The sequence below is a fragment of the Melitaea cinxia genome, chromosome 27 (assembly GCF_905220565.1).
Source record: "Melitaea cinxia chromosome 27, ilMelCinx1.1, whole genome shotgun sequence".
Taxonomy (NCBI): domain Eukaryota; kingdom Metazoa; phylum Arthropoda; class Insecta; order Lepidoptera; family Nymphalidae; genus Melitaea; species Melitaea cinxia.
In genome coordinates this window covers 5,040,504-5,112,592 of record NC_059420.1, presented here as the reverse complement: position 1 = coordinate 5,112,592, position 72,089 = coordinate 5,040,504, and the positions used below count along the sequence as shown (strand labels likewise).

Sequence of the window (72,089 nt, the reverse complement as noted above, 5' to 3'; positions counted from 1 at the left end):
TGTATGGGGGTTTCGGCCCCGAGTGGACAGTCACTGAGAATAATAATTATATATTAAGTTAGTAGTACTAACAAGTAGGAATTAGAAAAACAATATATTTTTGTGTCCAGGTGTTTCATTTTTTTGTTTTTTGTGGATAATTACAAGAAGGTTTCTGAAATAAAAAATCATTGTTTTTATTATTTTTACTTTATTATTCGGATTCGTAAGGTAACAGAATGTTATCTAAAAACTGGGCAGGTGGATTTATAACATTTTGGTACCTTTTCCAGCCCAAAAATCAAATAATTGTCATGACATGGGCACAACAACCTACTGTCCGTCGACCAACCATGCAGTTGCAATAATATATTTTTATGGCCTCTCTGCCTGACCCATTGTTTATATATAAAATATACACAAAATATATTTTCCTGCTTATGTGCCTACTGTGTATTTTACCTCGCAGTAGTGATGAATCTTCAGTTGACGGAAAACCTTCCAATAGGTTGCTGGCCATGTCTCTACATACTTCGATAGTGTAAGAACCATCATCTCTAATATGCTCCCCATAGTAGGACTGGGCTTGCTTTAATTGATAGGTCCCACAAGCTATGAGAATTAATTCGCTTAATTCTAGTCTGGGAAAGGGTATATTGTTTATGTTTACATTAATGTTTAAAAACTGTGTTCGCCTTCTATTTATATTATTTTCTATAACAAAATCAGCTAGGTCATTGTTGATGTGCAGCTTTACACTGATTATTTCCAAGATTTGGCTTGCATCATCCCTATCCCTTATCCTTTGGTGAAACATATGTGGCATGTTTTGATGCCACATTAAAAAATTCATGCCTTAGAAGCTTAAAGGATTGTTTGAAAATTCCATTTACCGCTTCAACAACCCATCTGCATATGGTAACTTTTCTCGACTGGTTAGCTGCTAGCGTTGATAACTGGTTTTCACCTTCTTGCAAGGATGCAGGGGTGTGGACAGAATAATTATTCTGTTCCAACAATGGCAAGCAGTCTCTAAAACTCCTATCGAGTATGAAAATGTCTCCAGATTGAAAATATTGCCTTAATGGCTTAGTCTCTATCACTAAATTCATTTGATATTATATTACGAGGGGCGGCTGAAAAGTTCTGAGCCTAGGGTACTTGTAGTCGTACTATTTACTTATCCGGTGGGTCACTATTTGAACGACATCTACCCACTATATAAGCGAAGTTTCACGTCATTAGCTTCATTACGCTTTGAGTAATTGAACCGTAAACATCACCATGTTTGAGTCATCACTGCACTTAACGAAGTTTAAGCATCGCGCCGTCATCAAATTCCGCGTTAAAAAGGGGAAAACAGCAAAAGAAATTTTTGAAAAAACTTCTAGTGTATACGGAGAATCTGGACCGTCGTCAGCCACGGTTAAACGATGGACACGCCTATTCCAACAAGGCAGAGAGACTCTGGAAGATGACCTCCGCTCGGGTCGGCCGAACACCGCAGTCACCGATGAAAACATCGAAAAAGTAAAAAAAATGTACTGGACGATCGCCGAATAAAATTGTGGCAGATAGCAGAAGAGCTTGGCTTTAGTAAGGAACGAGTTGGAGATATTATGCACAATCATTTGCATATGAATAAAGTCAGTGCGCGTTGGGTGCCAAAAATGCTCACGCCACTTGACAAGCAGCGGCGCGTTGAAACTTCTGAAGAGTTTTTAGACTTGTGCAAGGATAATTTGGAAGAAATTTGCACTCCTATTGTCACCGTTGATGAAACGTGGATCCGACAATATGACCCAGAATCAAAACAGGAGTCAATGCAGTGGATAGAGAAGGGGGAAAGACCGCCGAAGAAGTTCAAGGTGGAAAAATCGGCTTCCAAACTCATGGCCACCATTTTTTGGGATTGCGAAGGAGTTTTGCTCATAGATTACCTTCTAAAAAAAACTACAATGAATGCAGAGTATTATGCTGGGCTTTCAAAAAAAGTTCGCGAAGCCATTGTCGAAAAAAGAAGAGGTAAAATCAGCAAAGGAATTTTGTTTTTGCAAGACAACGCGCCGGTTCATACGGCGCGCATTGCGAGGCAAGCCTTGAGATAAACTGGCTTCGATGAAGTAAATCACCCTCCCTATAGTCCAGATCTGGCACCTAGCGATTATTTTTTATTTAAAAATTTGCAAAAAGACTTACGGGGACGAAGATTTGGGGATGATGAAGAGATGAAGGTGGCCGTTAATGAACATTTTCTAGCCAAAGACGCGGGTTACTTTTTATCAGGGATACAAGCCCTCTATAAAAGATGTCAAAGGTGCATTGACGTCCAGGGGGACTATATTGAAAAATAAATTTTATTTAGATTTTTATCTAGACTCTAATGCCCTAGGCTCAGAACTTTTCAGCCGCCCCTCGTAGCATCCGACATTGTTGCTGGATAGGGGCCTAATACATCTACAATATATGGGTATATACCCATCACAACACACTATTAAAAAAGGTTTCATTAAGTTTCTATACTTATGTAAGGAGTAGGTATCTTTTTGATACATATAGTTTGAACTCTTTTGTACATATAGATAGGTACCATCCATAATAACAATTGGTTTACTATCTTCCGGACAAAAAAGTCCATTAGGTATTAACAAATTCCTTGCGGTAATTTCATCCCTAGTAATATTATTTATGCCCAAGTTTCTCGTTACAAAATCTTGCTTGAGTGCATTACGTGCCTTATTCATATAACGCATTAATGTTGTTCTGGGAATATTAAACAAAGTGGAAATTCTTTCATCACTGTCACCTGTTCTTAGTTTAACTAAGTATGCGGCAAGAGCTATTGTTCCCTTCTGCATGTTCCTTAAGCTAGGGAGATCAGAAACAAGTTCTCTAAATTGAGTTTTTGTTAATCCAAAAATGTACACAATCATCTGACATATTTTCAATCCCGGAAAAGTCTATAGTGACCCTTTCATTTATAAACGATGCAAAATCTTCAATTTGCTCAACAGTAAAACTTTGTATTGGTTGTTGTATATCAGCTAATTGCTGCCAATTATCATTTTGTAAATGGTAACTACAAATCCTACAATTCGCTGGAACATTGAACTTAAAATCTGTAAATAGCTTTACTCTCAACCAATTAGGAACTATTAATCTTTCCAGAGTTACATTCTGGAAAAAACAATGTTTTTGGGTATCTGCTACTCTTTTTATGTTCGGTAGAATAATAGTTGATGCTTCTTGTCGAGGTGGCTCAAGATTACGAGTTGACAATCTATCACTGGTCTGCCAGCAGGGGTGGCAGATTTCATCTGACCCGTGCAGCTGAAATAAAGTTCACTTATATGAACAGGTTTTTAATTAGCTTAAAATACATATAATATACCAAGGTTATTTATGCATTACGAGGACAGAAATAAAGTTAATGACTTTTTACTATTAACATAGTTGACTGACCATCATCATTATCTTTAACTTATGCTTACTACTAAGCATGTCTTCTCAGAACAAGACAGCTTTTAGCCATAGCTCTCAAAAATGGCCAAATATAACAAATGTTTGTTTAGTTATTTAATATATGAGAAAACATCAACATTGTGTTAACAATATAAAGCAGGTACATAGCAGCTAAAAGTGACAAAAACTAAACATAATATTCTTACTCGACGAGGCAAGACCATTATTATATTTTGTATGCGTGCTTCACGTTCTATGTCAGTACGTAGCCTGTGAGATCTTTTTCTTAGCAAAGAGCATCCACAGCTAACACAAACACGACGATTGTGTCCACCACTTGTAGAAGGTTCATTAGACGTTGGGGAGTGGTGTAGGTGGTTGAGAGCTAGGGTCCAGCAAGAGTGACATACTACAGTGCTATCATTCACCTGTTAACGAAGAAAATCTTATATTACATGACAAAAAAGCTATAACAAGAACAAACAGCAACATAGCTGAGACTTTATACTAAAATATACATTTTTATGGCTGTTAGGTATATTCTTCAAAAATAAGCGATATATAGTTTTTTTTATTTTTATTAATGTGGAAATAGTAATTAGTTTCAAAGGAAATAATATTAATGGTTATAAAACACTAAAATTAACATTTACTTTCTTTGTTATAAAAATTATTTATTCCGATGTGGGTAGGTAACAAAAAATTATGTACTAAAATTTAAGAACTTATATTAATGAAATAGTTTTAAAAACTGAAATTGCTTTACGGATTTCTTGTTTTGTTACTTAATTATTAATACAAAAATTATTAATTTGCTTTAGAGGCAATTTTGTATAAGTTGTAACGGATGATTACGGAACAAAGGATGGCACTTATCTGATGTTCCTGGCTTCGAAATTAGGCATGAGCTTTATTGTCTGCACTGTCCCTTTCGTTTTACTTGCCAGATTTATTGTATTTCTTTACCCTCGGCTCTGGTTCTCGTATCGGGCTGGTTTTAGATCGACACCTCGACGTGACCTTTCTCGAACACGATGGCGAATTTTGTTTTCTTAAATTTCTCCTTTAATATTAGTTCCCCTCATGGGCCACCAATAAATGTCTTCAACGACACCCTGGGGCTTAATTGAAACCCAAAAATTTCTTCTTATACTGGTTTATTAGAATTTTTACAATAATTATTGTGCGAGCTAATGTTATGCTTTACTGAGTGATTTAGTGACAATAACGATGTAGGTAACTTAAAAAATAAATAAATTATTAATCGAAACTATTGACGCAACTGACGAAACGAATTACTCGAGTCGCTGTAATTCGGAACAGTGTGTTATACTAAAATATAAATAGCAAATAGTACATTGAACACTTACAACTTGGGGTGCAATCCAGTGTCGTATTACGGACATAACCTCGACAAGTTCAAGGCTATGACTTCTATTATTTACGTTCGCACCACAATTTACACATCTCAATGCCATCGCAACGAACGTGCCTTCCATTGGAATTACATCCACAGTGGGATTTGGGGGTTCCGTGTTCAGTCCGAGGTCAATATTAGGGCTTCGATCAGTACCGGTAGGATTGCCAAGGTCATAGTAAATAGCGTCATCGGTGTCCATTATGAAAAGCAAAATTCGAGAAAAAGCAAAAGTCGAGAAAAACTATAATCATAAACGAACAAAGCGAATGTACACCAAAGAATACGTAGGTAGGTAACCGCTATGAAAGTCAATTGAATGTATGAAGTTGGTATAAAGCAAAAGTCTGTAGTTTAGGGTTGCCATAAAAAATATTTTCAATAAACAAATAAATCGATTAAATCGATAATCGAAGTTAATATAATTATTTATTGTTTTTTATTTATTCAATAACAATGTTTCTAAAGTCGTTCATTTTTCACTAAAGTTAAATGTTTTTTTACTAAATACACTTTTATAGATAACTTTTTTTTCTTATTAATTCGATTTAACAATATTTTTAATCGATATTAACAAATAATTGACAATAATATTCTAAAATCGATTGTTCTTTAATAATTATTGTTTGTTTAAGACTGGCAACTTGGTGTAATCAAATCACCAACCAAAAATAAACTTGAGGTATATAATTAATGAATTAAAATAGTTATTAAATAAACTTTTTATCAGTTTATATTGATACAACTGAAAATTACGAATAATCATGATTTAATATATGAAATTTTTGGTATATTTGTTTTTTTGTATGAATTCTGTTCACGCCGGGCCGAAAATGGACAGTCCCCTTTGTGGGCAAAGCCCATCAAATCACAAAGAACATACAATTTAAAACCCTATTTATGGGTCTTATTGGGTAAGTATTGCTTCAGAAAGTGCCCTATTTTTGTAGAACACATCTGTTCGTCCACGCTTAGTCTTTGATTCATTGGCACTATAGCAAACCCCTCATTGAAGTGCTTCATTACAGGGCGGATTTTAAATAGTCTGTCATGTTCTGGATGACCTATAGGTTTGTGAGTTCATTGTTGTTAAAATGTAATGATAACTTTATTTTCTCAAATTTGTTCAGTGGCATTGTTGAAGAAATTGGGGTCATAACCAAACCTAGGTGACCAGTATGATCTTATGCTAGAATATTTTTGTACTGACATATATAACAAAATGCCTAAGAACTTATATAACTTATTTATATTCTGTATACGATGCAGATGATGAATTCCGTTATAAAATAATATAGGTTCAACAAGAGGTTTGGACTAAAAATAATTGATTTAATACGCGAGGATTTAGCCTACGATACTCGAGAACAGGCTCTTAGTCCTGAGTTGCAAGTAATTTGCGCGATACGAAACTGGGATCGTCATGAAGCAAGTATAAAACATGATATCTAATGCAAAATACAAACAATGCTAGCATGTCTTAAAGGCTAAAAGGGAATTATTGTATTATTCATAGATTAGTAATAAGTAAAACTTCCAAAAAATAGCTAGCATTTTAGCACATATGTCTGTCTCAAAAATATATAAAAATGCCTACAACTTTAGATGAACAAGAAGAAAGCATGCGGAAATTTAGTAGCATTGCCAATTTCCCAAAAGTAATAGGCGTAATAGACTGCACTCATATTCAGATTAAAAAAATAAGAGCTGATGGAGGTCTATTACATTGGTACATTAATCGGAAAGGATTTCCATCAATTAATGTACAGGTAACTAAAATAATTTACTTTATGAAATAACATTTTTTTTGGTATCGCAGGGGAACCCATTTACGGGTGAACATTATTTAGTTTTGTGTAATTAATTATGTGTAAATAATTCAAAAACTGTTCTCTTCTGTGCAGAGACAAGTTAGCCTTGGCTGTCCACTTCATCCGTTTCCAAGTCAATTTGATTTCTGTATCAGTTATTGTTTTTCCTACAAGTTCATTTAGCCCGAAAACATGTAAAAAAGAATAATTATTGCCAAAGTAACAATTTCATACATAGTATAGCCAGGTATTTACAAGTAGACCAGTTAAACATGAGTTTATAAATTACTCACTTCATAGTTACATTTTTCCATTCTTTAGATTTCACCATATTTGTATTCGTTTTTCGTTTTTGTCGACTTATACTGGAAGGTTATTAACCCTTAGCTACCTACCTACCTGTCCTTTCAGTTACACAACTACCTACTAGGAGTCTCTCAGACTCCTGCATTTTGAAGTCCTTAAAAAAAACTATGACTCGGTGTCGGAAATTAAAATCGAAAACGTTATTTTAATATATGTTTATTTTTAATTAAATTATATTCTTGACTTCCAAAAAAACTAAAAAGACAACCTTTTTATTGTATTTAGATCAAATACTAAAATTAAAAAACAATTAATATTAATCATAAATTTTCCAAGGTATAGTAATGAACAAACTTAGTGAAAAACAAATTTTCTTCAAAATCGCAACATTTTGATAAAATTGCAAAGGTTGAAAATGATGGTTAGCGGTTATGATTTTTCACGACAGCATAAACATACCATGTGACACCATGTGAAACACTCCATACAGATAGGATTTTTGCACCTGAAACATAAATAATTGGGTTTTCCTTGTTTTACGCCCTCTTTTTTCCTGCACGACGTTATGTTGGAATGTTTTGGCCCGACTAGAGGTGGTTGTCGATAACCAACGAAAACGATCTTTGCCGAAATAATTCTTCTTCCGAAATCTTGATCGTAATCTAAACAAGGGGATGTCATCATCAGACGAAAAATCTAAATTTGAGCTCTGTTGTTGAGAATTTTCTATTAGATCTGCTTCCTTATCGCCTTCTATTTCTGAATTTGAGTCAGCATCACAGTGCAGTACATGACTCTCGTTGATATCCACTTCTATATCACTCCAATTAATGTCCAAAACATCATCTTTATGTGAAAAAAGCTCTTCCTCCAACAAACACTGAATAATTTTATCGCTAGTCGCCATTTTCAACTAAAACAAAAAAGAAATCATTACATTAAAAAGTTACGTAACTACCTACCAGGAGTCTCTCAGACTCCGTCAAAAATATTTTTACTCACCAAAAGGCAGCACGCGCGAGTTAAGGTTGATGCTCCCTGCCAAATATCCTTTGTCAGCACTGCCACTACCAAGGCAACGTTAAGCTGACTATACATTTATAATTATTATAAATACTTGTAAATTAGTTAATAGGATGGATTTTGCATTAGATTTAATACATAGCTGTAGTCTTTGTTTCAATAAATAATTATATTTTTTAATCTCCGTGTTCTCAATAACTTAATTGGCGCAGCCGGTAGGATCCCTGTAGTCTGTACCAGAGGGTTACTGCGTCATTTGATAAAATTCTCAAAGGCAAGTAATAATACGGGACGTCCGTTTTTACGGTTAAATAAGGATCGCCGAACAAATAAAATATATTAAGAAGAGGACACCGAGGACAAGGACCAGCAAAATCCAGAAAGACATGAGACGAGTCGGACAACTGTGAATAGATCTTTTTCACCAATTCCGATACTCTGTTTCCTTCCTTTATTTTGTATTGTAAGGATATACATCTCCGGTACAATACCGTTTGCTGTACACTAAAATCTTGTCGGTAAACTTAGGATTTATTTTTATTTTTTTAATATTTTTGTGCTGCCGTAATATTATTCTCAATGGAAAATATTGTAAGGGTTCCCGTAGAGATAGATGGTAAAAATCATCCCTACTTTCGATGGTGATGCTAGATTATTACCATTATTTATTAAAAAATGTGAATACATTTTACAGACATTTCAAGGGGGTAATTTACAAAATGAATATTTATTTCACGTAACGTCACCAGTCGGTTAGCAGAGCAAGCTGCTAATTTAGTGGGAGAACGGGAACAAATCCAGAACTGGGATGAGGCTTGTTTAGCCTTGGAATCAGTAACTTTAAAAATTTATAGAAATGAAAGTTATTTAGAGTTTTGCATAGGATACACATACGAAGTATATTATTTTCAAAAATTAATGAGACGATTACTGATATCAACTTACGGCAAGCAAAACAAGCCATATACAATAATAGTTCATTGAATGTTTTTCTATTTAATTTATACCCTATTATTTAGTTAGGCTTGTTAGGTTACGACAAGTTCTAACATTAGAGAACGCTCTTAAAACTGTACTGGAAGAACAAAACTTTCAAACAGTTTACGATAATAAAAATTCAAGGTCTAATCAAAATTTTAAACCGACTTTTCAAGCTAGTAATTACAATAACGCTAGTCCTCCTAGGCAAATATTTCCATATCAACCCAATCATCAGATCGACAATCGTAGGAGAATAAATAATATGAATAGTTTTTCACCTAATAATTCTCAACAGTTACGAAATCGACAAAATTCATTTAATAATCATAATAATCAGTTACAAACAACAACTAGGTCACCGCGACCGTCGCCGCAACAGCAACGTCGGCAATTTGCGGACAACACGCGTGTAGGTTCTTTTACAACACCGACGATGTCCGGAAATAATACCGACGTCACAATGAGAACGGCTAGTTCACGTCGAATAAATTATGTTGATTATAACAACATACAACCTTGTTCTTCGCGAGTTTGTAACGAAACAAATCAAAATATAGACAGTACTCAGATTGGAAATTTTTACATAAGGGCCTCAACGAAACCTATAGAATAAAAATTAATTACACAAAACTCCTTAATCTTCCCCACATTTTTATACCAGAATTAACGGCATTTTTTATGATAGACACGGGTAGCACTAGATCTTTTATAAGTCCTAAATTAGCGGATCAATTTTAGAGTAATTTTAAGCAAAAGGAAACGTTCGAAGTAATTAGTACCCATGCAATAAGTAATCATGGAGAAGTTGTTTACATACAATTGCCAAAAAATTTTAAAAGTAATTTAAGACATAAATTTTATATATACTGTGTAGACGACAGATATAATGGTTTGATAGGAAGTGACTTATTAAAATTACTTGACGCCTCTATCGAGATGAAATCCTTAAGTTTATTTACGAACAACACTGTTATTCCTATTATATATTCTAATACCTCTTTACCAATGAAAGAAACATATATTTTGCCTCCCCGTTGCGAATTAAAGGTTTTACCAGTTAATTTAAAACAAGGTGAAGCGATATTAGATTTTCAACAATTTTCGGAAGGGGTTCGAATGCCCACTGCATTAGTCGACTGTGTGAACGGTTTCGCATCAACCGTCATACAAAACTGTACCGAATTAGAACAGACTTTAACTATTATTGCGCCTTTTAAAGTAGAACCGTATACATTTTCAAACAAGCAGTTTACAAATTTAAATTTTACGTACGATGCAAATAGTATAGATAGTTTATTGGAAAACAATCTAAAAAAGATAAGATTGAAACATATGAATGAAGAAGAAAAAAATATTATAGAAAAATTATGTAGGGAATATAATGACATATTTTATTGCGACAATATTCCGTTATCGTTTAGCAATGAGTGTTCGCTCCGCTTCGTTCTACCTCTATTAGTTTGCGTTCGCGCATTGCCCTTTATAATAAGGTCTAAATTTGCGATGTGTGGGGTTCGACCAATAGGATCCCTCCTATATCGCGACATATCGGTCCCGGCCAATCGCGGGCAATCTCGATTGGTCGAACGCTATACGTCGCAGGTTAGATCCTTAGGATAGAAGCCATTTTAACATCATACCATTTTTATGACCATAAAATTACTGTTTAAAAATTATAATAAATTGTACTGGTAATCAACGTGTCGTTTTAAATACTACCTATAGTTAATTATACGCACGTTGCCGGAACAATGAGGTCAAAGCATTGTATTCGCACAAAGAATGAAGACCCGATTAATATTAAAGCACATCGGCTACCGCCAACTCAAGCAAAGGAAATTAAAAAGCATGTAGATAAAATGTTACGAGATAATATTATACAAGAGTCACATTCATTTTGGAGTGCTCCGGTACACTTGGTGCCAAAGAAAAGCGACTCATCAGGGGAACAAAAATGGAGAATGGTTGTTGACTATAGACGGCTGAATGATATAACAGTAGACGATAAATACCCTTTACCAAATATCAATGACCTTTTTGATATGTTAGGAAAAAGTATATAGTGGGTGTTTTTTATTGAGGTATAGAACTTTAAGTTGGCATCACTTTTTTAACTGGCGGCCATTTTGTCAGCTGTCAAGTGATAAATATTTAGTTTGGTTTGCCATTTCATCATGAACAGGTTGACAAAATAACAACGCTTGCAAATCGTGCAAATTTATTTCGAAAATAATGGTTCAGTTCGCGAAGTTTACCGCAAGCTCCGTCCATTTTATGGTCGACATAATCGTCCATCAGAGCAATTAATTCGGTTAACCATGGATCGTTTTCGCACTACGTTTACTCTATGTGATAATACGCATCCGCAGAGACGTCGAACAGTGCGCACCCGAATGAATCGATTCGCCACCGTGCACAGCAATTGGAGCTTTGTCCATCAACTTTATGGAAGATTTTGCGCAAAGATCTTGGCTTGCGACCTTACAAGATCCAGCTTGTGCAAGAATTAAAGCCGCGAGACCATGCAATGCGTCGTGATTTTGGTGTTTGGGCCGAAAATGAGATTGATCTCGATGCTGATTTTCATCGCAAAATTTTGTTCAGTGATGAGGCTCATTTTTGGTTGAATGGCTACGTCAACAAGCAAAATTGCCGCATTTGGAGTGAAGAGAATCCACATGAGACCCTTGAGACGCCATTACATCCACAAAAACTGACTGTTTGGTGTGCTCTATGGGCTGGTGGAGTCATTGGGCCATACTTCTTCCGAAATAATGCTGGAGAGTCAGTTACCGTTAATGGAGACCGGTATAGAGCCATGATAACCGACTATTTTGTTCCCGAATTGGATGGCATGAATGTGGATGAGTTGTGGTTCCAACAAGACGGCGCTACATGCCACACAGCGCACGTCACAATCGATTTATTGAAGGAAACATTCGATGAGCGCATAATTTCGCGGAATGGACCTGTCAATTGGCCACCAAGATCGTGTGATTTGACACCATTGGATTATTTTCTTTGGGGATATGTGAAGTCGTTCGTCTACGCCAACAAACCAGAAACGTTAGGGGACTTGGAAGCCAACATTCGTGGCGTTATTGCCAACATACGGCCCCATATGCTCGAAAAAGTGGTTGAAAATTGGACCTGTAGAATTGGCTTTATTCGAGCCAGCCGCGGCGGCCACATGCCCGAAATCATATTTAAACGTTAATGGCATAAAATTATCCTTCCAATAAAGCCAAATTGATGGACATTAAAACGATTTTCTTGTGTTTTATTTCAATTCGAAGTTCTATACCTCTAAAAAAAAACACCCGGTATTTTACGACATTACATTTAGCGTCTGGATACCATCAATTAGAGGTCCGTGATGAGGATAAGCCGAAAAGCGCATTTAGTACACTTTTTGGACACTATGAATTTAATAGAATGCCGTTCGGGTTAAAGACAGCACCTGCAACGTTCCAACGAGCAATGGATAACGTGCTGCGTGGGTTGCAAGGTATACATTGCTTGGTATATCTCGATGACGTCATAATTTTTTCAAAAAGTTTACATGAACATGTTGAAAAATTTAAAGCTGTTTTTGACAGGTTTCGAAAAACAAATCTTAAAGTACAACTAGATAAATCCCACTTTTTAAGTAAAAGAAGTATTGTACTTAGGTCACACAATAACGAGCGAAGGTCTTAAACCAAACGACGATAAAATCAATGCCATTCTGAATTACCCGATACTTAAAACAATATCAGAAATCAAAAGCTTTTTAGGTTTAGTGGGATATTATCGCAAGTTTATTAAAGATTTTACCAAAGTAACACAATCAATGACGGCATGTTTAAAGAAAGGTAGAAAAATAGTTATAGATAGTAAATATAAAGAAAGTTTTGAAACATGTAAAAAGCTTCTAACCAATGCACCATTATTACAATTCCCGGATTTCGAGAAACCGTTTGTATTAACGACCGATGCATCAAATTTTGCAATCGGTGCAGTTTTGTCACAAGGAACAATAGTTAGTGATAAACCAATTGCTTATGCAAGTAGAACCCTAAGTGAAACAGAATGTCGTTATAGTACTATAGAGAAAGAGCTTCTCGCAGTGGTATGGGCAGTCAAACATTTTCGGCCATACCTATACGGCAATAAATTCACAATATATACTGATCATAGACCATTAGCATGGCTGTATTCATTAAAAGAACCGAATAGCAAACTATCTCGTTGTAGACTAAGACTCGAAGATATAATTTTGAAATTAAGTACAAGAAAGGACAGCAAAATACAAATTCAGATGCACTTTCTATAATTAGGATTAACGCTTTAGGTGATGATATCGAGTCTATGATAGCTAAAATAGATAATGATGATGAACGAATTAAAGAGATTATTTATGAATTAAATTCAGAATTTGTAACAGCTAGGAATAAAAATAGGAAAAGAATAAATGAAAATGAAGAAAGAATTTTATCATCAGATACGGACAATGAAGTAGACCCTGTAATGATCGATATTTCAGATGACGGTGCTACTGCTAATTCAATGTCAAATAGGGAACATGAAGGAATACCTATATTAAAAGAGGCTATAGATACAAAACCTAAACAAATATTAGTCTATAAATGGAATTTAGATAAATGTACTGTAAAAGATAGCTTAAAAAATAAGCAAAGAATTTTAAAAGTACAGTTACAAATAAATAATGAGGAATTAGTTAAAAACTTTTGAAAGGAATGTGTTGATTTTAAACATAAATACTTTATTTATTTTGAAGATAGTAGTTTTAGAAAAACATTCGCAAATGTAGTAATTAATCTGTATAAAAAGGGAACCTGTAAGTTAATAGAATGCACAGAAAGGGTAATAAACTTGACAGGATCAGAAAGCGATCAACGTAATGTAGTTTTAAGATATCACGAAGGAAAAACTTGCCACAGAGGCATAAATGAAACATTAGCTAAATTAAAAAGACATTACTGGTGGCAAAATATGAAAGAAACAATAACTGCTATAATATATTCATGCATTGTCATCAGTCAGATGGCATGTGCTTCGCTGGCCGGTAACTATGTTTGTTTGTTTTAGCTTTTTACGTATTAAGGTTTGTGTGAAAGTATTATCATAATAATAAATAATTTGAATACATCACAATAGACACGGAAAGACGAAAATTATTAGTGGCTTTTTCTACTTTGAGATTATATGTAGATGTCTCAAGTTACATGAGTTAATTAGTAATTTTTGTTGTTAGTGACAATTTACCTTTGTTACTTTTTATTGTTAACTAACTCACTTATAATTACAATTTATTTTGTTACTGATATTTTTTTACTATTGTTTCCTGTTCAGAAAATCCGAAATCACCTTTTTAAGAAGACATAAGCTTACAGAACATAAGCTGTGGATTTTTTGAGAAGAATACTGTGTTGGCTGATGAAGTTGTTGAACATCTTATAGAAGAACTTGATGTGTCCGCGATGAAAACAAATGAGTATCAGTTAAATTCGCAAGATAAGTCCCCATTTTCGGCTTCACACTCTAGATCGGTTACACCTGTTCATTCTCGATCTGAATTACGAATTTTTAGTTAAAATTACGATGTTGAAAATAGAGATAATAAAAGAAAATTATCCAATACACTAACGCCCTCAGAATAGAATACATTTACACCAAGTCCACCACGTCCATTATCAGAGTTAAATCAAAATATCTGTTCACTAAACTCAGGCAGGCTATCGAATTTATCAAACTGTCCATCTTCAACAATCAACACCAGTGATGCTTCTTCGGCAGTAGAGGCTTCAAGTGAATGCTCTACGCCTCCCTCGTCAAATGGTAGCAAAAGACGTCAGTTTAGTATTGATAGATCAAATAAAGAAAAGTGGATTGATACAAGGGGTAAATTACTGTTAAATTCAGGTAAACAACATTAGTCTAGGAATCGAAAAGTCCAACTTGCTAAACATATTAAACCGGCATATGATATTTGCAAATTTACCTGTAGTAAAAAAATATCTCTTGAAGATAGAAAACGTATCTTTGATTGATTTTGGGATCTCAGTGATCACCAAAAACAATGGGTTTTTATAGGTAAACTAGCTGACCCGGCAAACTTCGTACCGCCATATTTTATTTATCAAATCGCAACTGAGGAAATAAAACTCTTCCGGTAACATCGAATTAGCTAAATTAAAAATAAAACTGGAGTACTCTATTGAAAAATTCATATTGTTGTACAAAAAGCGTGGCGGGCTTGATTTTCATTGCTGTAAATAAACAAACCAGTAGGCTTACTCTTGACTTCAATCCCAATCTCACAAAAACACGAATTCAATACAGTTCCAGTTCTAATCTGTAATATTTTGGTACTCTTGACCAAATCGAGATTTCAATTGAATTGAAATTGGAATCGAATTGACGATCGATTTCCGGTGTAGCCATTATAATAAAAAATAATAAGAAAATAAAATTTAACTCATGAAATTTTATGTTTTTAAAATTATAATGTGTCTCCAATAATTAATTATTATCTATTATATTGTAATTCCTTAAATTAAACCTAAAACTGATTTTTTTAAGCATAAAAACGCATGATAAATTATACATTCTGGCATAATTGTTGTTGTTGTTAAAAAAAAAGCTCACGACTGGCGCAATTTTGAGACTTCTAAATTTCAAATTATCTCATTTGCGTACCTATATTCTTAATTTTATATTTATAACTAACTTATCTTCTTTCTTTATTTACTTCTATAATTTCTGCAATTTTACCCGTGTTACGCTTAAATTAGTGAATACAAAAGTTTACTAATATATTTAAAACAAAAGATATTGCAATATACATATAACACGAAGAAAAGTAAGTAAAACGTATTAAATTTAATAAAATTCTCGTATCTCTATTAAACAACGCATATTAAAAAGTTTCTTCTACTCGTTCAAAAGAATGAGTAGGCCCACATTTCAGCAAATGGAGGGTTTGGCAGATTTCCTAGAAGAAAATCCAGGGATTGCCAAAGGTCTGCTACGCACCGCCCAAGCCAAGTTTACTACTAAAAGAAAATGGGAAGAAGTATCGACAGCTCTTAATGCGCTAGGCGGAGCACAAAAAGATGGAAGAGGCTGGGCAAAGGTGCAGTGATTTTAAATATAATAGTAATAATTATTATAGTATAATGTGTGTGTTCAGTAGCTACATTAATAATAATATTTTTAGTATTGGGCTGATAAAAAATGTGCCTTGAAAAAGATTTGTGGCCAGCATGTACGATCCATGAGTCGCACTGGTGGTGGTCCTGTGGAGGTATTGCCAATTCTGACCCCGATTGACCAAAGGTTAGTTGCTGTCATGGGTGGCCTGGAATTCGCTGCAGGAGACAGCCATGTGGCCATCAACCCATTCCCCACACTAAACATGGGTTCATTTTTACAAGTAAGTAGTAAATTTGTATGTGCATATAGGATTCGAATCTGTAGCATATTTTGTATCATACATATTTAAGCTATTATTTTTTTACTCTATTAAAGAAACCTCAACTCTCTATGTTAGTTTACTTATTCAGAGTAACTTTGTTGAAGTTTATTTTATTGATTTATTATTTTTAAATCAATCTAATGATAAAATTTTAATTGTTGTTTTATTGGATGTTATAACTGAGTTTTTAATTTACTTCATAATATTGTAGGTTTCAGCGGAAAACAAAGTAATTTCTCCAGTAACTCCGACTGTGGCAGTCACTCCTGTATTAGATAATAATATATTGCTTGATTCTGCTACTGAGACAGTAGATTCCGAGACAGCAGGTTTGTAACGTATTTTGGTTTCTTAGGTGGATAAATCATTTGTGTAAATCTTTCCCTTCCCTTCTTTCATGAACATAAGTATTACAGTACGTGACATCTAACAGTTATCAAATACATTTTCACAGTGAATGAAATGCCTATATCAAGTGAACGGGAACGAAGTCCAGTGAGGTCAGCACCATCAAACAGTCGGCGATCTCGGGCAAGACAAAGATCTTCTTTGAATGAGGATCGCAACCAATTTGCTGCCATAGAACGGCAACGAGTGGAAGCTGAGACTGTGACAGCCGAGGCCTTGAGAGAAGCGGTGAATAATATATCATCAGTGGCTGTTGCTATTAATAACTTAGCAGCAGCAGTAACCGAGGCTGCCCAAATAATAGCTCAAGCAATTAATTCTGATAGACCACATACAAATTAATACATCTTGATTATTTTAATTATTAGTTTTATAAACATAGGCTTAAATATTTACTAAACCAACTGGTGTGATTTATATTTATATATTAAAGACCTAAATTCTGTGATTTATATTTAAATATTAGACCTAAATACTGTGATTTATATTTAAATATCAGAGACTTAAATACTGTAATTTATATTTAAATATTAGAGACTTAAATACTGTGATTTATATTTAAATATTAGGGACTTAAATACTGTGATTTATATTTAAATATTAGAGACTTAAATACTGTGATTTATACTTAAATATTAGAGACTTAAATATTGTGGTTTATATTTAAATATTGCTATCTTAGGTTAAAAGAGGATAAAGAGATAATTGTTAAGTATTTAGTTCTATTTTAATAAAAACTGTGATTGTGATATTGTTGACAATATAAAAATATACATAGGCAAATAAAAACAAATAATAATTTAACAAGAGTTTAATTATAAAATTAATGACGCCTCGCAGCCCATAACTCACGCACCAAACGAGATCTAGCTTCATTGCCTCTAGTTAAGTCAGGAAGATCCTGCCTACTTATTTCCTGGGTGCTGTCTTCCTCTACTGAAGATGGTATAGTATCCTCACTGTCATTCTGACTCAAGCTTGCTTTATTACAAATGTTGTGTAAAACACAACAAGCATTTATAATTCTAGCAGCTGTGTTAGGATGATAGTGAAGGACCCTGTGACCGAGAAGACATCTCCACCTATTTTTTAATACACCTATAGTACGCTCCACTATATTGCGTGCCACACAATGCATATTGGTATAGTGCTCTTCTGGTGAGTTAGCCGGAGCATCCAAAATAGGTGTCATTAAAAAATTTCTCTGGGGATAGCCAGAGTCACCTAAAAACATATAGTTATTGCAATTTAATATTTATGTATGAAACAATTGATCACTTCTCTTATGATTTTAACTAAGACTTACCTAGTAAATAAACAAGTTCCCCTGAATTTAATAAATTTATTAGGTAGCTTTTGACAGGGTGTTGATTTAATATAAAACTATCATGAGTCGCTCCACCAAAAGATGAATCAACACTTAAAATATTCATATCTGCATCGCATATCTAAAAAGGAAAGAACAAATTTTTTTATCATAATTCAAAATTCCTTTTTTAAATTTATGTTATTTACTATGTCAACAACAGTAAATATAGAAGAAAAAGCTTTACTAAAACTAAATTATGCAGTTATAGAACCCAGGAGTCAACTTACAATTAAAACATTTCTTGAGTGAAATCCTTTTCTGTTGTAAAACCTCTCGTCATTTTGAGCTGGACGTATGATAGCTACATGAGTACCATCAATAGCACCAACTACGGATGGTATTTGGAACTTTTCATAAAATCTGAAATTAATGCAAATACTTGTTACTCTATAAGTCAAATAGATTACAATAAGCACCTATTTGATTTATATGAATAGATAGGTATCACATATTGTGAAGAATAATGTAGAACCAATAAATAATAATAATCATTTTTATTACCTTTGTTTAATATGGTCTCTTTCTCGACGGGTTTGTGGGAATTTGAGCCATTTATTTACAATCACATCTGTATTTAGGGCATTTGTGACCTCTTTGATGGCTCGTGACACAGATTGTTGTGACATCAGCGTTCCGTGCGTAGTTCCCACCAAACGCTGATAGCTTCCCGTGGCGTAAAATGAAAGCGCCACTAAAACCTATTAACATATATTTTATAAGTATCCCGCAGAGGCCGTAAAAGAATAATGATAAAGAGAGATCGAGAAGATAGGATATAGAGATTTTAGAGGAAGATATTTCTATTGACATACCTTATAACGCGTAGATATATCGCTACGACGGGTAGTTCTTGGTAACAGCGGCACCAAATCGTTATGTAGAATTTCAAACAACTCTTTGCTGAAGCGATAACATTTTTTAAACTCATTACTCATGGCGAAGGCATTATCGGCATAACGCGCCATTCTTCTAAGATTCCGCCTTTGTCTTATATCTATCCTATTGGAGTTCTCTAATATGTTAAAAATAAGCGCTAGTCGTGCCATTATCTTAATAAAAAACACTTTAAAATACACAATCGAACACTAAAAAGTTAACTTTATTGAAACGAGTAAATTCGATCCCAAACACGATTTCCAAGTCGATATGTCGACGTCAAAATATTGTCAAGAGTGCAAAAAATGTATAAGATCGTGAAATCCCAATTTCTATTAGTTACATAAAATTCCACTGAAATTGAGTCAAATCGTGCGCTAGTGCACTAGTTCAAGAGTACCGATTGACAAGTTCTCGATCCCAATCCTAAATTTCAAATAGGATTGAGTTTCAAGAGTAAGCCTACAGGTCGACCATAACGACGTACGTAAGTCATCGCATCTTGTATATATTCTTGCATATTCCGTGAACTGCCTATGTAGCTTGAGGGCAAAATACAATATTATTGGTGCTTAAGTTCTCTTCGACGTTTCCGATGATAGCATCTCGTAAATGGATGTATTCCTCTGATCATAATTTAGCCTGATTGAATCTAATTAATCGTAAACGTTCTATCTTAGCTTTCGATCTTAGCGTACATATCGACAACGTATTGATGGTACAGCTGACGATATCGAAAGACATAATTGTCTTGATTAAATCTAATCATCAATCGGTGCGCATAGTAGTTCATTGAACTAACGTTTTTATTTGTTTCATTACCAGTGGCTGGATCACGCTGTTTGATGTTGATGTGGTATTCATCTTGTCCTTGCCAGAATATCAAAGGATACTGAAGTGCGTCATATGAACGATGTACATCTGAAAGTACATTAACAGTTCTATCTCGACGTGTGATTCAAATGTCTCTTTTTTTAGATGGATCACCAACCATAATAATAGCAACTTCATCTACAGTAGGCGCGTTGAACCTGCCAGCATGTTCCCCAGATGGTACTTTGTCGGCTTTGATAACCATTTGACATTTGTCACTTAACAATTGTGGCGATACTGTTTTCAATAACTGAACAAGATGATTATAATTTTCGAAAGAAACTTCCAATGATTCCACAAGTGCTCTTTCTTCTGCTTTTTCTATAAAATTATGCAGGCTCCTAGTTGAAACACGATCCTCACAACTGCCATAAAATAAATTTGAAGAAACTTTGAATCCTCATCAGGCATCGGCATAAGTGATCCAATCTTATAATACACTTTTGGATTTTGAATGTCGTTTCAAAATTACGTCCATCAGATGTTAAATCGCAAATTTCAGTTGCACCAAAAGATGTCATGTGAAGGCAAGAATTAAAAGACATTGGGATCTTTTTTCCCCACTTTTGCCCTACTAGCGGACACAAACGAAACTTATAAAAGTTTTTAGATAATGTTACGGAATTCACAACTGTGTATTTTTTATTCCCATAACTAATGGGAAAGCTGAGATAATGATATTTTCATAATTAGTATTTTCTCTTATTATTTTATTAATAAATCATAATGTTTGTTTTTCTAAACGCCTATAACAGTTAAAACATGTTTGGCATGGCAAAAATAAGGACTGGAGAACCAAATGAGCGATTGGCAACATTGTTTAAAATATCTAGAAGAACTTTGGATAAAAAACTTAGATTAGCCAGACAATGTCTGACGGAAGACTTCGTCCCTCTTCATATTGGGCTTGATCATTTAACTAGAGAGGAAGTTGTAGCAAGGAATCTCACAATTCCAAATATATTTTTTTGAAATGAAGGTCAAAACGCTGTTATTGTTTTAGATGGGACATACATCTATCTGCAAAAAAGCATGAACTTTTTATTTCAAAGAAAGACTTATAGTCTTCACAAATACAGGAACTTATTGAAACCTTTTTTAGTAGTATGTTCAAATGGACATATAATCGACGTTTATGACCCATACGCAGCAACAACAGCCGACGCGACAATTCTACGTCACCTTTTGTTACCTGAATCTGAATTTGGACTGCAGTGGTATTTCCGACCAGAAGACGCATTTATTCTTGATAGAGGTTTTCGTGACGCCATAACTTTCATAAAAGAGTGTGGATTTCAAGCGCACATGTCACCCACTAGAAGATTTGGCGAACAGTTAACCACCATTGAAGCAAATAAAACTAGATTAGTTACAATATGCCGGTGGGTGGTAGAAGGTGGTGGTTGAAGTGCATCGACATCCAGAGATGATAGAAAATAAAACGCTCATAAGAGGCCGAATCCAATCCGGGCAAGTGCGATTGAGATAATACTACACGTATATTTTAATTGATCCCACGAGAAATGGATACGAAGGATTGCAGGGATACTATTGCTCGTGTATCCATGGACAACGAACGGTAGGTTGTTGTGCGCATATCGCATGCATGGTATATTACCTCTCTTGGGCTAGACATGAAGAAAATGTTAATCTCACGCCAGCTGCCTTTTTGGATAATATATTATATCATAGATTATGACTCATAATAAACTACTATTTTTGTTTATCTTCTTTCACTTGTATAGGTCCTCCTTGAGTACTGCTTAACTTAACAAGACTATAAACCACAACTTCTTAGGTTTGCCATTTTAACCGCTATACCAAGCTAGTCGTCAAATAACACAAAATATATCTACATACAGTACTAAACATTTACTTAGTGTACAAAACATTAAAATAATACGATCACTATAACTGAATTATAAATGTAATATTTCGATATTCCCATACGCCACAATAATGCCTCTTTGCTAAGCAAAACTATAGGTTAATAGCTTTCAATTGAGATATGTTTCAGCTTTGTCCGCCGTGGGGTATTTTTCCATAGTAAAGGGCCCATTGTCATTTACGTGTCTTACGTAAAAATAATTTTGAATCGTCTGATTCACCAGCAAGAAGTGATTTCAAAGGTTCCGGTGGAGTAGGAAGAGGTGGCAATACATTTTTTCCTGATGCACAACACATACCGGTTGTTTCATTTCGGAATTTCAACGCGTGGCAATATTGGCATATTTTATCCATCGCACCAATTGTAATCTTCGAATGTGCAGAGTAATTAATGTCTGGTTCATACTCGAACGCAAGGCGAAAGAATGATGTACGTGTTAATGCGCGACTGGTTTGTTGCCTCGTTCTTTCGAGTTCTCTAAATCTGGCTATATTCTGTTGTCGCAGTTCTTGTCCTTAATACATTTTGTCGCAGGCGTTTATCACGGTGTTCTTGAGATTCTTGTCTACGAATTTCTGCAATTCAAATTCGTTGAGCTGCATTTCTTGCTCCTTTCTCTGATTCTCGAGCTCGCAGAGCACGCTGGAGTTGTGCCTTTCTGCTACACGCATTGTCGAGGTTAAATTTTTCCGCGGCTTTGTTCTGAAATTGAAAATATTGTTGTATTTTTGTTTTTTAATTTTAATTTTTTGAGAAAATGAAAGCCATTTTTTAATCAATTAGTCTTGACCACAGAGCACAGAGAGTAGCGGGCGAGCCAAAGACAAGTTTATTGTTTTTTTAAAGAATTATAACATAAAGGTTTGATCAGACAAAGGATTAATAATTATTACTATCTAACACACTCCCCTAATTTTAATTCCTTTGTCTTTTATAATATGTTGTACAGCGGTTTTACAAACGTAAAAGAATGAATTTAAGTAAACAATTTGTAATAAGTGGCTAACACATAAGTTTTAAGCATAAACAAAATTCCTTAAATGTAACTTACATAACAATCTTATTTGTATGATAGATAAATTTAACTTTAGCTAATATTTTTGTGAAAATGTCTGCTGTTTGTTCATTTGATGAACAATATTTAATTATCACATCACCATTTTTCACTTTTTCATGAATGAATTTGTAGCGAACGTCTATGTGTTTTGAACGTCTATTTATCACTCCATTTTCAATAATTCTTATCGCACTTTGACTGTCCACAAACATTGTCACTTTAACACTATTAGAGTTCAAAAGTTCTTGAATTACTGATTTTAAGTATAGAAGTTCTTTGCAACATTCAGCCGCAGCTATGTATTCCGCTTCAGTGCTGGAAAGTGCTACTATAGGTTGACGTCTTGTGCACCAGCTTATTGGACAGTTGCTAAGGAATATATCCCGTAGTGCTTCTTCTTGTTTCAGTATCTCCTGCATAGTCCGAGTCACAGTATGCAGTTATCTCAATATCTCTTTTTCCTTTTGGATAGGTTAGTCCTTTCTCTTTTGTTCCTTTTAAGTATTTTAGAATTTGTTTTAAGTTGTGAACATCTTGATCTGTTGGATTTTCTACTTTTCTACTGCAATAATTTACAGCAAAACTTATGTCGGGTCTGGTTTTATTTGAAATGTATGTTAAGCTTCCTAGTAATTCTCTGTAAGGAAATACAGTGTTCTTAGCAGATTCTACTCTTTTACTTGATTCTATAGGTATTGCTGATACTTTTGATCCCATCATGTCGTAATCTTGCAATATGTTTTCTACAAAAAATTCTTGTTTTAATTTTAACTCGTTTTGATTATTCATTATTTCCATTCCAACATATTTGTTAGGGTTATTATTTACCTTGGTTATAAATCTTTTACCAATTTTTGTCATGATCTTGTCTATTTCGTTTTCGTCTTCTCCAATTACTATTCCATCATCCACATGAATACCTAAGAATATTGTGTTATTTTCATTTATTTAAAATACATGGTTCAGTTGCAAGTTGTACTAAGCCTTGACTGTTCAAATAATTTGTAAATGTTTTATTCCATTTTAGAGGTGCCTGTTTCATGCCATACAGGGCTTTTTGCAGTTTGCATATACCTTTAGCACTCATTCCCTCTGGTGTGTACATATAGATTTCTTCATCATCATTTAATTCGCCATATAAGAATGCAGTTTTAATGTCAAATGTTTTAATTTTAAAATTGTTTATGGCTGCTATAGCTAAAATCATTCTTAAAGGACTACTGCTTATCACAGGACTGAAAATCTCATGATAGTCAATTCCCTCTCGTTGTTCAAATCCTCGAACTACTAAGCGAGCTTTGTAGGTGCCATCATCTTTTATCTTCAATATCCATTTATTACTTAGAATCTTTTTACCTTTAGTGTCTTCTTCGTTTACAATTTTCCATACTTTATTTTCAATCAAAGATTTTTTTCATCATCAATAGCTTTTTGCCATTTAAGTTTGTCTTCACCGTTAATCGCTTCACTGTATGTCATCATCACATAATCATCATATCTCTGTGGTGGTTTTCTTAGTCTTTTTCCTGGAGCAGGTGTAATTTCTTTATTACATTGTATAAATGTAGTTGGTTGTATGTCTGTGTTTGTTGTGTCTGCTGTATTATTTGGTATACATATATCTTCTTCATTAGATGTTCCTTGTTCTTCATTTATTATTTCTTGAATTTCATTTGGTATGTTATCCTTTTCATTATTTTGAGTTTCATCATAGCTTGTTGTTAATTCAATTATGTCATTTTCTTCATTTATAGGATTACATTTTTCTTGGTTGTTAGTTTTTACAAACTTTACATCTCTTCTTATTATTATTTCTCTATTTTCAGAGTTCCAGAGTCTATAACCAGTTGGAGCATAACCAACCAATATGAGCTTTTCACTTCTTTCATCAAGTTTCTTTAGCGGTTTTAATATTTTTGTGTATACTTCTGAGCCAAATATTTGTATATTTTTCACATTTGGTTTTTTATCAGTCCACATTTCTATAGGAGTTTTTAGTTGACCGTCTCGTGGAGTTCTATTTAACAAATAAGTTGCTGACAATCCTGCTTCACCCCACATTTCATTGTTCATGTTCGATTCACATAGTAATGCTCGTACTTTTTCCATCAAGGTCCGGTTAAAACGTTCAGCTTTACCGTTTTGTTGTGGAGTATAGGATACCGTATAGTCTATTTTTATTCCTTGGTTTTTACACCATTCTTTCAGGTTATTGCTGGAGTATTCTCCACCCCCATCACATCGTATGACACTGACTTTAAGGTTTGTGTGTCTTTCTACCTCTTGTACATATTGTTTTAAGTACACAAATACTTCACTTTTGTTAGTTAATAGGTAAACTTGAGTATAGTTTGTATAGTCGTCAATGCATGTTAATACATATTTCTTGTTATTCCATGTTTCAGGTGAAATAGGTCCACATATGTCTGTATGTATTGTATGTAATATTCTTTCAGATTTTTGTCGAGTATGAAATGGAATTCTGGTTTGTTTTGCTTTCATACATATATCACATGTTGAGGTAAGTGTATCTATATCCTTATTGGTAATATTTATCCCTTCTACTGATTTAATAATATTTTTTAATGTTTCTTTTCCAGGATGACCATATCTACGATGCCAATCTTCTGCGGTTTCTTTGTCATATGAAATTAAGACATTTTCTTCAGTATTTGTGTTAATATTTATGTTATATAAACCTTTTTTATCTTTCTCACCTTGTAGTATTATTTTATTATCCTTTTTTATTGTTACTTTATCTTTAGTAAATATGACAACTCCTTCCTTCTCCGCTATAGCATTAACTGACAGCAAATTTTTCTCTAGTTTAGGAACATATAGCACGCCATCAAAGTTACAGTTTTCAGACTTAATTTTACCGATTTTAGTGGCTTTGATAGTGTTATTTGTTTCTGCAGTTTTAATTTCAATATTACATTCTTTTTCATGACTTAAAATTGAATTTTTATTGGTCAAATGACTTGTACAGCCCGAATCTAACACAAAAGTTTCTTCGGTAGCCAAAAAAGATACCTGATTCTTCCTGAAGAAACAGTTTCTTTCTTCATGATTATTTTTCTTGCAAATAGAGCAAGGTTTTACTTTTTTCTTGAAAAAACAATTATTTTCTTCATGATTATTTCTCTTGCAAAATGTACAGAATTTCTTTTAAAGTTTTTATTGTTGGCTTTAAAAGCAATATTTTCAGTAGTAGTACAGTTCAGTAGTAGTAAGTTGTTAAACGTTTTTCTTCGGCCAAAAGTCTTGAAATTAAATTATTAGTAGTTTTGTCAGATGTTGCTGTCGACTCCCATGCTGTTATAAAGTTATGGTAATTTTCTGGTAATGTTGATATAATTTTTGTTATGAGCATGTTATCGTTGATATTTTCACCCAAGCAGTTTAATTGGTACACTAGGTTTTCGAGCGAACTTATGTGGAAAGTCATGTCCTGTTTGGTATTGTATGAATATTGGAAAAATTCTTGTAAAGTATTGCACTTTTGTTGGTCACTTTTCTTTTCAAATATGAAGCAAAGTTTTTTATACATTTCTGATGCGGTTTTACATGACAATAAAAGTGGTAAATGTTTTCTGTCTATTGTACTTGTAATAATTTTCTGGGCTTGTGCATCTTTTTTTAATTTTTCTTTCGAGTCTTTTGGCGTAACATCGCCATCATGCACAATTTCATATAAATCGTTACTTCTCAAATGGATTTCCACTTGGAATTTCCATAGTATAAACGTTTTTTCATTCGTAAGTTGCTGTATACGCGATAAAGAATCTTTTTCCTCCATCTTTAAACACGCCGACTTTTAAACTTTTTAATGTTTTTATAGTTGGTTGTTATTGTATTTTCACTTTACTTTAACGCTTTTTTTTTTATTTTTAATTTCCGTTTATAGGAACCACGCTCTGCTACCATGTTGTATTTTTGTTTTTTAATTTTAATTTTTGGAGAAAATGAAAGCCATTTTTTAATCAATTTGTCTTGACCACAGAGCACAGAGTAGCGGGCGAGCCAAAGACAAGTTTATTGTTTTTTTTTTAAAGAATTATAACATAAAGGTTTTATCAGACAAAGGATTAATAATTATTACTATCTAACAAATATTAGAAATTAAATTATGAATACACAACACAACAAAACACAGCATCAAGATCCGATCTGAACAGCATCCGTAACCACACAGTATTTCACCACGATTGCTCGTTGACCCGCTGATTCAGAGCCTATATTAGAGTAGGTGGCAAACAATTCGAACGTTTATTATAAAACTACATATTTGAAATTGTTGTTTAAATTATTAAAAACACCCAAATCACCCTAAAATGCACTTTCATTGATTTTCGAAATAAAATTCTTATTTTATTATTTGTTTTGGTTATAAGAAAAATAGGGCTAGAGAAACACAGGTAGCAATATAACTCGGTAATTTGACAATAAAAAAAATTGAGTAAAATACCATTATTATTAAGAAACTTCATGAAGTAGGCATGTTTTTTAAACTATGGGCCACCTAGGTTCCCCTACGTTTTTTTTATACCGCAGGTGCTCAAACTTTATAATAAAAAATTCGAATACTTTATTTTTTATTTTTAAGTATTTAAAAAAAAGAAACAGTTGTGTCTAGAAATATTTTGTAATGCGCGAGAGCAAAGCCGATTATCTACGGTTATTTCCAGAGAAAATCAATTCGTTATTATTGAATTTGCAGCCGTAGTGCCCAAAAGTTTAAACAAAGGTATCTAATTTCGTACTTAAATTTTTTTTTAAATAAATCCTAGACCGTTGCAGATAGAATTATTTATTTTTTTCTGGGTTGGCCCATTTGCTCCTCCACAAGCACCTGCAGGGTTATCCATTAATTACCGGAGACCCTGTATATTCACTATCTTCTACAGTTTTTCAGGTATAACGTTTATTTTCTTCGACTTATTAATAGTTCCGGTATTATGCGATCCATATCGCATTTCTTTTAATAATGACAAAATTGATTCAGCGATTGCTTCTTTTTATTCCATACTAAATTCGTGTCTTATGTTATTTCCAGGCAATATATTGAGTACTTACTCTCGTACTCTTTATTTAGAGGACTTATTCCCGCTTTCATAAATCCGGCTAAAATATTTTGTTTTGTATTTGGTTCCATTATTTCTAGTAACTTCTTGAGTAATTTCGGAAATACATTCTTCGGTATTGTAGGCAGTACCAGGCCTGCGCATTTTTTCCATGTGAAAAGGATGTTACACCAAGCAATTTTCATAGGTCTAAAAAAGGCTATATCGAGTGTCAGGCTGTCGCTGTGTCAGGTGGGTTGAATTCGGTGGCAGAAATACCTAAATGTATGTTATGTTCCTGACATTTTTTAATTACCTCTAAAGACAGGTGCGAAGAAAGGTTGTCTCCTATTAATATTTTTTTGCAGGTTTATTGCTGAAGTATGAAAAGCCACGGTTTTCAGCCAGTCTTTAAAAGTATTGTCGTCAAACCAGCCTGAGCTAGAGCGATTATATCTACAGTTAGGGAGTTAATTTGTACGTTATAGGGCAACATTTTAGTTTTCTTGCACCGCTTTCTTCAATTTCTTTAGCTTAACCTCCAGAAGTGTTACCTGTTAAAGCAGTTTGGATCGATGATACTGCAGCTTTCGTGTTAAACGAAACAACGGCGGCTGAACACCTTCCTTGGAAGCCCCCTTTTAAAGCAAAATTTATTTTTTTGCCTTAAGTAAATTTTGCTACTGTGCTGTTGAAGCAAGTTGTGTTCTTGTTTGTACCTTGTTTTTGTGTTCACATTTTCGACCAAAATTCGTGCTTTTGAAGCTACGCAGGACACAATTGAAGTGAGGTAGGGCACATAATCGCAACATCTTCTGCTAAAGAGTTACAGCTACGTTTTAAAAAATTAGAAAGATCGTTATAAACGCCTACAAATGACGTACCATTATCAGAGTAGATATTTATTGGCTTTCCTCTTCTAGACATGAACCTGCGCAAAGCTTGTAAATAATTATTACTTATTAAATCACTTACCTTAAAACCATTTTAAAAAATTTCAAGACTACATCGTTGCGTTTGTTACGTATTGCGTTTTGTTCAAATATGTAAGACACGTTCAGTACTTCCGCCCTTTTTTTCTCTCGAAAAATTAGAGCATTCTTTAAATACTATTATCATTCAATCACAAAGGGAATCCTTTCCCGAGTACAACTTATTATTAAATGACAAGTGTTTATCTCCGAAAAATCAATTTTAAAATTAAATGTTTTTCTCGATAACTCTCTCGATAACAGAACTTAACAGTCCAAAAGCATTTTCTACAACTCTTCGTGCTCTGGAGAGTCTATAATTAAAAACTCTTTCCTTTGAACCTCTTTCTGGATTACCCTCGTAAGGTCTCATGGTGTATTCATTTACCTGAAAAGCTTTGTCACCTAATATATAAAAGGGTACTTTAGGATAGTACGGTATTTGCAAAATTGTGGGTGATGGGATGTGAAGTTCTCTTTTTTGAAGTTTTTGGTATAATTTTGTATTTTTAAATACACCTCCATCCGAAATCCGTCCTTTACTCCCAACGTTTACATATAAAAACTTGTAATTATCATCTACTTAGGCAAACAAAACTATACTTGAAAATGATTTATAATTATCGAAGTCATTGCCACTGTTTATGGGAGACTGTAAAACAACATGCTCAAGACCCTTCACTTGACAACAACAACATTCAAGTTATGGAAAATCAGCAACAACAACAAGATGGCAACAATAACACACAATCTAGAGTTGGAACACAAGACCAGAGATCCAGAAAACGAAGCAAAAGAAGACCAGCGAAAGACACAGACGATTTATCGGATGAAACTCTTTCTGAAGCTTTCAGGATTCTCCAGCAGTGCACTGAACCACAGCCAACCCCACCGCCTTGTGACTCATACTCGGCATTTGGACAATACATAGCCAACGAATTGAGAAAATATGATCAAGTAACTCTGGCGCACGTAAAAAAAAGATATATGTGGAATAATATATGAAGCCGACACAGGAGCTTATCAACAATATGGCTATTATACAAGCTATGCTGGGTCTATGCAACGTCCTAGCTCTCATGCTTCATCTTATAACAATCCGACTTCCCCTCACCACTAATTCCTCAACCATCTATTACCACCGTTCCAATGACTTCTCCAATTCAATCAGAGATTCCACCTCCCCCTTCCCCTCCGATAACTTCTCAAAATTCATCAGACATTACTCCTCCCCCTTCTCCTCCGATGACTTTTCAAAATCTATCAGACATTCCTCCTCTCCCTCCTAATTATACTAAAACACAATGCGAGCCACTAATTAAAATTAATTTCACCTTTCTTTCTTTTTATGGTTTTTTAAAATTCTATTAAAGTTATTGGACTAAATTGACAAGATATTGGTATTTTTTTTTTACTTACCTTTACATGATTCTTTAAATGTTCGATGATGGCATCGCAAACTTCAGGAACAATCTTCGAAATAGATTGTTTGAAAATGCGAAAGAGATACTGCAAACTGGTATAAGAATCTCCTGTCGCTAAGAACCGTAATGTCAAAAGTATCTTTTCTCTCACGGTTATCGCTCGACGCCAGTTCGTATCATTTCTTCGAAGTCTGCTTTGCAAGTTTGAACACAATAGATCCAATTCCTCTGTACTAATGCGTGCAAAATTTTCTCCACTCCGTCATTTATCAATTCTTGGTACAGTTCGTTTCCATTATATAATAATCTGTTTTTGTATAAAGCCTGGATCCAATATCGTCTTCGTTTGAGTTTTTCTTGTCTTCTCTTTTTTATAATCCTATTTATAAGGATAAAAGCAACAGCTGCCACCGCAACACGTACGTGTGGTGCAATGATGTCTTAATTCTCAACTGAACGAACGCGTGCGGCAGCCTCGCGATGATACCGAGGTTGCCGCGCTCGTTTGGGGATAGTTTCCTCGCGCGGCAAATGCCTCGCGAGGCTGCTCGATCTGTGTGGACGCGCCTAATAACGATATTCTATCGCTGACGCTAAGTGCTAAAAACTGAGGACACGAATTTAAGGAATGATCGCCACTGTAATTTTTGACAATCGAGTGAAGATGACGGATTGAACTTCTCTGTTGACATTATAGCCCTTATTTTAGTATTTGGCTTTATGTTAGTAACAGAGGGACGTGATGATTCTACACTTTCAAGAAGATCAGCACGGCTGCGCAAGAAACCCATAAATTGTTCAAATGAAATTAATTTATTTTTATCTAAGGATCCTTTAAACTGTTCTAACTTTTTAAATGTTTTAAAATCTAATTTTCTCCCTATTATGTGTATTAAAAGTGTATCCCAACTATTAACAGGCTCACCTAGTGAACTTAGTGCCCTAATATTTTTGTTTAATTGTCAATAGTGCGTTTTAATGCTACGGAAGATTCTTTAGTGATCGATTCGATATCAAATAATGCTGTAACGTGATTATTAATTAATACCCACGCCCATGGCCGTACCCGGATTCTGGGCCAGGGGAGGGGGGGGGGGGCAAATCAAATTTTACTCGTATAAGCAACTCAAATAAGCACCTAGTCAAGTAAATAAACATAAAGTAAAATAGGTAATTATTTATTTAAATTCTTTAATTATATAGCTATTTTAACAGTTATTTCTTTTCAGTATTCAGTATTTTAACAGTCTTCAGCAAATCGGTTTATGACGTCTTTCGTGAAAGAATCGCCTATAGCGTTAACGAACTTTGTATGTACACTTAGCTTACAAAGCCCATTTAATCTGTCTTCGATCATAGTCGATCTCAGCCACGTTTTTACGCGTTTGAGTGTGCTGAATGACCTTTCAATTGTAGCAGTAGAATAAGGCATTGCCAGTAAATTTTCTAAGGCTGTCTTCACCTTCGGGTAAAAAGATCTGCTACTTGTATTAACTCTGTTATTTCAATAGTTTCAAAGTCCTGCTTCTGCTTATTTATCCAAAAAGTGCGCCATAGTTCGGCATCAGATGTGATCCCTTCTATTTCATATAATTCAGATACTTCCTCTATACATTTTTGTAATTTTGGAGCTGTAATTTTAATTATATGAGCAGGGTGCAATAATGAAAGAGTAAACGCTGGTGAATGGTCTTTGCCAAACCTCGCCTCTAACGAAGATGATAACGAATCCAAATAAGCCACGTATAACGAGCGACGAAAGTATTTGCTAAGGGAAGCAGCTGGTTGATTTGCCCTATTTTGTTACGTTTTTTGTTATTCTGTTACGGTTTGCTGTTCTAGGTAAACGCAGCTCAAGGTTCAAAGCTGTAGCAATTTCTTCAGCTGATTTGATTAAATATTCACTCCCTTTTTCTGCGGAACGCCTGTTTTCTGCAACTGCAGTGGCTATGGTTTGTATATGTTCTGCACATCTTATTACGTCCAGCGTTTTAGAATGTAATATGTATGCGACGGGTTGCAGCAGACAATTGTACTTATCTATAATACATAGAGATAATATAAATGTGGTTTGGCTGATAGCGGATGATAACTGGAAAGCTACTGTTCTTGTCCCAGAATTACCTTCCCGAGAAAGCTTTTCTAAACCTTCTGCAATTTCGACAAAATGCTTCTTTAACATCGAAATACTTTGGTATTTATGGGACCATCTTGTTACACACAACAATGGTATTTTCGGTGCATAGTTTTGACGAAAAACCGATTCCCTGAAAAAAATTATCGTATCTTTTACGGTTCCAATACAGTTGTGGATCTCAGAAACATTATTTAAGACATTTACAACAAGGTTTAATCTGTGGCAGCCGCAGTGAAAATATAAACCCTTTTTATAATTTTCTCTCAATATTTTTTGGACTCCGCCATCTTTTCCCGCCATCGTAGTACATGTGTCGTAGCCCTGTCCCACGCATTGATTAGCGTCAATATTTAGTGTATTGATAAATCCATTAATTTCAGCAGCTATCATTTGGGCATCCATTTTTTGCAACTCCACAAAACCCATAAATTCCTCCTTAACATTTTTTCTTTTGGTCGTAATATCGAAGACCTATTGCTAGTACCAGATATATCAGCTGATTCATCAGCTAAAATGCTGTAGGCACTTGCGGCTCTAACGTTATCAACCAATTTTTCTCTTATTAGGACACCACATATGTTTAAAATCTCATTTTGTATTCTCGGGGACGTATATTGAGCATTTTTTGCCCCTTTTCTAAGTGTTGTCGCAAAATTTCATCACCAGATTTAATTTTTAGTCTAAGGCTGGAAACCGTCCTCGACCGACGGTACGTCCTGACCGTCGGTAGCGAAAATGGATTCAGTGCTACGCTGACGGCGAACTGCGTCGCGTCTGTACAGTTCACATAAAAAATGAATATTTTTTCTGTAAATGCTCTAATATGTGCACGCTATTTTTTGCGCAAACGACGGAATAGAAGGCGGCGAAAATATCATGTTCACCCAATGCTTGTAGAACGGTTACTTGAAGGCGAATTCTGCAAACTATTTTCGAGATTGCAAGAAGACGAAGAAAAGTGTTTTGATTATTTCAAGATGTCAATCAGAAGTTTCGATGAACTACAAGCAAGGTTACAAGATACTTTGAAACATTCCAGTATGTTTCGAGTTCTGTCCAGCCTATTGAAAGATTGGCTGTGACTTTAAGGTAAGTACTTATAATAATAATAATATACTCAAAATTATTTATCAACATTTATTAAACAAAAATACATTTTTTTATTGAAAGTGAGAAAATCGTTTATACCACAGTTTTCATTGGATGAATCATTTGTCTGTATATAAATCTGCTAAGAAGAGGGCCGTTCCTCTACCAAATACGGCTGTTCGATATTAGAAGAGGGTTCCTTTACCAAATATGACTGTTCGATATTTGACTGACCTGGCAATGTTTGAAAAGAAGATTTTACTACTGGGTACAACGTGACAGAATCTGTATGTTGCGAATCTGATGAAGTGAAAGAATGCGATGTTCCTGGGCGGTCTATGCCGAGCCTTGAAATTTCGAAGGCTTTTTGTAGCACCTCTTGACGAAACATTAATTTTTGTTCGATAGAAAAAGTATTAGTAATCGGCAACAGTGAACAGAAAAACGCCATATCGTCGTTTTGTATAACTGCATTCTCTTTAAAGAAAGTCAGTATTTCTCTGACAAACTCATCTTCAATGCGATTTTTTTGACGTTGTGTTCGCGTGAATTTTGATCTACGGTTAGAGCCAGGTTTTTGGCTGTTTTGGTTAATTTTGAAATCGTCAGAAGTTGAAGATTGAGGCTCAACAGTTCCTTGGTTTCCGGCAGGTTGAGATACGACAGTTCTTTCGTTTCCGGTAGCATTTCTGGTAATTTTCGAAATTCATGTCGTCATGATAATCTCCTGTTTTTGTGCCCGACTTGAAAGTTAATAGTGCATTGGGCACAAATGCAGCCTCCGACCCGGCATGAACGATTACGACACGTTGGCCTTTTGAGATGGGCTTTTTTGAACCTGCCGTAGAACCGTCAGCCCAGCCCATGGATTTTGCATGTGTAGCATGGATGTACGATTCGTCAGTATAAATGATTGGTCTATTTTGTCTTCGATATTCTTGGAGTTTTTTTAGGTAATTGATTCGTAACAACCGAATAGCTGATGTTTCTATTAAAATATTTCGGTTATTTTCTGTTTATTTCCACTTAAATCCAATATTTTTTATTAATCGACCCAAACTTGTTTTGGATCCTTTAGAGTTAATATCTTGACATTATTTTGCTCGTAACTTTTCTAAAGTTGGTAATTCTTTTTCAATTAAATGAAAGTTATGAATACATCACTTAATTACCCCTTTGTCAAAGTCGTCAACGTCAGAGGCAGTGTTACGGCGCGGTCTCTTTTTATCAGGGGTTCTAAAAACCACTAGAAACGGCGAAGATTTACTCTCTTTTATAATTCTTTGTACTGTCGATACAGACGTCTTTGTTGCTCGGCCGTTTTTTTGTAAGCTTCGAGTATTTTTAAATCTTTTGAAAAATATTGAAACACGTTGTACACCATATTTCTCGACTATCTATTCAAAGTATTGCCTTTTCCTCGCGGCATTTTTAGTCGGTTAAAAATAGCAAATAAGTTCAACACAACAACAAATCTCAACAAAAACTTAACAAATAACAAACAACGAAAACTTAACACTTTCATGGACAGTACGTCTATTTGCGTGATTTAGTGAATACGTAATTCGACACAACGCCTATTTACGTTCATTTCTTTTTTCAATTCTTTGCCACCACGTAGATAGGCGCCTTTTTTCCGATGCAGGTATATTAAAATATGTTCCTACTGTCATAACACAAACACTTTCAAGCTTGTACTGTCACATCAGAATATTATAAGTACACAACATAGGTGACGTTACACCTACCTACATAATATACCATAGAACGCGGGCAGCGGCACAACGGCAGTTGACGTTACGATTTCTTTGTGTGGCGGGCGAGCCAGTCGCGTAGTGTCACAAGGAAGGTTCTCTCGTGTGCATGCGTTCTCGGTGCGTCGCACAAAGGAGTATTTGCATTATAAAACCGGTCAAAAGTCAAAAGCAAAAAGTTACTCAAAATATTCTTTAAACCATTTTTTGTTCAAGTTAGATAACCAATCTAACAATTGGCCACCATAAAACTGGTATTCGTACTTGCTTATTGTTGTAAAGTCAGTCCGAACTCAGTCATTGTGGCAATCGCACGTCTTTGTTCGCGACGCTTTTGTTAGTGGTGTTTAGTTCTCTTGCTATTGTGTTTTCGTGGGGTTGACAACAGATTTTTTTAAAATTTAATATGGAAGTGGAAGGTATGTACTATATTTAAAAATACTTTTTAACTGTTTTCTGTTTTCTATTAAACTTATACGAGCTATGTTTAACGTGTCTTATTTGAGTATTTATTTTTACTTATAATTTTATTATAATAGTGTTTTTGTTTAAGTGTCTGGTCTTGTCGAGCTAAATTTCTTTTATAGGCATGAAATTTAGGCTGTTGCCAATCATGTGTCACAACAAAATTGTCCGCCTCTATCCGCCATTTTGTTTTTTGTCCATTCGAAGTTAATTTACATAAAAGTTATCTAAAATTATCATATGTACTATTATTGTGTATTGTATTACATAGATAGGTATTTAAGTAAGTAGTATGTATGTATGTGTGTATGTATGTATGTATATATGTAAGCATGTATAAAATAGTATATAGCATATATTGTATTGTACATATAACATTTAAGTAACGATTTATTATTATTTGATAAAATGTATTATCATTATATGTATTATATACATCACTCTAACTGCAATAAAGCCTGCTTTATAACACTATTTCTCACAAGCTTAGGTTGGCTGGAAGAGATCTCTTCTAGAGATAAGTCCACCTTTGCAAACTAAAATTGTAACTAAATTACTGTTTGTATTTTTTCTAAGTGCAATAAAGAATATATATAAAGTTAAATTATTTCAATATTGTAATGATTTGTTTTTTTCTCTTGTAGATGCCTCTGAAACTGTCAGGAAGTTTACCAGAAGAGCATTGTATGACATCCTGAAAGAGTTTAAGGGGAAGAAAATGGAAGAAAAATTTTCTTTAATGGAAGAAAAACTTGTGGAAATGACTAAATGTCCAGCTGAGCAAAAAACTGCTTTAAATCGGGCCTTAAGGTGTTTCAAGAGTGATTTTAAGAAGAAATGGACAGCTAGTAGTTATAAGGATCAACGTTTCTTGAAGAACAATGAACAATGGCTCACATCTTCGATCGAATTGCCTTATTGGTCTGCAGAACCTACACAAAAACCAGGACGACCAACTAAAACATTCGAAGAGTCAAGTGACCGCAGCAAACGTCGAAAAACAAAAGAATTACGGGAGCAGGTACCTGTCGAGGAACTGACGTATGCGGCTAGCATGAGTCAGCGCACTTCAGGAAATAGTGACGCGTCAAAATTAATAAAAGAAATAACTTCCTCGCCAACCAGAGCGACTAAATTTCGAAAAGTTATTTCTTCTGCTCACAAGCAAATAGTTGTTAGGAAACATACACCGGAAGAGGCACTGGCAATTTTTGTCGAAGGCGATTTCAGTCGAAGACAGTGGGAAGTAATTCACGGGGCTAACAAGAGTATCTACCCTTGTTATTCACTCATAAAAAAGGCCAAAAACCAATGTTACCCCAATGCGCAATCGATTCGAGTGACTGAAACCTGCTCTGAGGTTGAACTACAAGCTTTACTTGACCACACTGCATTGCGCCTGTATAAATACGTAGCAGAGGTTATAGAAACTTGTTCACACGAAGAGAGGCAAAACATGGTTTTAATTTCAAAATGGGGCTGTGATGGAGCGCAGCAGTCGCAATACAAACAAAAATTTGAAAATAATATTGACAGTGACGCAAATATTTTTCAAAGCTCATTTGTACCTTTAAGACTAGTTATAATGGTCGATGGAGATCAAAAGAAAATCATATGGCAAAACCCAGTCCCATCCTCTGTCAGATTTTGCAGACCCATACGCATACGGTTTATAAATGAATCAAAAGATGTGACTAAAAATGAAATAGCGTACATCAAAAATCAAGCTGCAAATTTAAAAGAAACACAATTGTCTACACCTAATGGATTAGGTAAAATAACGCATAAAATGATGTTAACAATGATTGACGGAAAAGTATGCAATGCTGCAACTGATACTGCATCCACTATGAGATGTTACATTTGCGGACAGACTTCCAAAGATTTTAATAAATTAATTGTAGCAGAGGAAGTCAATGAAGAAGCACTGAAGTTTGGACTGTCAATCCTTCATGCTAGAATTCGTTTCTTCGAGTCACTGTTACATTTAGCTTATAAATTACCACTTAAAAAGTGGCAAGCGCGGACAGTCGAAGAAAAAAATATTGTTAAAGAAACGAAAAAAGTAATTCAAATGAAATTTAAAGAAAAAATGGGTCTACTCGTAGACATTCCCAAGCCAGGATTCGGGACCTCTAATGACGGTAATACGTCTAGAAGATTCTTTGCTGACGCGGAATGTTCTTCTGAAATCACAGGTATAAATGTAGGTTTAATAAAGCGATTTAAAGTAATTTTAGAAGTGATTTCGAGTGGGAACAGCATTGATGTAGATAAATTTGGAGCCTTTGCACATGAAACTGCAAAAATATACACAAATTTGTACGGTTGGCATCCTATGTCACCAACTATTCATAAAATTTTAATGCATGGTGCCAAAGTCATATCGACTGCAATCCTACCTATCGGTCAATTATCGGAAGAGGCAGCCGAGGCCCGCAACAAGCACATACGATATTACCGACTTAATTTTGCCAGAAAATTTTCACGACTTGATTGTAACAGGGATATATTAAACAGACTGTTACTGACTTCAGACCCATATTTAAGCTGTAATAGACCTAAGCAGCACAAAAAGAGTAAGCCGTTTTCAACGGAGGCAATCAATCTAATGGTCGCGAGCACACCAAATTTACCTCCAAATGAAAATGATAGTGACGAAAGTATAGAAGAAGACGAAGAACATGAAGACGAAGAGTTAGAGTCTGACTATTAATTTTTTTTTTTTAAATATTTTTAGTCAAAACATGTTTTAATCCCAAATATTATGTGAAGTTACTTTAAAATAAATATCTAATATTAATAAACTTTGTCTTTCATTCGATTACATTGCAAAAAACACGCAAAATAATTTTGACCGGTTTTATCACGCAAATACTCCTATGTGCGTCGGTTGAATTTACGAGTTTTCAGTGGTAAGTAATATATTTCGTAATGTGATATTTATGTAGATAAAGTTAGTTGAGTTGTATTTTTATTTTCAATTATTGTTTTGGCACATGATTTGTTAGTCAAATACTTACGAAAAAACTAAACTTAGACTGAATAAAATGGCCCACGTTTTATGTTGTAGATATGTAATCATTGTACGTTTATTTCAAATGAAGTGAACTTATTTTATTTCTGGTTATTCGTTGAAACGCCCACTGTTTAGACTAAGTAAAAAATTCAATGTAAAAGAACTAACAACAAGAACTAAGTATTTACTTTTTAATCAAAACCAAGCGAAATGCAATCAAAGGGACTCAGCCCCCATTACGTTGAGTCTAAATACGCTGGCAAAATGTGAGCGTGTAATACACCTATGCTTACTCTTTCGGAGGATACAGGTGCAAGCTTGTGCATGTATGTGTGTAATTATTGTTGTCCTTTTGTTGTTTGTCTTATTTTTTTCTGTTTCATTTATTTGTAGATGGCTTCAAAGAAAAATAAGACATCGCTGTTTAGAAGCGATAGTGAACACGATCCATTTTCTGACGAAGATGGGGAATATGGGTCAGATCAAAATTATGTACCCACTGGGAATAGTTCGAGTAGCAGCAGTGACTCTTGTATCATATTTGATATTCGCGAAAGACGAAGACATCGTCCAGGCATTGGATCCGAGAGTGACCATAGTTCTGCTAATGATGAGACGGATAATAGCGAGGAGAAGGAGCAGGGTGAAATAATTGGATCAGCGGATGACGATGAATCTGAAGGTTATTGTGATATTTTTGTCAAACCTAGAAAAAACGCTGAAAATAATCCAACTACCGTGAGTACAACAGAAGTTGACGAACAGACATTTGAAAGTGGAGAACAAGCAACTGATGTTCACTTAGAACAGCAGATACAAATACCATCTCAGGCTTTTATCTAAGACAATGTAGAAACTAGCATTAGGAACGAACAGATGGAAGCACCTCCTGGCCAACAGGAAGAAAATGGCACGCAATACGAAAGACCTTCTAGTGGGGCTGGCCCAAGTTGGCAGAGAAACCCAGCACGAGGTGGATCTCCCCAACCAATGGATATAGCTTGGGAAGAAACCGTCACCAATATTACTCCTTACGAATTTAGATCCACGGCAGTGGGTCCGACATTTGAGATTGATGATAATTCCACATGTGAATACGTATTCAATCAACTTTTTACTGGAGATATGATAGATTATATGGTTGAACGAACAAATGCTTATGGAGCAGCACTTACTAATGCCAATCGGCCACATACACGCTATGCACGCAATTCTGTATTTCGAGCAACGAATCCGGATGAGATGAAAAAATTTTTAGGTCTCACTTTATTAAATGGTCATATTCGTGTACCCCAACAAAGGAAACTTTTCACATATGACGATCCTTTATATTACCACCCAGTCTTTCACTATACAATGTCTTGTAGAAGATATGAACAAATTTTGCGATGTCTATATGTTGCTGATTTGGGTGCGAAGGGGTCGTCAAAAATTGAAGGGTTTATAAACACAATGACTCAAAATTTTCGTTATATGTTCAACCCAGGTCAAGATCTGTCTCTGGATGAGTCTTTGTTACTATATAGGGGTCGTTTGATATTTCGCCATTATATTAAATCAAAAAAAGCTAGATATGGCATAAAATTTTACATATTAACGACAGCGGATGGTTATGTTCTAAATATTAAAATGTATAGTGGAGGAGAAGTCGTTGAAGGCAATGAAAGAAAAACTGATAGGTTGGTTCTTCGTTTAATGCGTCCATACCTACTTAAAGGGCATAATCTATACATGGACAATTATTATAATTCAGTGACCCTGTCTCAAAAATTACTTTATTTAAAAACACATACGAACGGCACATTGCGAAAGACAAGAAAAGATAACCCTAAATTCGTTGTACAAAAGAAACTAAAAAAAGGACAGCATGTGTGGGCAAGGAAGGGCAAAGTCTACGTAAGTGCGTGGAAAGCCAAGCGAGAAGTGTATATGGTGACTACTATGGACCATCCAGCGCTTATTGAAGTTACAAACCGATTCGGCAAAAAGAAAATGAAACCTAAAGAAGTTGATAAATATAACAAATATATGTCTGGAGTGGATCGATCAGATCAGATGATCAATTACTATTCGTCACCAAGGAAAACGATAAGATGGTATAAAAAGGTTTTATTTCATATAGTAGACACTGCAGTTTGGAATTCTTATTACATTTATAAGAAGTATGTGAAAAAAGACAACAAATATGAGTATATAACATATAGAGATGAGTTGATAAAGAAATTGATTGGCCTGAAAGAAGAAAAAGGGAAAGATTTGATTCGAAACAGTAATAAAAATGATAGCAGGCGGCATGCACTTCAACTCACGTCAGAGCCTGAACAACACAATACACAGAAAGAATCGTCTCAGCCAGCAAACCATGGACACTGGCCGACTCGCATGACTCCTTCCACAAATTCAAAGAAGAAATACGCATTTTTATCGTGTAAACAATGTTCGAAGAATAAAGTGCGACGTGATACAAGCTACTTTTGTAAGGGGTGTTACAAGTCTCCAGCGCTTTGTCCATCATGTTTTGAAGATTGGCATAAGAATATGTAATTTTAATTGATAAGAGAGATTTTTTGAATTTATAATTACTGAGATCCTATATTTTCTAATCTTTTTTAAATTTATAACTACTATTTTTTTTTCTAAATTAAAGTGAAACCATGTTCCTACGATGTTCATAAAAAATTTAGTCATTTTATTACTTTTAAGATATTATATAGGTGCAATGTGATACTAAATGTTTAACAATATTCTATTAGCTGAATACGCAATGCCATAATTTGATTTAGTTCATAATAAATAACAAGACTGTTGATATTAATTAGAGAGTCAAGACTTATTGTTAACTATATATATTTTTGTAAAAAATGGAAGACAGAGTTTATTTGTTTTAAAAATAAAGAAAGGAGAAGGGTCACGACCTATGGAAAAAAACCCAGCCCCGGCGCGAAAGAAACATATCTCAGGTTTATTGTGATATTGAGTGTAACAATTATCAATATTTATTATATCCGATATTAGTGGCTAACATTGCGATATTGAGTGTAACAATTATCAATATTTGTTATATCCGATATTAGTGGCTAACATTGTGATATTGCTGTGTGATTTATTAAAGAAAAATATTTTATTAAACCATTTTTTTAAAAACATAAAACTGTTTATTATGTTACTTGTCATGTGAAAACAAACAAAAAGGCATGAAGTTATTAAAGTCAACATATAACAATCCTCTCATCTCAGCCATCTAAAATTTTTCTTTTTTCTTTCCTATTATTATGTACAGTACGCGCGCGATATGATTGCATTGGGGGTATGAGGTGGCGCGGGTGGGCGCACCTCATACCCCCAATGCAATCATATCGCGGTGGATTTCACGGTTGGCACGCGCTCACTCCTGAGCACTTGCGCATTACCTCGCTTACTTTCTTGGAGTTGAAATCTGTGCGTTTTGTTTCTGGATTATTGATTGTTTTGTGTTTCTGGATTGCTGATATGGCAGACAATGTTTGTGTTGTCTGTGAGCGTACACTACGTCGTCGTCGCGGACATGTTCTTACTGAACGCTTGTTGGAAACCCGACGAGCTTTTGTGGAAAATATGTTACGCGCCATAGATGGTGAAGTAAGTACCTTTTAATATATATTAAGTTTATTATAAACGTTTACGTCTGCCTTATATTAGTAGAAGTATTAAATGTAGTTTAATTAAGGAGGCACCGAGAGCAAACTAATGCTGCCGGTTTTTTTATTTATTTTATAACCTCAAAAAGGATCGGCATGGTGTAGCATCCATTTAACATTATTTTTAACAGAGATATCACTTTCGTTTTGCACAATCACTAAAAAAAGTGGCATCATTTTCCATGCCATCGTTTTTCATTTATATTACCTAGTTATATAACGTAAAAATGGATAATGGCGTTAAATTGTGACCAGACGGGATGTTCGGGGCTCGCTTCACTCCCGTCGCGGGATATTAACAACAAGCTCAGTAATACATATAATATGTGTATAAATAAGAAGTAATATTGGAAACGATAAGTGATCTGATTCGATTATTTCTAAACTATACAAGATATCGGAAAACTGATCACTGATCCTGAAAGTGCTTCACGAGATTTTCCGGATAGATCCAGTTTATTTCATAAATCATTATTGATAACCATTTGATAGAGCTTGTGAAGCACTTTCAGGATCAGTAATCAGTTTTCCGATATCTTGTATAGTTTAGAAATAATCGAATCAGATCACTTATCGGTTTCACCCTGCATATCTTTTATTGTTTTACGAATAGGTAATGATTGAAAAAGAACTATCAGGACCCTATTTTTCGAAGTAACAAGTTACAATTTTACAAGTAAAATACTGGTAACATCGCTGCAATCGCGGCCTCTGATTGTTTCTTTTAATCGATTTTGGCAGTTTTTACTTGTAGAATTGTAGCTTGTAGCTTGAAAAAATAGGGCCCAGAAGCTCTTTAGTCTATAACTCTGTAAGGATAAAATAAATGTCAAAACGTATTAAATGGCTGTATATATGCAATAAGTACCTGTCATTTATTTGGCAAGGAACATTTTAATGTTTTCTTGTTTACAGGTCCCTTTCGATGGCACGAGGTCGGTTTGCCACGCATGTTGGCACAGGATTGACTCCGACACTAATCAAGCAGCCTTACACGCTCCTGCTGCGCCTGCTGTTGGAGTGGTAAATGTTGAGGGAATAACGCGAGCTGCTAATACGGCTCGGCGATGCATGTTCGACGACTGCCATGATACCCACCTTCGGCAAATACCTAACTCGATAAAGGTGCATCTTCTGAGCTATTATCACTTTTATATACCCAATCTTGCTCGTATTTGCCAACGACACCTGCTGCACACGCCGTTAGAAGATATTCCACAGAATGTGACGAATCGACTAACCGGGTTGAATGCAAATTATATTGCTGACATTATTAATATGTACACTTTAGCTTTGGAACAAAGGTCTTATTTGGATTTTGAAAACCTGAACGAAATATCTGAAGAAGATATACGTTTTTGGACTGGACAAACCAGAGAAACCTTCAATAGATTGCTAGATGAGGTTCCGACCCTCCATCGATCGTCTAATACTCCACGCCAAGACTTAGCTGTCTATTTATGTAAACTCAGAACGGGTGAGCCGAATAACAGAATCGCATCAATATTTAACTTGTCAAGGCGAACTGTTGACAGAAAAATACTTCGAGTTAGACATTGTCTTCTCACAGATTTTGTGCCATCACATCTAGGATTGGACCACATAAGCAGAGAGCAAGTGATACAACACAACCGAGTTTTGCCGAACTATCTGTTTGGAAATGAAGAGTCGCCCAAGGCAATTATGATTTGTGATGGTACCTACATCTTCATCGAAAAAAGCTCCAATTTTTTATTTCAACGCCGCACTTACAGCTTGCACAAATATCGTAACCTGGTGAAGCCCTTTCTGATTGTGTGTGCTGATGGTTACATCCTCGATGTTACGGGTCCCTATCCCGCTAGAACGACAGACGCTGAGATTATGACACAAATATTAGAAAATCACGACGAACCAATAGAAGATGGAGCATTTCACTATTTCTTTGTGGAAGGAGACGTATTTATTTTAGACAAGGGTTTTCGCGATTCAATTCCATTGATGGAAACTTACGGCTATGATGTTTATATGCCCCCCACTAAACTAAGACACGAAAATCAATTGAGGAGAGAACAAGCAAACAAGTCTAGAAAAATAACCATGGTGAGATGGGTTGTGGAGGCAATTAACGGGCGGTTTAAGCGAGATTTCAAGCTGTTTAGAAATCGAGTTTTCAATAAAAATGTACCACATATCTTTGATGACTTCCGAATTGCTGCAGCACTGATCAACTGCTTCCAAGAGCCTTATTTGGACAGTCCATACCTATCGGATTTTATTAACATGATAGATGAAAATATTGAAAGACCCAATTTATTGGCTGAGTATGTGGAAAGGTTCAATATAAACCGGCAAAGAGCGACGTTCCAAAGAATGGCGGCTGACAACCCACAGGTGGCAGATTTCCCGCGGCTGACGATAGAAGACCTCATTCTGTTCGCGATTGGTACATACCACGTTAAGGTAGCGCGTTCCTACTGCAGCGAACATTTGAAAGCAACTGAGGTTTATGAGATGGAGTTATACAGGCACCCGGAGGCGATTATTAACAATCATGTCCTCATTAGGTGCAGGATCAATTCTCGCCACGTCACTACGAAAACTTATTATACTTATGTTTTATACAACCCCGAGATTGAGGGTAGAAATGCTATTAGCGAGTACTACTGTTCTTGCTATCACGGTAAAAGAACATTGGGTAGTTGCGCTCATGTGGTGAGTGTCATTTATTACCTGGGGTGGGCTAGACACCAGGACGACTTTTACCATCCCGCACTGGGTATGGCAACTGTATTATTAGATTTAGAAAACTAAGTTTTAAGTTTTAATATGTAGCTGTCATTTATTACCTATCATTTATTAAAAATTCACGAGCACAGTTCAGAGTTTTTATTGGATAACACTATTGTCTTATAACCTAGAAGTCTTACGTATACGATTAACACTAGAGTCTTGGTAATACAAGAGAGTCTGTAAGAGGCTATTCCGGAAATTGACTTTAACAACTGTTACGAGGATTGGAAAAAACGTTGGCATAAGTGTATTGCGGCCGGGGGGGATTACTTTGAGGGGGACGAAATAGATTTGGCAGAATAAATAAAGAATTTTAAAATTATGAACAAAGTCTTACTATTTTTTGCCCACAGTAGTATTACAATGTTAGCCATCGATATCGAATAAACTGACACTTTATTATTGGTACACTTAATATAACAAAAAATCCGTGATAGTTAACTTTTGCGCCGGGCCTGGGTCACAGATGACCATTCTCCTTTATGATTACAAATGTTATGTTTTTGAGTTCCATATTACGAACTTTTTGTGATTTTAAGATTATAGATATTTGATTTTCTTTATTCTGGTTTCATTTATTTTTTACTAACTTACAGGCTATAATTATTATGAATGTATGTCTACTGCTCAGTCGTTAACTGACGTGCTGCCCTAACAAGAGTGTAATTTTAATTCATATGCGACAGTACGCCTATTTCGTGGTACGTACATAGGCGTACTGTCATTACGAATACCACAACTGTGATCACGGCGTGACAGTACGCCTATTTCGTGGTACGTACATAGGCGTAATGTCATTACGAATACCACAACTGTGATCACGGCGTGACAGTACGCCTATTTCGTGGTACGTACATAGGCGTACTGTCATTACGAATATCATAGATTCGATCACGACGCGACACTACGGCTATATCGTGGCACGTACAAAGACGTACTGCCACCCATGTACATCGAATATGTCGCTATGTGGCACAAAGTCTATATACGTGGTGATAAATTGTATGAAAAATTTTAGTGCGAAATTGGGTATTCTAATCAGTACTCAGTGTCCGTGAAAGTGTTAACAAATAAAAAAAACAATTTAAAACAAAGAAACACTTCTTTTCGACTGTATTCGTGTGCGTCGACGCAGCGATAGACGAATAGCGACTGAGCGGCCTGTCAGGAGACGCGCGCGCGCACCAATGGCGTCGCTCCGGTCTTCACGCATTCCCTTAACCCGCACCTCCGAAGAGACCTAAAATATGACTTCTGCGCATGGTCATCTTTCGTGAATCGTACAGTACTTAAAAATTTCTATTGAGTTTTAATCAATCCATTAAGGCTCCATTATGTATCAAATAATAAATAAAATATGGCCCATGAGGGGGGAATCCGTCAATAATCGCATAAAATCGTAAAAATAATGCAAATCGTACCGGCATCGCCACGTGGTGCCTATGCAACAAAGGCACGAAGACTGAATAAATGGAGAATTTTAAGGCTGGAGTAAAACTAATCTGGACTTCGGCAAGTCTTAGAGGCATGATATATCTAAAGTACCAATTCGCGCGGCGCAGTCTGCAAAGATAAGTGTCCATCCTTTGTTCTTCCTAACCAATTCATCTACCTACCCTTTAGTCAAAATTGCAAACAATTTTCTTTTGGAAGGTTCAAAACTACATATTTACAGTGCTAACATCACTCCGCTTGCGTAGATTATTAAAATTAATTTACAAAAATAGCGTTAATTACATTAAAGATGCTTCAATCTAGTACTTTAACCAACAAGTACCAAGCATATAACTTATTTTCCTCTTAAATCAACAGTCTTATTTCTAATTGTTTAAATATTCTAATTGTTTAAATAAATGGCGGCCCATGTTTAAAACAGTAATTAAATAGTTATAAAGTATAATACATTTTCTTTTTTAAATAAAATTACAAGTTATAAAGTTACATTTCTTTGTTAATTAGTAATAAAACAAGATATTTATGCATAGTTGGGTAAAATTAGCCTTTTGTTCGGCATTAACAATAATTTATTAGATTATTTTAAAATATTTAGATTGTTATTAGATTATTATACATTAAAATATTTGAATTATTTCAGGATAAACAAGTTGTTTACAAGTTAACGGTCTCGATCAGCTGTCCTGCCACTTTCCCAGTGACCTATTAAGGATCGTGAGAATACCTACTTTTTTTTTAATTATATTTTCTCGACTATTTGCTGAAACTTGTGTGCTTAATACATGTCTAAGCCCGATTAAGCACTCATCAAGAAAAATTAACCAATTTAATCACAATGAGAAGTTCAATTAGGGGACAGATTACTAAATTTAAAAATTATTTAATTACAATTAACGCGCAAGAGGAGATTTCAAATATATCCCTTGCGGAGTTAAGTTTAAAGCTAAGTAAATTTGAGAGTTTATCGTTGAAGTTTGATGAACGACAAAGTTAGATTGAGATTCTTAATTCTGAAAATTTATCTACGGAGCTTGATGAGCGTGAGGCCTCTGAAAATAACATAATTTCAAACATAGCAATGGCTAAGTCCATACTTGATAGGCAAAATAATCTCGAGACCGAGCGACGAAACTCAATCGCTGTTGTTTATAATGTTATAAGAATAATGCAATAACGAAATATAATTATTTAATAGGTATAGTTTTTAATTAAAACGCACGTGCATACGTGAAATACGTAAATACCTTTTCTAAGAATAACGTAAGAATAATGTATTAACGTAAAATAATACTATGTTTTAAGAATAAATTATAAATCATGCATGGATGCATGTATGCATGGACATATAACGATCCAGAAGTTGATGGAATGGGAATAAAATTGGAACGAACACACAATAACGCTAATCGTTCAGGTCTACGCTAATTCCCTGATGTGACGGTGGTGTAGATGTGGTCGTCTCCCTAATTCCTCTCTTCTTGGAATTTTCCAGACACGTGGCCGCCATCCTTTTTCGTTTCTATCTTCAATTTCATCCAGCTCAAGGACCAGAAATGTACGAGCGGGGATGCGGGAAATAAGTCTGGAGTCCTTTTGTTTTTAACTATAATATATTTTAAATATTTGTCTTCGATCGGAGCACGCCGTGGCGTTTTATCGCTCTGCGATCTTGAGTCACGGCTCACAGTGATAGCGTCCTGCCGCCTTGGTTGTTCTGGGCGACTGCGGAGAGCGCGCAGCGTCGCCGGCGCAGTTCCCCGCCCCGCATGACGTAGGCCGCACCGCGCAGGGTACTGCGCAGCGCGACGCGTGGAGCGCGCCGTGAGCTGTGACTTATGTGCACAGCTCGGTGCTAACACTATACAAAGGGCTAACCAAACCTAAGGGGTCAAAAATGTTGAATGAATTTGACATTATGTACCTTTTAGTATTTTTTTCGACGAGAGGAGTTTTTGTAGGAAAGTTAAACGTGTTACGCGTAGGACTCCACCCCAGTCCGAGAGTGCTCGAGGACTCAACTTATGGTTAAATTTTCATGAATGTTTATGCTTGAGTTCACGAACAAAGTAGGTAGGTTACTTTTATATTTTCGCAAATTGAAACATGCTAGTCTCAAAGCCTCAGCGACCGACCTTTGTATGTACCGCAGTTCGTTTTCGTCATTAGATCCTGTAATAAGGTCATCTACATAAAAATCTTTTTGTATTACCGTTTTTATGAGCGGATCGTGCTGCTCCTTCTCGAGCTGCGACAGACATCGAGTGCTTAAATAGCTCGCGCTTGCGGTGCCGTAAGTAAGAGTATTTAATCACAAGGTTCTAAGGGGCTCGGACTCATCTCCTCTCCAAATAACGAGTTGCAAGTCACGGTCATCAGTGTTGCCTTGAACCTGGCGGTACATCTTTTCGATGTCGCCAGACAAGATAAACCGGTACTGCCTTGCCCTCACGAGAATGGAGAAGTCCATCTCAAAAAGCCAACGGGTCGTAATCGTTCATGCCGGGTTTCGGAGGCTGCACTTGTGCCCAATGCACTATTAACTTTCAAGTCAGGCACAAAATCAGGAGATTGTCATGACGACATTAATTTTGAAAATTACCAGAAATGGATTCGAACTCAATTGGTGCCCAATCTCCCACCGAACTCCGTTGTTGTGATAGACAACGCCCCATACCACAATAAAGAATATAATATGGCTCCAACGTCTAATTCCAGAAAATCCGACATGCAAGCGTGGCTTACCAAAAATGGAATCAGCCTTGATTCCGATGTGTTGAAACCTCAAATGTACGACATAATAAAAAATAACAAGGGTCGTTTAAAGAAATACTCAGTTGACAAAATTTTGTTGGAAAATGGTCACGATGTTCTCCGTCTCCCACCGTACCATCCGGATTTAAATCCGAAAGAAATAGCTTGGGCCTCTATAAAGGGTTACGTGAGTAGTCAAAACGTAAAGTGGAATATAAGCTGCGTTATAGATTTGATTAAAGAAAAAGTTAATCTGATGGGACCAGAGGAATGGAAAAAAACTATGTGACAAAGTAAAATCTATAGAAGAAAATTATATCGAGGGGTGAAAGGCAAAAAGGTTCAAGCGACATTTTGGGTGATATTGAGATATATATGTATTCAGTATCAGCGCATTTTTCTGCGTCGATTGAGCCAAGTAGCGTCTAAATCAGAGCACTTTTTTGGCGCTTGAGACAAAGCTATTTTAGGATTCAATTCTAAGGGCCAGTATATTATACGACATTAATTTATATATTTTTTTCGATGACGGACTTAAACCTGACATCATTATACCCACCCTTGATATAAGCTATTTTTACTAACCCAAATTTACATTCCAATGTTGGTTCAAAGATTTAGCCTTCCACTGATTATACCGTGTGATGGCGCTTAAAACATTTTGCCTGCCATTACTCACACGGTGTGATGTCGCTTCAAACATTTTACCTGCATCCAAATTCTATGAGGAATGTCAGTTAAACTATTTAGCTTGCAACTGATTTCCACCCAGAGTGACGCTTCAAACAATTTTTCCTTTTCTTTATATATCTGCAGACGTCGTTTAAAACATTTTTAATCTACCAAAATCTTCAAAGACTGTCGCTTATGATAAACAGTTAATTAAAAGCTGAGATTTAAAAAGTTTTTCCCATTTTTAAAAGAGACATGATTGTAATTTAAGCCGACTTATTTTAATATGGCGCGTTTTATTAATGTCACATAAGACACAGTTTATATCGTCGATCGTGAGTTGACTGATGCGACCGGACCATTACGCGATGGCGGTTCAGCCGTCAGACAGTCGCGAGCGTGGGCGAGTTCGGACGTGCGCAGTCGCAGATAGCAAGTATTTGTGCTCGGATTTACACCCTGATTGAGTTTGTTTTTATTATTTAATAGTTAATCGTAAGTATTTATCCCTTATTGTGTCATTGATTATTATAAATGAGATAGTTTGTGTGTAATTGAGTAACTACGTTACTTTTTTTATGAAAAATCTACTATTGCGATAAACTTCTGCTTAAAAACCTAATTACCTATTATTAACATTGCGTTATTTTAAGTGCATGGTATTAAATATTGTGTTGACTTAGTTTATTTATTGGTTTTAGATCATTATGACTTCTGAGAGACAGAGATTTTACAAGAACAAAATTAAAAGGTATTTAGCTGATATACATGAAGCAACGGAAAGCATCACCCTTCTAATAGTCAAAATGGAGATTCGCAGATATTTCTTGATTCAAGAAGCTACAGAATATCAACTGAGGACAAAGAAAATTGTGTAAATAATTTTGACATAGAGGTATGTCATATATCAATTAGGATTTTATGTTACTTTTAGTTATTAATGTATCAACTAGGTACATTTTACCAATAGTGTGTGAGTAGATTGGGTACCTATTGTGTAGTTAAGTAATAAACATTTATGTATTTCTTTCAGAACTAGAGCATCTAACTCTTTACAGTTTTCTTGATTTGTAGATAGATTCACACATGGTTCATTATAATTATAACCCCTGACTGCACAAAGAGCAGTGTTTTAAAGTTGGCCTAATGTCTGTCTCTTTATCTGTGTACTAACTGTGCCACACGGTTTTACTCACGCCACATAATTCATCTCTTCTGGAACACCATGCACTAACAGAATTTTCCTTCTGCTTCGCATCTCAAAAAGTTCCTGTTGCTTAGTTAGAATTGCAACTTGTTTTTGAAGGGATTCCAAAGCAGAGAGTAAAAATATGCGAAAAGCGGAGAACTGAACTGCTATATTTGATGTTGAACTTGAAGCAAGGCCCGAAGCCTGAAGATTTTGTTGAAATTCCGTCATCTTCAAGTTAAAATGCTGAGTGAGAGCTTCAATTGAGTGCTGGATTGACTCCATTTTCTAATTAATATTGAAGAAAAATAAAATTACACAAAGGTTCACAGTTTACTTCAGTTTCTTGTACAAAACTTAATAATGAGCTATTTAACTGAGGTAGGGCACAGCAGGAATTTCCTGCTCAAAATACGGAGCAGCCCGACTGGGGTAGTACCTCGACCTTACAGAAGATCACAGCAAAATAATACTGTTTTCAAGCAGTATTGTGTTCCTGTTGATGAGTAAGGTGACCAGAGCTCCTGGGGGGATTGGGGATTGGGTCGGCAACGCGCTTGCGATGCTTCTCGTGTTGCAGGTGTCTATAGGCTACGGTAATCGCTTACCATCAGGTGAGCCGTAAGCTTGTTTGCCGACCTAGTGACATATAAAAAAAAAAAAAAAAATGAGATAACTGCTGGTAGGTAGACTAAATTTTAGTGCATTATATTCATTAAAAATGCAACAATATACTTAAATTTAATTAAAACTTGAGGAGCTCTTTAAAATACGTGTTGACAAATTACACCTACCGCCCAAAAAGTTTTAGTGTGTCGATTGTCCTTGTTATTTCCATTCCTAAGAATAATTCAACTTCACCCATATCTTTTGCCTTAAACTCCTGTTTCAAATCTCTTATAGTTTCTAACAAATTATTTTTATCACCGGTAATTATGTAATGTAATCTACATAGAGTACTAGCCAAATGTTTTTCATGCTATTTTTATATAAACAAAAATCATTTCTCGATCTTTCAAACCCTTTTTCCTTTACATAATTATTTAATCTCTTTTTCCCACATTTTCCACCTTGTCTCAGTCCGTATAATCCTCTATTCAGCTTTAAAAAATTTCCATCAGTAACTTCTACTCCTTCCGGTGGTCTCAAGTATATTTCTGATTCTAATATTCCATTTAAGTATGCTGCTGGTACATCTAATTGTCTTATTGGCCAAGAATTTAGTACTGCTTGTGCTAAGGTAAATCTCACTGTTGATGTTCTTGCTACTTACTGGTGTATAGTTATTGTTTCCAAATTCATCATTTTCCTTTATTTGAAATCCTTTTGCAACTAATCTTGCCTTTTTTATCCAATTTTCTTTTGTTTTGAATATCCATTTAGCTTCAATTGCTTGTTTGCCATTTGGCAATTTAGTTTCTATTCACGTATTCATTCCGTTCAATGCATCTAATTCCATGTTAATTGATGATGACCAACCCTTTTCTATTAGCTTCATCATATGTAACTGGGTCATCTTCGCTGTAAAAACAATATGCCTGAAAATTAAGATGGTAATCATTAAGATGGTTCGGAACTTTAATTTGTCTCCCACTTCTAGTAGTTGTCACTGGCTCTACTGTATCTGTTGACTTAGGACATCGTTAGTGCTTAGTGTTTGAACCTAGTGCTTTGTGTTGGACCTAGTGCTAGTGAATAAAGTCTCTAAAAGAGTCAGCAGGTCTTTCTCTCCAAATCCTTCGAACCCTAACACGTAACATTATTGTCATACCCTTTTCCATTAATTTAGAAACTGATATCAAATTATGTGAAATTTCTGATACTATTATTCCATTGATAACTATAATTTTATTCATGTAAATTCCTTCTAATTTCCCTTTTTTGTTAGCAATTAAAAATTGACCATTAGCTATTTTAATCTTCATCGGCTCATCTAACAATTGTCGTATGTATGTCATACATGTACTTCTCATATTTTTCTTGGATAAAATGATGCGTTGCCCCCGAGTTTATTATAAATAAGATGTAATTTGATTTCTTTAAATTCCTTTTCCAAAGTTAATGCAACAAATGTACGTTTATTTTCCTTCTGTAAATTAGATTTTTCTGTGGTGTTCGCTTGACTCGAAAAATTATGGTGCCATCCTCTTACTCTATTCATATAATTATTATTGTAACCTCTTACTTGATGTATGTTGTTATTGTTATATCTGTGACCATGATTTATATAATTATTATTATAGCCTCTTCCTTTATTAATTTGACTATTGTAACCTCTTCCTCTATTATTGTTATTATATCCTCTATTAAAAAAATTATTGTTGGGTACTCTTCCCCTAATTTCACTATTATTATGAACGGTTCCTTGCTTCATATCATCGTTAATAATATTATTATTTAAATCACACTGAAAAGATTTGTGTCCTCTACGTTTACATTTAAAGCAAATAATGCCTGTTCGTAATATACATATTTTCAATTTTCTCCTTGATACTATTTTCTTTTAATTTATTTTCCAAATCGAGTAATCTACACTTTACAAATTCAAAATTTAATTCCCTGTCGAGGGATTCCAGTGTATTTATTATGATATCATACTCCTTAGGTAGTGTTATAAACAGGTGCTCCACCTTATCTAATTCCTCCATCCTTGCACCTCCACCTTACTCACTTCAGCCTATCGCAGTCCACTGCTGGACATAGGCCTCCCCAAGTTCGCGCCACCTTCTAATTCATTAATTATATTTTCAAAGGTAAAATTAAATGATCCTGAAGTTTATTTGAGAATTGATGTTTCAAAGTAATGAGTTTCTTTTTGAGTACCTTGTTAAATATGCTTCTTCTTTCAAATACTCCACTCAATAGTTTTAACATTTCTAATACTACTACTACTGGTTGCTGAATTTACTATTTCCAAAAATTTATCATTTAAGCAGTTTATAATTATCAATCCGCCCTTAGCATCATCCTTTTTAAAAGTGTCTTTTTTTTAAATTATCTTCTTTCTTTCCTTTTAATAGCTACTCAATACCTTTTTCTTCAAATAAAATATTTAATCTAAACTTCCAATTGCTAAACTTAATCCCTTGACAAAGCTGCGGATAAACCTCTATACTCGACATTTTTAATATTAGTTTAATACAATACTTTCGGAATGAATTCAAACATAGAAAAATAACTTTTTGTTTCTCAGGGCCGAAGAGTGCTAGTTCATGGCGTCCATTTTCGATAAATTTTTAATTTCTTCTTTAAACGGTACGAAAACTGAACAGAGGTCCGTGGATGTGAGAATTTATATAATATACCTAGTAGTTCGACATATTTAGGCCCCCACGCAACTCAAAACACATTTCTCTTCTCTTAATATAATTCAAAACCAACACGTGAAACTCAAAAATCCGACATCTTGTTTCTATAAACTTTTAGTACAGAGTAGGATATTCATAGAGTAATAGCATTGACTAAAAAACTAGTTACATAGATTAACAACTACATATTATTATTCTAACAACGGAACGTTTTTACACGACACGACAAGACGCTACGAGGCCATTACGCATTATTGAATCGTCGTTTCGTTTGTATTTGTATAATTTGCGACCTAAGTGATACCAAATTGTTTGTTTTATTTACAAGATAAGTAAAGTAAGTATTATTTCACAAGAAACTTATTATTTTTATTTAAATTTGCGCAGGAATCTTAACATTTAATTTTGTACTTCAGCTCAAAAGAATGCCATTAACCAAAGAGGAGATCATGCTGTTGGTGCCATTAGTGGAGGCTCATCTAATTATTTTTAGTAAAGCCACTAATGCCTGCAACAACCAGCTCAAAGAGGTGACTTTTCTTGTAATCCTGTATATCCCAGAGACTGGACAGTTTAAAAAAATTGCTCGGAAAATTAAAAAAAGGCAAAGCATGAACAGACTGATAAGTCTATATAGACAATCGTGTTCGAATTTATGGGCTTTGGGGGGAGAGGGGCGAGTGTGGGGGTTTTTTACCCTATGGTACCACTGTTATCGTGTGAACCCCAAGGTTACGGAGATATGGTGGTTAAAGTTTTGAGGTTAGATTTATGTTATTTAGAGTTATTACAATACCTTTGAGCTCCGCGTCTGACTCCACCTTAGCTCCGGTGATGCGGGAAGTGCACTAATTCTCCTTTCCGCAACTTTCACACGTTATTTTCAAACAGCAGGCTTACCACGATCTTCCCTAAAAATATCATATTTCCAGAACACTTTGTTATAAGATTACAATAACATTACTCAAATTCGTACCGTAAGCATTTTATAATGTATTAAAACATTATTGTTTTATTCCTGCTTAGAGATGTCAAAGAAAGAACAATATCATAATGATTACATTGCAATGGGCGAAAACGAGATAGTCGCTTTTTAATGTGTTTTGTCCTTTTCGCACGAACATTACGATTTGCGTTTCGTATTACGTATTTATTTCATAAAATATAGAATTTTCTTACTAAATAAAATAAGGTTATTTTAAAATATTATAACATAAAATCAATAACATTTAATTAATTAAACATAAAAAAAAATATGACACTGTCTAATTGAGCGATTAAACAGTAAAGCTGTTAAAAAACTTAAATGTTTTTAAACGGAACGTAAAAATTACTAGAGATGTAGTGTTGTTGCGCGCGATAATAGGAAAGTTCCGAATCTAGTAATAGTGATGAAAGGAAGAGTGCAAGAAACAAATTTGGGCAACAGTTTTAAAACCAATTCCTGTCCGGAAAATAGTAGCAAAACACAGACAAATTGTAATCACAAAATGGCGAGGAAATATGTTCCAATTATATAATTTTATATAGTTAGGTAGCATATACTTATTAACACGTTGGTGGACAGTACAAGTTAAGAATTTCTTCCTAAATGACACTTCTTATTCTCATACATTGCCTATGGGCGTAGTGTCAATGCGGTTGTATGTACAATGTTGTTGAGTGACAGAACGCCTATAGGCGCTTACGTCTATGAGCGTACTGTCATGTTGCATGTCATGAAAACTACGCATAGGGACTACACGCCTATAGCCGTAAAGTTGATTATACAGATAATAGTAATAAAACCAGTATTTTATATATAAATTTGTTTAATAATAATCACAAAATTAATCAGCCTCTTTTATAATTAACAAGTTGCTAATATAATCATCTTTTTATCTTGCCTGTATTGAAATTCAAATAAAACATTAAAACTCTTTTAGCTTTAGATGTACGTTTACCACGAGGTATTATGATAGTAATCACAGCAACATTTCACTAACAATGTTATTTAAGTACTAACTTGAACACAATACTATTCTATAAGGTTAATTTTAATTTAAATTTACTTATGTAATCAGCCTTTTTTAAATTCCGAAATTAAATTATCAAAATATTGTAGTCTGCCAGCATTATATTTTAAGAAGCAATCTAATGACAAAATCTGACCTTAATATTAATAATATTTTCTTGTAAGTTAAAACTTATTTAAATCAACTCGTTACAATATAATTTAATCATCATCAGGATTTAGTAAACTTGCATGATATGGTTCAAAGCAAGATGGGCAAAGAGGAGGTTTATCAGAACAGCCTTTACAACGATAACTCGTTTCCTTTCGTATCTTTTTTTGTGTACAAAATTTGCATTTCAAAAATGCAAATTTTTTTGTAGTTCCAGGTCGTGCAGGCATTTGTTCTGGCCAGTGACCTTGAATTACACTCCCATCATTATCGGGTATATTAGCAGTGCATGTCGTCGTGGGTCGGAATCGCCTGTTATCGTGAATACTGGACGTCTTTATCAAGTCGCTTCCCTTCAAATTTTTGTCCAGCCCAATAAATTCCTGTATCAGTTCTTCTCGGTAGTTTATGTACGAGTACAAGCTTGAATTATTTTTTTTATATTTTCTATAAAGAAAAAAGGCGTTCCACACTACAATGTCCATCATGTAAAATATTACTTTCTTGTACCATCTGATGGTTTTTCGGGGACAAGAATAGTAAGATACCATCTGATCACAACGATCAATGCCAGACATGTTTCTGTTATATGTATCAACTTCGGCAGGCTTTAAACGGGATTTGCCAAATCTGTTTGAAACTTCTATAATCGAGGGATGAACTTTAGTTGTAACCATCAGGACAGGGCGTTTATCTTTCCAATTGGAAACATATACCTTGTTTTTGCGAGCCCATACATGCTCGCCTTTTTTCAATTTTTTTGTCGTAATAAATTTAGGATTATCTTTACGACTCTTACGTAAAGTGCCGGTGCTATGAGTGTTCAAATCAAGCAATTTCTGTGACAACTTTACAGAGTTATAATAGTTGTCCATGAATAAGTGATGACCACGAAGCAAATATGGCCGCATCAACCTTAATACTAGTTTTTCTGTCTTAGATTCATCGCCATCCATATTCTGATTTGTTGTTTCCTTACCAGAGTACATCAATATATTGAGTACATAGCCATCAAACGTAGTAAGTTCATAGAATTTAATTCCGTATCGGGCTTTTTTTGACTTTATATATTGTCGAAAATGTAGCCGACCCCGAAATAGAAGTAGGGACTCATCTAATGACAAATTCTCGCCTGCACTATATATTTTTCTGAAGTTAATAGTCAACATATCTATGAATTTTATAATCTTCTGTTGTCCTTTAGCCTCCAATTCCGATGCATATAGACAGCGTAATAATTGTTCATACCGTCGCCCTGACATAGTGTAGGTAAAGATCGGATGATAATACATTGCTTTGGTTAAAGTAAAAAGGTTCCTTTGTTTAGGACATTTTATATGACCTTTCAGAAGGCTAAGTCCTAGAAATTTCAGCATTTCTTCATAATTGGTTTCACGAAAGACAGCTTTGCGGCTATATCTTGTATGTGGTTTGTTAGTTTGGCACAAAGATTTACCATAATTATTAGTACATATTACCAGATATTCAACGAAATTCCGTGGAAAAACAAGATGAAAAAAGTCCATAACATTTTCTATGTTATCAATGTTTACTTGAATACCAGAAGCAGCGTTATCAAAATTAAAATCAGGTATATCGGTCACCGTGTCAGACCAACCTTCTACTACTGAAGGTATCTCAGCAGATGTCCTGGGAGCATGACTGATTGGGCTAGTAAGCTGATCAGAAATATCTGGTGAATTGGGGCGATCATCTTGATTTATAAGCCGATCGTTTGACGATAAAGGAATGCCAGATGACGTCGCCTCCGAAACATGAAGGTTTTGGGTAACTGAAATATTCTCATTCCGTTGTTCGTCCTCGGAAGGGCAAAATGTTTTTTCACTATCATCCGAATCACTAGACGAAGAAGACTCACCAGATGAGTTACTAGCGTGTTTTTGTGGGCGGCGTCCAGCAGCATCGTCAGAACTCAACGACTCGTCGCCTGAAGGATAGTAGTCCTTGTCGGACCCGTATTCCCCATCATCAGCATATGGATCTTCACTAGATTCCGGAGTTTCAACTTCATTGAACAATTCTAACAACCGTTTTTGTTCCCTTTCGTACGGATCTCCAGGCGCCATCTGCAGATAAATTCATTATTGTTTCAATACCAAAAAACCGCATTCAAAACAAGCAACTACTAATATTAGAAGCACAATTACCTTATACGTAAGTTACATGAATTGAATTTGAATGTTTCGATAAATAAAAACACAAAAATACGTTGATAACTTAGCACTCGAACCGTTATTTGCGCGCGAAAGTATGAGGTGACACTAATCCTCCCGCCGACGCGCACTACGTGACTAAATGTATGAAAACACGACGCCCACGAGCGTACTGTGCGGGGAGAGGGGTACCGGAATTCTGTCAATGTGTGTGTAACTTGACATGTTGTAGAACTATGTACGATGACAGTAGGAAAGCCGCATTACTTTTGCGGTGACATTACAACATGTTCTTCCTTGTAAAAGTATTGAAAATCAAACGCCGTCAGACGTACTGCCGTGACACGAGTAATAACTATGACATCTACAGGCGTTCTGTCGTATCATTATTTACTATCTGAACGTCCGTGGACGTTACTGTCCACCAACGTGTTAAGTATAGGATAAGGAATTTGTAAAATAGCTTAAGATTAAAGATTGTTAATAAATAATAGATTGGTTAATTAAGTTAAAATAATGTTAAGTACAAATAAGTTAAAGAAAAATTGTAAAAATAACTAAGAATACATAATAAAGGTATATAAGTAGCTTTCCACGAGATAATGTAATATATGCTGTAATGGTGACAAAAAAAAAAAATGTAACTCCGATAAATCGTGAAGCTCATAAATTGTAAAAAGCAGACAATAAACCAGTAAAAGTCTTGTTTTATTACCCTGTTTAGAAAGCATATAGTTTGGGAACCCACCCTGAGTATGAAAGATGATGGATGCGAGAAAGAAATTAGTATGAGGCATGAAAGTACGAGAGGCATAATTGATAGAACTGGAATGAAAGAGTACAACGTAAATACAGGCTCCGACCATATAGGTCAGGTAAAAAAAAAAAAAAAAAAAATACGAAAGTTCTCAAGTGAAGAACTGTGAAGATTTAATTTCAATTTTCAACAGACTCAACTCAACATACAAGGGCAAATATAAAGTATGTAATAATACTTTAAAACAAAGAATTTTGAAAATGCATGAAATCGCTCTATAATATTATATTGAGAACATCAAAGCAAAAGTAACATTGTATTTCAAGTGGTTTATGATTTCGTTTGCAGCGTTGGAATGCGTCAGGTTTCTGGGCAACAGCTCGATATCCTGTGGGAATACCTACATTCCCATAGGGATATTGCCGTTTCCTTTATCCCTACAGGCAAAAGAGCACTCCAAAAGAAAATGGCAAGAGGTAGCGGAGATATTGAATGCTCAAGGCGATGGGGCTCATAAAGATTGGAAAAGCTGGTCCAAAGTAAAAAATACATAATTTTCATTTTTAAATCATTCGATATTATCTAACATTACTGTCTATTTTTATTTTATGATTTTTTCATTATTGGGTAGATTATAAGGCAAAATTTAAAAAAAGAGTGGCATCCTTGCGATTGTACCAAGGCAGGATTGGGGGTGGTCCATCAACGGAAAAACCTCTATCCGTCATTGATAACAAGTTTCTCCAGATATTGGGGGAGGATATGGACAGGGGTTGAGCGGTGTTCAAGTGGGACCATTTCCAGTAAGAGACAATTGATTTTTGTTTATTTGATTATAATATATTTATAGCTGAAAATAACTGCTCATTTTGGTCATTTTGTTTTCTATTAAATATTTTTTTTTTTAAATTTGTAGTTTATGATGATTATGTAGGTACATAACAAATATTGTAAACATAATGATAAGGAAGTTTCACTAATTACTCTTAAGATATCGTTTTAACTTTTTCACATTTCTCCAGCAATAGAAAATATTATGTTTAAGAATTAAATAAATATTCTATTTAATATTTCGGTGTCATAGATAAATCAAATAATAATCTTTTAGCCGTCCGGGAGCACCACTGCTAACCTAGAGGTGGAATTACCTGTCATAGACATCCCAGAGTCCATGATCCCCAATCAAGTTTCTCCAGCCTCAGAATGGATTCTGATACAACCATCAGATTCCCTCCCAGCCCAAGTGTTCCAGGAGGTAACTTCCCCTGAAAATATTCCTTCTCCTAGCCGAACCCCTCTCTCTGACCCACTGGCCACAGCAGTGCTCTCGCCGGCGCCGACGTCGCAGGCGAGAGGCGCCGCTCTCCCATGAGGCTTCCAGACGTTCCCTCATCCAATCCTCAGAGAGTACAGCTCAGGCTACTAAGAGCTAAAAGCTAAACTCATAAGTAGTAGTCAATCTCTAGATGGTATAAGGAGTACCCTAGTTGATCGACTGTTATCAGCGCGCGTCTTCGCGCGCTTTGAGATCATTGGATTTCTATGTTACTGTTCAGTTGAGCGCGCGCTTTCGACGCGGATTGACGTATTTTAGGGTTCATCAGTATCAGTACGTCCAGAAATTGTTCAAAATGGAAACCAAATCCTTTAATAGGAAATTATTTTATAGATGAAATAGAGAAACGTCCTGCGATATGGGATATGACAAGTAGCGATTATTCAGATAGGAACTTAAAGAGACGGGCTTGGGAAGAACGCGTACTCATATTCTGTAAAGAGATGACAGTGAAGAAAAGGAGAAATTATTATGTGAGTACATATATTTATTGACATATACAATTACTTTTGATATGTCAATAAATTTGATTGATTTGAGTTTGCAAATCTCGTTAATAACACTTAATTAGTTCACTGTTTATAAAAATACCCCATTACCGACTTCTCACGATGAGTCACATGTACAAACTTTTGCGTTTATCCAACCTTCTAATTCTTATACCGCTTTAAGTGACGATAGAATACATTATGCGATGCTTAATAATTTAAATGATTGTAAATTTATTAATAATAACTATTCTATTTGTGAACAAATTACTATAATGTCTAGCATAATTGTGGATCGAAATTATTAACAGAAGTAACTTTTTCTTTACCTTCTGAATGTAACGCCAAATTATTATTCGGTCAAATCGATATTTGGCATAAATTAAAAAATAATAGATGGATTTATGTACAATCCGATATTAATAAATTAAAAATAAAATGTAATGATGATATCACTGATCATTCTATTATTGGCACAGGTATTGCCAAATTAACCGAAAACTGTATTGATTATTCTAAAACTACAAGTATTCAATTAGTGCCAACAAGTACTTATCAATTTTTTGTTAAAATAATCAGCTATAGATATAAGTTTTGATATAACAAAAGACGATTGTTGTAAAAGTACATATTTAATAAAAGTTTACCACATTTAACGCCATTCTTTTTAGTAAAATTAATGTAGAGTCTTTGAAATACGCGAATCATCAGCTGGATAATTTAGAATTTGAATTAAATAATCTTCAAAATGACTTACATTTTATTAAATATGGCTCATACTATTCCGCATTTACGTATATTTTAGTTATACTCCTATTTTTATTCTTAACCTATAAACTATTTAAATGTTTAAGAAATCGTCAAGGCAATGATAGATATTGTATACAAATATTTAACCAGTGTCATAATAAAAAATCATCGAAACAGTTCTAAAATTACAAACTCAATTGAGATGACTGATATATCAACTTCTGAAGAAGATAATAAATCGGTAAAATCATTACCAAATTGTAATCATTATGAACCTTATAAAACTGTAAGCAAGGGAGTCTGCAGCGAACGCTCGGCCCGTACGCAGCATTTCCACGTCGCTCCGTCGCGAAAATTCCTTTAAATCGCCCAATTGCGACTTAAAATTCCTTACAATATCTCAAAAGTTGCGCGCTGCCGCCAGCTACCCGCTGGTGGTTTTAAAATTGTTATAAGTGAAAAACTCGATTTTTTAGAGCCATTTTTGTGTTTTTTCCTATACAAAATAGTTTAAAAATTCATAGTGTTTCTTTAAAAAATTCAGAACTTTTTATATTATCAACTTTTGTGAATAATTCTAGTGTCAGTGCATTCTCTAAGTTCTCCTCTACAAAACAACATATAACACTTTATAATTCTTGTGTAAATTATATACTTTAAATTCATTACAAAGTTAAGTGCGCGACAAAACGCCCTTTTTTCAATATTCAAGTGCGAACGCTGCGAAAACAAAAGCGACAACCCCCATATTTTCTAGTGTCAGAAGGTGCGTTTAAGTGCTTTTTAACTGTGTACAAACTTTCAAATTTTTCCTCCTACATTTACTATTTTTTCTGGACATTTTCTCTTAAGTTGGTAAAAGTAGCCGTTGGCGCTAACTCTAAAATTACATGTGCCACGGTTACATACTACCACTTAAAACACTCTTTGTGACTCTTACTACCCCGTTTCAATTAAAAACTAGACTTTCTTTAATTACTTCAGAAGATATCGTGAATACCAACATAGTGGCGTGTTTTAAAATTCGTATATCAACTTTTAAAATCTAATAACTAAAAATTATCAGCGAAGACAGTGCGTTTTTTTTTACATTTAGTACTCTTATGTGTTACGATAGACAGTGAGAATCATAAATCAGAATTTTTGGACTTGTTATTCTTCAGTTATCAACCTCCATTAAGACCATCCGACCGCACTAATAAGTTGGTAACTGGTTTCTTAAACGATCTATTAATAGAATCGTTTATTACTCCTTTATTCCTCGTCCTATCTCAATTTCCTTTTATGTCCATCCCTTTTTTACGTCCCTTATCACTTTTCTCTACTTTTTATCCCGAATTTCCTAAAGGAAAAAAAGTCATTTTTCAAACTACGTAAATATTTAATCGTATTAAACTAAATCTCAAAAAAACGTTTAAATTCAATAACTCCGGATCCACCCAACTGATTTCCAAGCGGTTTTCGCTTAAATCTTTTATTTTCTCTCATCTACCCGACCCCACCCAGAACTCACCCCTTTTCCACCCCTAACGACTTTCACCCCCCACCCCCAAATTTTTCTTTTTAAAAATTTTGAAATAATTACCCCCGTACCGCCTCGTTTTACCCTTCAAAACGAGGTACCCCCCACCCCCCTCACTTTTTTACTTTTCAAAAAACAGTCCATTTGCAGAAATTGGCTTTTTTTCCGTCACTTCCACTCCTTATTCCTCCAAAACTTGCCCCGACACCCCCTCCTTTTATTTATTCCAACAGGTGCTCTACTTCATAGAGCACACACTCCAAAAATTTCCATTCTATTCCTTCCATAAACCTCTCCGTAATCGTACTTCTCGCCTCATAAGGGTCTTCGACGCCATTACCAATTAAGTTGGTAGGCCACGTGGCGCCTAAACGGTGCGTCGGAGACCGTTTTTGAGCGAATTTTCGCTCAGTCGTCTGAAACGATCTTTTGGGCAACCAACCTATAGCCCTCACCAGCGTCCCCAAAATCAAGAATTTTCGCAATTCGAGGGGAATAACTTTTTCCCTCGAAGTGCTGTCCTCGAATACATCGGGCATTCCCACTATAGAGTAGGAGGGGCTTCTCCCCCCCTACCATTCCCCCCCCTCCCTTGCGCCGTTTCGCTGAAAACGGTATCCGAATCCTTTTGATTACGCCATATCACCCTTTCCACTTCAATCCACTACGCTACACCCCAACCCCCCCACTGTTAACCCCCTTAACCTCCCCCTTTTTTTATATATTATTATTAACTTAAACTCGCACCATGCAACGCACCCCCCCGCCCAGCAGGGCGACTTCGTCCTCTCGCCCCCTCCAAGAAATCCTCCCCCGCTTCGCCGCCCACTACCGACCCCCCCCCCCCCCTCGAATGACAACGTGGCTCCTAAAGAAGCAGCACCTTTAAAAAAGGTCAAGCAGCTGCCGGCCGAGGCCGTGATCGACATTCAGTCTTTGCTGGCTACCACCTCGGCTCTACTCTGCGCTCGTCGGAGCGCTGAAAGAGGGCAAGTCAGTTACCGCTTCGAACCGAGACTTCGCCATTCTTTGCGGCGCGGAAATGCTCGCTGCCGCAAAGAAACTTGAAACTGCTGATGTACCAACGCCCTCCACCCCTTCCCCCCTCTCGACCTGGCGCTCCAGAGATTTGGAGACAAATTGGACGCCATTCTCGAAGAAAAACTTGACCAGAAGCTTCAAACATTCCGCGACGATTTCTCCGACAAGCTCTCCAGGCTCGGAAAGGAGACAAAGCTTACCACCGAAACAGCGGCGGCAAAAATAACAAAATCTTACGCTTCAATGGCCGCCAAACAGCTGCCCAGAAGCGTCTCCACCCACGGCCCCACCACGAGCTCCCCCGCGGCGACCCAGGTCGTCGTGGCGCCTCCGCCCTCGACTCGTCCTGCCATCATCGTCGCCTCCACCGCACCAGTCTCCAATCGCCAGGAGGCCTTCGACCAAATTCGTAAAGCCGTCTCCTTTAGAGACGCAAAATACGCTCCGGCTAGGGTCGCCCCAGTCTCTCACAATAAATACAGAATCGAATTCGACAGCCTCCGTGATCGAGACGACGCTCTCAAACGTTTCAACGATACCCCCATTACCACCGCGGAGATCGCCCATAGGCTCAAGCCTATGGCCATCGTCAAGGGCATCTCCTTCGATATTGCTTCCGAAGATTTAACATCCATCATTCTGCAGCAGAACCCCGAACTCGGTGAGTTTGATAATACACATCTTCAGCTTAAATTTAAGCGGAATAACCGCAACCCCGCTCTGTACAACGCCGTTTTCGTGACTAGCCCTGACGCGTTCCGTGCCCTGACCGCCATGGGTAGGGTCCGCATAGAATACCAGAGGGTCCACGTGAGCGAACACTCTCCGTTCCTTCAATGCCACTCGTGTCTGCAGTGCGGACACACCCAAAAAAGATGCACTAACCCCCTCAAACGCTGCGCACACTGCGCTCAGGAGGGGCACACACACACCGATTGCCCCGCCAAGGAACAACCTGCCACCTGCCACAATTGCACCGCGCACAACACCCGTTTTAACACCAATAAACCACACCCCACTAACCACAAAGCCACATCAAACACGTGTCCTATTTTGAGGGCGATGCGAAGCAAGACCGAATCAAACATCGATTATGGATTCAAGCCATAAATTTCAGTTCATCCAGATCAACACAGACAGATCCCGGAATTAGTTTCACGAATTCCAAAACTACTTCTTCAATAGCCCTCATTCCATCGCCCTCGTGTCCGAGCCGTACGTGGGGAACGGGCGCGAGGCCAAACTTGTCTACGGCACCGGTCTGCAACTTCTACAGTTCCCTCGAGACTCGCTACCTGCTAGAGCCTGCATCATCGCCAAGCAGGACGCGAGTCTCCTGGGAATCCCGGAGTTCTCGTCCCCCGACCTATGTGTGGCTCGAGCACAGATAGGTCACACTCAGATACTCATCGCCTCCATCTATATAGAACCTAAAATCAACGCCCACAGCGGCAACGACACACTCGCACGCGCCGAACACTTTCTACAACACCACATGTACACGCAGTGCGTTCTGGGCGGTGACTTCAATGGCTGGAACACCCTGTGGGGGAGCGCATACACCAATGCGCGCGGGAGGGAAGTTGAGGAGCTGGCTCACGCAGGCGGCTTGTACGTCTGCAACACCGGCTCCACTCCTACCTTCGAATGCGTCACGCATGGACGTATGCGCTCTTCCATCATCGACCTCACCCTGGCCTCCTATCCCACATGCGACTCAATTACAGACTGGAAGGTGAACCTTGACGCTTGTCCATCCTCACAACACAATGCAATCGACTTCACAATCACTCATAATCACCCACACACACACACTCACTCCGAACAACACACCAACACATCCACCTTCCGCTACAAGAGCCATCGAGCACACTGGCCTTCGTTCGAGAGTGCTCTTCGAACACACATTTACACCACACCCATTCCAGACACCCGGATCGACACGCTCAGTCGTGAAGATCTGGACGCACTCATCCAAAACGTCACCGACCTCATCCACGCCGCCTGTAAGGAATCTATGCCCACTAGGGCTTCGGGTTCCAAAGCTCGGCCTCCTTGGTGGTCTGACGCTCTCGAATCGCGCAAACACACCGCCAAGAGAGACGAAGGGCCTACCGACTCTCTTGCCAGTCAGCTGCAGGAACTGAAGAACATCTACGCCAGCGAAATTAGGAACGAATCCACGTCCAACTTTCGTAAGTTCTGTGAGCTCCAAACCAAGGAGAACGTCTGGTCGCTCACTAATCTCAGCCACTAAGGCTCCTTAAAAAGCCACTAAGGCTCCTTAAGGAATCGCGCCCACGACGCCCTCCTACCACCTTAAAGGTCAACGACTCTTTCACCACTAACGCCCAGGACACCGCCAGAGCTCTACTGGACAACTTTTACCCCGACGACTTCCCCGACTCTTCACCGAGACATCACGAACTTCGAGCTTCCTCTCACCTCCCCCCAGACACCCTAGACGACATCCCCTTCACTACCGCCGAGATCCTGGAGACTCTTAAGGACATGAGCCCTAAAAAGGCTCCTGGACTCGATCACCTCACTTCCGACATCTGCCTTCATTTCGCCCGCACATTCCCCGACCTCATCACCGCCATCATGAACCGCTGCTTGACGTTACGCTATTTTCCCATACAGTGGAAAAAGGCGTACGTCAAGATCATTCCCAAACTCGGCAAGACCGACTTCGTGGACCTTAACTCGTACCGACCGATTGGACTGCTGCCTGTCTTCGGAAAAGTGCTTGAAAAGCTCTTTGTCCGGCGCGTTACCTTCGCGGCCACGCGCGCGGACAAATTGAGCGAGAGACAGTACGGTTTCAGGCCGCTGACCAGTACTACGACCGCCCTCAAGGCGGCCGTCGACCATATTACGCAATCTAAATCCGACGGACTTCTCACTTTAGCTGTCTCGCTGGACATTAAGGCCGCGTTTGACAACGCCTGGTGGCCAGCACTCTTCCACCGACTCCGACACATCGACTGCCCCTCCAACATCTTCGGACTCATACTTGACTACACGACCGACCGGACTGTGACCCTGGACCACGCTGGCTCCCGGGTCACAAAGAACATGACCAAGGGCTGCATTCAGGGATCGACCTGCGGCCCCCTCTTGTGGAACATCATCCTCGACGAGCTACTGGAGCTCGACCTTCCATCCGGATGCCGAATCCAGGCCTTCGCGGATGATGTTCTGCTCATAGTAGCAGCCAAGGACCTGCCCGGCTTACAGGCAATCACTAACCAAGCACTACACGCTATAGTGAGCTGGGGACGGAGTGTCAAGCTCACTTTTAGCCCTCATAAGACACAAGCCATTGCATTTAGCAACAAGGCGCGACACGCACTCATTTACATCGACTCACATGCACTACACTTCCAGGACGACATCAAGCTTCTTGGCGTCATCCTGGACAGACAACTTCTCTTCAGAAAACACGTCACTCACGTCATCCAAAAAGCCACCAACATTTTCCACAAACTCACACTTTACTGCAGACCCACTTGGGGAGCCCACCCTGAAAACATCCGCACCATCTACCTACAAGTCATCCAACCCATCATCACATACGCCGCCGGCATATGCGGCCATGTCGTCAGGAAGAAATACGTTAGCCAGAAACTTCTAAGCATGCAGAGGGGTTTCGCTCTCCGAGCCATTAAAGGCTTCCGCACGGTCTCCACGACTGCGGCGCTCGCCCTCGCTCGCTTCACCCCCATCGATCTCAGTCATGGAGACCAACACCATTGAATCCGCCCGACTCTCTGGGCACTGCACCTTCGTTCCTGACGACATAGCACTCGAACGGTACGTTCCCCCAGACCTACTCCTCCATCCCGCCCACAGGATCACATTCTCGCCCCGCAGCTTCCACTCCCAAGCAGACCTATCCGAACACCTCAACTCCCTCCCACTTCCCATTCCCACTATTTACACTGATGGGAGCAAGCTCGACTGCGACTCGGTCGGTGCAGCCTTCGTCTGTTACGACGGAGAACAGCCGCCAGTCGTCAAAAAGTTTAAGCTCCATCCCTCCTGCTCGGTTTTCCAAGCCGAACTCTTCGCCCTCCTTCAAGCCTCCAGGTGGGCTTCCCAACACAACTTCCCACAAACCCTCATCCTTTCCGATTCCAGAGCCGCCATTGAGGCCTCCCAGAACCGCAGCAACACACACCCCTTGGTTTCGAGCCTTCACTACACTCTACACCAACACTCACCCACCGGTTATATCGATTTTGCCTGGGTTAAAAGCCACGCTGGTATAACCGGGAACGAACTCGCAGACGAGGCGGCAAAGAAGGCCGCCACCTTGCACAAAGCCCCCGACTACTGCTGCTACCCCATCAGCTTCGTCAAGCACAAAGCCAGGGAAGTCAGCCTTCTAAAATGGCGGGAAAGGTATGTGAACGCGTCTCAGGCTCAGCACACTCGCGACCTACTCCCCACAATCGACCACATCTTTACACTATTCAAACACACACACACACACCACATTCACCCTCACACAGATACTCACCGGTCACGCATACAACAACGCATACCTGCATCGTTTCAAACTCACCGAGTCCGACGTCTGCCCGTGCGACCGCGCCTCTTCGCAGACCATCGTGCACCTCCTTCAGAGGTGCCCTAATTTTGCAGCCCACAGATTCGACCACGAGCAGCTCTGTGGGCACCTCGGACTGTCCCCTTATGCCCTCGTCGACCTACTCGAGTATAAATCCTGCGTCGACTCCTTCGCCCGGCTGTCGAATTCGATTATCAAGGTCGTCAAGGACTTCAACGCTGGCCTATGAAGCCCAAGCTCTGGATATATGTAATTAGATCCTAATATTATACTTTTATACACTATTTTTATTAGTCTTAAGTCTTACTACTGGCCTATGAAGCCCTGTAAATATGTTATCAGCTTTTAATATTCAACTTTTATATACCTTTTTTTCTTAGTCTTAGTTTCATCAATTATTTTATACCAAACTACTTGTAACCTGTGTGATTGTGAAACACCCCGCTCTCGCTCCAGACTGAAAAAAAAAAGAAAAAACCATAAAACAAAACAAAAATATATACATATATACATATATATGGAAAAAAAAGACTACTTCTTACATGATAGATTTAAATGACTTATTTTATCGTAATCCGCACTTTGCATTGTATTTACTTATTACCTTCGCGTTTAAGCCATCTTTGTTTCCTTTAGTCTTAAGTTTTCACCCTTCATCATCATTCCAACGTCATGCGATATCATCGCATGATGACATCGTTGCGGAGGACACGGCTGCCAGGGATTACGCCATCGCCTGCCCTATGTTCTCCGCTGCACTCCATCCCCATCAACATCATTATCATCATTCATCAATCGTGTCGCTCGGCCGCGAAAGAGGGGTCAACTGTATCCAATCGCAGAAAACTCCTCTCTGCGGTCAACTTCACTTCATCAAGTCTCCACGGCGACCACATATTTATAATGAAACTTTTATTTTAAATTAGTATATAAAATCAAAAAAAATTTTCTTTTTACAAATTTATCTTCTCATCATCACTAGCCGGAGCGTCCCCTTTTCTACTCATCACCTTTGTACACTCATTTTTATATTTTCACCTCATTCTAAATAAAAACCCTACTTGTCGAGCAATTTATTCAAAAAAAAAAAAAAAAAAAACTGTAAGCAAGGTTCATTATTCCTCCGTACGAAACCTTAATAACTGATTCATGTTTTATTTTATTTTTCAAATTGTATTTTGTTAATACTAAGTAATAAATTAATAACTATAAAATTTTAATTATTATTTTACTATTTCTACTATATTATTTTATCAATGTAACTTATTAAATCCTAAATCTTTTGTAAAACGACTTGTTTTGCTTATTTAAAAAATGTTTTATTATAAATAAGTTAATAAATGTAATAATTATACTGTTACAAAATTAATTTGCAATATTTAACTATAACTTTTATGACTTCTGGACTAATAATTTTTCTATTTCGAAACTGCTTCATCCTAATTTAGAAAAAGCTCAGTCAAAAGGGGGAGGGGGGCTGTTATATCTCATTTTATAACGTAGTAAAAGCTTCATAAGCATTTATATTATACACAGTATTTTTCCTTCAGTTTAATAATTAGTTAGCAATTGCATTGTTTATTTTCTTTGTTAATATCATTTCATTTTAAAAGTAGCGCTATCTAATCACACGGTAGGTACATTTTAAAAATTGAAATACTATACGTTTTAATATCGGGTCACAAAATCGTATTCGCCAATAAAAACTAAGCTACCGAGTTGCGCCGGAGTCGACCAATGACGGCATTGCACTGAGCACGCGGATGGGCGAGACTCACCTGAAATCGTCGTCGTCCCGTGTCTCTGACTTTCAGTCTATCAGTAATACCATAACGGTACATTGATTAGCGCTAAAATGAGTCGACGGTACGAATATTCAAACGTGGAGTACTTGGCAATGGTACAGCTGTACGCTACTGCCAACTACAACTTGGAAGAGGCTCGACGTTTGTATTTCCAGGCGGAGCATTTAAATGCACTACGTGAAATTGAAAGCCCTCAAATTCCCTCCACACCTACCATCTTGGCTGCAACCCAACGTCTTCTCGAACACGGATAATTTCGTGCGCCTACTCATGCGCAAGGTCAAGGACGTTTAACCTTTAACTGACGTGGTATACGACTCACAGACGTAACTATTTTTATCATAACAATATTTTTCAAAATAAGCGACGCGCGGCGCTACGTTTCCCGCTACCTTCCTACCCCGCCGTCTTTTTGTCGCCAGTCGAGGCCGCGAGCGCGCCGAGTGTACAGGTGTTCACAAAGGAGCAATCGCCGTCTCACAGACGTAAGTACGGTGTTTATGTACAATTACTTAGCATGTCTCTTGGTCGTCACATCTGTGTTAACGTAGGTAATCACAGTGTCTCGTTGACGTCGTTTTTAAGTTTTATTCAATTTTGCAGAATGCCTAGAAATAGGAAATCTACACCAAGGACAATGCCACAAACGCCTAGGCTAGCTAGGAGTATGACAACGAAACGGAAAAAAACCGCAGTTATTGAAAGTTCTGTTTTTCCGTCGCCACGCAGACCTCGTATAAGTAACAGGCCTTTGAAAGACACAGAGATATACAAAAACCTCGTGTCTGAATGTGATGAC

At 36.5% G+C, this 72,089-nt stretch overlaps 4 protein-coding genes across 4 annotated transcripts; 1 reads left to right on the top strand and 3 right to left on the bottom strand.

Moving 5' to 3' along the window:
* Positions 1 to 1,263: 1,263 nt before the first annotated feature.
* Positions 1,264 to 2,087, top strand: LOC123666897 (histone-lysine N-methyltransferase SETMAR-like). The gene is made up of 2 exons (XM_045600917.1): positions 1,264 to 1,509; positions 1,554 to 2,087. The coding sequence occupies exons 1-2, from the start codon at positions 1,264 to 1,266 to the stop codon at positions 2,085 to 2,087; spliced, it is 780 nt and encodes a 259-aa protein (XP_045456873.1).
* A 784-nt stretch (positions 2,088 to 2,871) lies between these two features.
* LOC123666896 lies at positions 2,872 to 5,137 on the bottom strand. Its single transcript, XM_045600916.1, has 3 exons — positions 4,812 to 5,137; positions 3,648 to 3,869; positions 2,872 to 3,309 (listed from the first exon to the last, which is right to left on the bottom strand). Exons 1-3 carry the CDS (start codon positions 5,058 to 5,060, stop codon positions 2,872 to 2,874), a joined length of 909 nt encoding a protein of 302 aa, XP_045456872.1. The 5' UTR covers positions 5,061 to 5,137.
* A 12,526-nt stretch (positions 5,138 to 17,663) lies between these two features.
* On the bottom strand, positions 17,664 to 23,142 carry LOC123666895 (putative nuclease HARBI1). The gene is made up of 9 exons (XM_045600915.1): positions 22,925 to 23,142; positions 22,396 to 22,575; positions 20,104 to 20,350; positions 19,915 to 20,004; positions 19,049 to 19,285; positions 18,738 to 18,934; positions 18,464 to 18,596; positions 18,174 to 18,315; positions 17,664 to 18,091 (listed from the first exon to the last, which is right to left on the bottom strand). The coding sequence occupies exons 1-9, from the start codon at positions 23,140 to 23,142 to the stop codon at positions 17,691 to 17,693; spliced, it is 1,845 nt and encodes a 614-aa protein (XP_045456871.1). The 3' UTR covers positions 17,664 to 17,690.
* A 33,749-nt stretch (positions 23,143 to 56,891) lies between these two features.
* Positions 56,892 to 58,928, bottom strand: LOC123666894 (piggyBac transposable element-derived protein 4-like). The gene has a single exon (XM_045600914.1). The coding sequence runs from the start codon at positions 58,926 to 58,928 to the stop codon at positions 56,892 to 56,894; it is 2,037 nt and encodes a 678-aa protein (XP_045456870.1).
* Positions 58,929 to 72,089: the final 13,161 nt, after the last annotated feature.

Bases quoted from the DNA above. Each gene is read 5' to 3' on its own strand.
- LOC123666895 (XM_045600915.1), bottom strand. From the start codon at position 23,142: ATGTTTGTGGACAGTCAAAGTGCGATAAGAATTATTGAAAATGGAGTG. The intron at 20,005-20,103 runs GTTGGTGATCCA...GACGCACTTCAG, and splicing joins ATGAAGTTGCTATTATTATG to TATCCTTTGATATTCTGGCA. The intron at 18,597-18,737 runs GTAATAAAAATG...CATTAATTTCAG, and splicing joins AGAGACCATATTAAACAAAG to ATTTTATGAAAAGTTCCAAA.
- LOC123666896 (XM_045600916.1), bottom strand. From the start codon at position 5,060: ATGGACACCGATGACGCTATTTACTATGACCTTGGCAATCCTACCGGT. The intron at 3,870-4,811 runs GTAAGTGTTCAA...CTTCGTTAACAG, and splicing joins ACTGGATTGCACCCCAAGTT to GTGAATGATAGCACTGTAGT. The intron at 3,310-3,647 runs GTAAGAATATTA...ACTTTATTTCAG, and splicing joins TAATGGTCTTGCCTCGTCGA to CTGCACGGGTCAGATGAAAT.
- LOC123666894 (XM_045600914.1), bottom strand. From the start codon at position 58,928: ATGGCGCCTGGAGATCCGTACGAAAGGGAACAAAAACGGTTGTTAGAA.
- LOC123666897 (XM_045600917.1), top strand. From the start codon at position 1,264: ATGTTTGAGTCATCACTGCACTTAACGAAGTTTAAGCATCGCGCCGTC. The intron at 1,510-1,553 runs GTAAAAAAAATG...AAATTGTGGCAG, and splicing joins CCGATGAAAACATCGAAAAA to ATAGCAGAAGAGCTTGGCTT.